This window comes from Lissotriton vulgaris, chromosome 8 (assembly GCF_964263255.1).
Source record: "Lissotriton vulgaris chromosome 8, aLisVul1.2, whole genome shotgun sequence".
NCBI classification, from domain to species: Eukaryota; Metazoa; Chordata; class Amphibia; order Caudata; family Salamandridae; genus Lissotriton; species Lissotriton vulgaris.
Window position 1 is genome coordinate 1,090,297,152 of NC_141696.1, and position 72,089 is coordinate 1,090,369,240.

Below are 72,089 nucleotides of genomic sequence, written 5' to 3' on the forward strand. Positions count from 1 at the left end.
CACGGAAATATGTATTTATTCTCAGAGGTTTATTATATTAAGGATATATATCAGCATGGTGGCTCTTGTCGTTTTGTGGTTCTGTGTATGTTTATAATTCTGGCCCTGTAGTTTTTGTTTATGGACCTTATTACGACACACAGGGGAGCTACGTTGCACAGTTGGAGATCAGAGACTTAGGAAATAAAACTTTATAATTGTAAGGGCTGTAAGCGATAGAAATCGCCCGTTCTCGGTGTACAAAATATCACCGCTATTGGTGGTATTTTCTACGGTGTTAGTACTCGAAGGAGAATAGTAACATATATGTGAAATAAAATTATGTAATAGGCTCAGCATTTCACATTATCGCGTGAAAACAAAAGTTGCTTTTACATAGCAATAAGTCTCTTATAATTAAGGGACGGAGTGTATATAGTGCTATTTAGTACTCTGCTATGTGATTGATGTCGAATATTTCATAAGAGGAGGCTTTAAAAGTTTTTCGATAAACTGGTTTTCTAGGGAAGTGGGTGGAGTGTTCCGTGTAAATTGCAGAATAGAAACTAGTAAGAACCAATTGGAAGTGTTGTTTTAAAGTCACATGACTGCACATGTGTGTCTCGACGCGATAGGTGGGTGCGCGCACCCGGTCGCGCACTATAAGAAAGCGGCGAGAAAATATCAGCTAATATGCTCTTGAAGCTTGTTTTGGTACAAAGAGTTAGTTCTGAAAAGAACTTTTTTTTTTTTTTTTTTTTGGAAACAAGTGTTATGATGGTTTTGATTTCTTAAAGTTGCGACGACATTTTTCAGTATGTTATACTATCCAAATAAAGTGAAGAAATTTAACTTTTCTTGCAGCATTTATGACTCTCAATTTTGTGTTTAATTAGAGTAAAGCTTTGCTCTCCGTATACAAGAAGTTCTCCACAGTTGTTGCATTTTATGTGCACCTTCGCCAGACATGGTTTCAAGTCCATTTCAGCACTCGATGGAGATACAGGTCGTCCACCGGAAGATGTGCTGATTACTTCTGATGGTAATAGTGTGGCCTCCGTTTTTCTTGTCAAAGGTGGTTGCTCATTTTCATCAGATTCGGAAGATGAATGCGGAACGGTAGCCATTGTACCGAAGTCTTCGGGAAGATGTTCGACGTTGTTGTCTCTTGAGAGTAGAAAAGAAAGTGATGGAAGTGGTTGGAGTGCTGCGTGTAAATTCCAGAATAGAAACTACCAAGAACCAATTAGAAGTGTTGTTTAGAAGTCACATGACTTCACATGGAAGTGTCAGGTCCTGTACGCGATAGAAGGGTGCTCGCACTCGGTCTCGCACTAAAATAAAGAGGCGAAAAAACATCTTATAATATGCTCTTGGAGCATGTTTTGGTGGAAAGAGTTAGTTCTGAAAAGAACTTTTTTTTTTTTTTTTTTTGGAAACAAGTGTTTTGATGCTTTTGATTTCTTAAAGTTGCTACGATATTTTTCAGTATGTCATACTATCCAAATAAAGTGAAGAAATTTAACTTTTCTTGGAGCATTTATGACTCTCAATTATTTGTTTAATTAGAGTAAAGCTTTGCTCTCCGTATACAAGAAGTTCTCCACAGTTCGTGCATTTCATGTGTACGTTCGCCAGATATGGTCTCAAGTCCATCTCAGCACTCGATGGAGATACAGGTCGTCCACCGGAAGATGTGCTGATTAGTTCTGATGGTAATAGCGTGGCCTCCGTTTTTCTTGTCAAAGGTGGTCGCTCATTTCCTTCAGATTCGGAAGATGAATGCGGAACGGTAGCCATTGTACCGAAGTCTTCGGGAAGATGTTCGACGTTGTTCTCTCTTGAGAGTAGAAAAGAAAGTGATGGAAGTGGGTGGAGTGCTGCGTGTAAATTCCAGAATAGAAACTACCAAGAACCAATTAGAAGTGTTGTTTAGAAGTCACATGACTTCACATGCAAGTGTCAGGTCCTGTACGCGATAGGAGGGTGCGCGCACCCGGTCTCACACTAAAATAAAGCGGCGAAAAAATATCTCATAATATGCTCTTGGAGCACGTTTTGGTAGAAAGAGTTAGTTCTGAAAAGAACTTTCTTTTTTTTTTTTTTTTTTGGGAAAGAAGTGTTATGATGCTTTCGAGTTCTTAAAGTTGCTACTACATTTTTCAGTATGTAATAGTTTGAAAATGAAGTGAAGAAATTTATCTTTTCTTGGGGCATTTGTGACTTTCAATTTTGAGTTTAATAAGAACGAGGCTCTGCTCTCCATACAAAATAATTTCTCCACACTCGTTGCATTTCATATGCACCTTCGCAAGATATGGTCTCAAGTCCATCTCAGCACTCGATGGAGATACAGGTCGTACACCAGAAGATGTGCTGGCCACCTCTGATGGTAATAGCGTGGCCAGGGCTCTTGTCGATGCTTTTGCATAATGCTCAGGATGCCTTTGTTTAACATGCCGCTGCATGGTGTGTATAGAAAAGGAATATTTTTTATTTGGATTTCCCCTTGAGAGCTCCGAATTGCATATCGTGCAGGTTACTTTTGGCGCATTCACTTTCTTTTGATCTTCAGGATAAGTGAAAAATTGCCAAATGAAAGATTCCTTTTTTCTTCTTAACGGTGGTCGCTCATTTCCTTAAGATTCGGAAGATGAATGCGGTAGGGCAGCCATTTCAGCAAAGTTTTCCGGAAGATGCTCGACGTTGTTGTCTCTTGAGAGTAGAAAAGATTGTGAGGAAAGTGGGTGGAGTGCTTCGTGTAAATTCCAGAACAGAAACTACTAAGAACCAATTGGAAGTCTTGTTTTCAAGTCAAATGACTTTACATGCGCTTCTCAGGACGTGTAGGCGGTGACACTATCTAGTTACGAACGTGATTACATACTTAGGAACTAGCATTCAAAAAAACTATGAAATTCACTGAAAAAAAACATAGGTTTTACACACATTATAGTTAGGAAGTAGCATTTGAAAAATCTATGAAATTCACTGAAAAAACCATAGGTTTAACACCAGTTATAGTTAGCTGGAAATTTTACTGACATAAAACCAATGAAATTCCACATTATAGTTAGTTGAACTCACTATAACTTGCGCGTGTAATGCACTGCTGATGACATTACATATTACATCACTCATGACATGGTCAGTGACATCACTTATGACATCACTGATGACAGACCTCCTTTAAGTGTAATGTAACCCTTAAAACACATATTGGAAAATAGAAATTAACATTTTCCAAAAAATGGAGATACCCATACCAGTTACAACAACCAATTCAGTAATTCCACCATCTATATACACATTCTCTCATTCACCAACAGTTCTATATAGTCACTCATACATATACTCACTCATCATATGTAGTGATACACCTATACATCCTTTTACACACCGACAATCATCCAAAAGTTACTCACACACATACTCATACATGCAAATAAACTATTGAACATCCATTTATTTGCATATAAAACTATACACACTCAACCACCCATACAGTCCTGCACATATGGTGTCTTCTAAACACATACAAAGACAGAGTTAGTCATTCATGCATCTATGTGATTAGTAATACCCCCATAAAACCATAGAAACACTCATACTGATACTAAAAAAACATCTAAGAACCCAAATACCTACACATGTAGGTACTCGTCAACCCATGCAGCCAGTTATTCACAAAGTGAAACACTGATACATATATTTAAATATTTAAACATTACTCGCTAATATATGTATTCACTAAGGTACACTTAATAAGCCAGTTATCCAATCATTTCTTTTTGAAAAAAACATTCATTAAGACAATAATTTAAACATTTATTCTTTCCTCGACCTTAACATATACATATATAAAACATATTTATTTTTTAGAAAGACACACATTCACTGGATGGTGTCATTAGTGATGTCACTGACCATGTCATGAGTGATGTAATATGTAATGTCATCAGCAGTGCATTACACGCGCAAGTTATAGTGAGTCCAACTAACTATAACGTGGAATTTCATTGGTTTTATGTCAGTAAAATTTCCAGCTAACTATAACTGGTGTCAAACCTATGGTTTTTTCAGTGAATATATATATATATATATATATTACCTACTGGCGTGTTTTGAAGTGAAGGCTTTGTAACCAAAAATATATACACATATTTCATGGGATGCTGTCAGCATGAAAGTGAATAAAGTTAGGTAGTGTGTTGGACATCTGAGAAAGAAGTCATATTATTGTCATGTATTGCCGACAAGTAAATGCTTTTGAATCTGTGAAGTAAACCACACCTTCTGTATCTTATTTGAAAGCAGAATGTTCTTTCTAGAATGTGCTGTGAACCTTTGACCCACTGGTTCCACTGGGTTGCTAGCTACACTGAGCTAAGACTGTCTTGCTAAAGTGACCACACTTTTTTGGAGAAGTGATTACACAATGTAAGTAATGGCAAGTTTTAATTTCCAACTCAGGATTATGTAATAAAGCCTAAAGCCAGATATCTGTTTGAACTCCCGTTTTTTTGTTTGCGAATATATTATGCAATGATCTCAAAAACATTGTGAAAATGTGGCAACAGGAACCTCATTTTGAAACAGAGGGAAAGGGTGAACAAATGCTAACCATTCACATGTGGAGATGCAGTAGTCTAAAATGAAAGACATGATTTCATGTACTGCCTTTATCATGATGATAGAGAGGAAAGATGAAGGAGTTGCCATTTTAGACTTGCTTTATATGAGAGTGGCGTACTATTCTTGTGCTTAGTTTTTACAAATCATGACGGTGTCCAAACTATGCAGAAAGAGCTAAAACAACAATATATTTAGACTTTCTTGTTTTCGGTTTCCACTTTTAAGGAATTCTAGTGTTTTTTTTCCAGAGTTTTCAATACCTTAAAAAAAGTGGGTATCAGTGGTTACACATTTTCGCACCATTATAAACAATGGAAACAGTGTTTTTCCGGTGTTTATGAAAAGTTTTGCTTTTGTTATTGCTTGTTTCCTGCACTGATAAAGCATCGTATCTAGACAGTGTACGTACAGAGTACATGAGGTCCAAATACATTTTTACAAATCAAACGTGTGTAGTGCACCATACGGATGTATGACGTTACAACGCATACTTTTACATCGCATACCATTACAAAGCGATTTTTACAACGCATGATCCTTTACAACGCATGCCTTTACAAAGCATGTCATTACATAGCAGATGCTATAACAACGCATGCCATTACAACGTAAGTATAGGTAAGTATATCTTTTTTAAAAAAATTGTAATTAATTTAATTTAATTAATTTAATTAATTTAATTTATTTAAAGTCGTTTTTTAAAAAACTGAACCCTTAAAATACCCCTGTACCCCATAACCCAAACCTAGCCCTGAACCCTAAAAATGCCCCTGTACCTCATAACCCAAACCTAGCCCTGCACCCTAAAAATACCCCTGTACCCCATAACCCAAACCTAGCCCTGAACCCTAAAAATACCCCATAACCCAAACCTAGCCCTGAACCCTAAAAATACCCCTGTACCCCAAAACCCAAACCTAGCCCTGAACCCTAAAAATACCCCTGTACCCCAAAACCCAAACCTAGCCCTGAACCCTAGAAATACCCCTGTACCCCATAACCCAAACCTAGCCCTGAACCCTAAAAATACCCCTGTACCCCATAACCCAAACCTAGCCCTGAACTCTAAAAATACCCCTGTACCCCATAACCCAAAACTAGCCCTGAACCCTAAAAATACCCCTGTATCCCATAACCCAAACCTAGCCCTGAACCCTAAAAATACCCCTGTACCCCATAACCCAAACCTAGCCCTGAACCCTAAAAATACCCCTGTACCCCATAACCCAAACCTAGCCCTGAAACCTAAAAATACCCCTGTATCCCATAACCCAAACCTAGCCATGAACCCTAAAAATACCCCTGTACCCCATAACCCAAACCTAGCCCTGAACCCAAAAAATACCCAAACACCCCAAAACATATACCTCAGTACCCCAAAACATTTACTCCTATACTCATACTTATTTTTTAAAATTACTTAAATTAATATATTTAATTTATTTTATTAAAAAAACATAAATTAATATATTTATTCATTTTTAATATTAATTAAATTAATTAAATAATGTTAAATAAAATATAAAATAAATTTATATACTTACCTATACTTACGTTGTAATGGCATGCGTTGTAATAGCATCTGCTATGTAATGTCATGCGTTGTAAAGGCATGCATTGTAATGGATCCTGCGTTGTAAAAGTTGCGATGTAATGGTAGTGCTTTGTAAAAGTTGCGTTGTAACGGTTGTATACCGCACCATACAATACTTCTGTTAGTCTTTGGTTATGCACACTCTTTCTTTCCTCCCATGCAAACTTTAATCTGTAAAAAGGCCATCTCAGCATTGGCATTTGAGATGGGCAACACCAAGAAAGCCAGCACCCAATTTGTTAACTGGGGCCACTTACATAGATTTCCATGCCATTAATGGTGCACCTGAAGATCGCGGTCCTCTAGGACAGGTTCAGCAACATATATGTTGAACTGGGTGCATATTACCTCAGAGTTATTGAAGTGGTCAAAAACGAAGCAGTACTTTTCAAAGTCCGTAAAAAGACCCCATTACGTAAGAGATCTAGAACTTGTGCAGAGTACCACAGTGAAGCTTCATTGACTTCAAATGCCATGGCTGGTTAGGAAACATTTCTATGCATCACTGCAACCCTTTTCTCATTCATTGCAAAATAAAATTTCCTGAATTGCTCCTCAAAATTTCTTTGCTTACCATGTGGCAAGGATTCTAACATGGAACATGTTGCAGTGCCAAAGTCACTTAAAGTGCCGCCCAGCCTACTCTCAAGGAGAGGTTTCACATCTAAACCAATTAACGTGAAACACTTGGTGGCCAAGGGTGATTTCACACTCTAGTTTTTTTATTATGTCCACTACATCAGTCATGTTTTCCTGTAAAACTATAAGAATGCAGTAGAGTGTACTTTTTATTACATCACTATAATTATGCAACTGTAGATCCGCACATTTCTTGCCTTTGACTTCATTACTAAGCAAATATTCCGTAAACAGTCTTCTCATGGATAATATAGCTTTCACAGCCTCTAGGACTGAGAACCATCAGCTAAATGCACTTAGTTTATTATACAGTTAATTAAAACCATAGCATACAGACATCATGTTGATACTTAATTAAAATCAAGCAATACAAGATAAGTGACAATTCCAAAGCAGCATTTCTAGTTAATGGCCAGTATATCAAGATAGGCTATTTGGCACCTGAATGAAAGTGCGGAGTACAAAAGGCAATAGCAGGAGACCCCAAAGTTGCTTCAAATGTCAATACCCAGCTTTCAGCAAGGTCTGTTTGTGCAGTAACTATATAGGAAAGAACTTGGGATTGCTTTAACAGCTCTCACTAGGCAGTCTCTGAAAGTGCGTTAGTAGTCTCTACAAGGGGATCAAGTTTAACCCCCTCAGCCTGTCTCATGTTCTTTGTTGGTTTCTTGATGCTAAGCTGTGTGAAGTGCAGTTAAAATAATGATAATGAACTTCCAAGCCCTTGCTAGAACTTGAGGCGAATTATTACTGAAGCACAAATCAGATGTTTCTCTGCAGTGCGTAAGAGACTTATCCTGGTAAACTGGGAGCAGAAGGCCGCGACAATGGTTGGCAAGGTGGGGTCAAAAGCACAGCAGATGCAACAAGTACTCATGCAAATAACTACAAAGCCTACACGTTAGCCGTCCGTTCTGTTGAACCCAAAGTGGAGTAAAGTCATAAATTGGAAGGGCTAACTGCCTCATGTAAGTAATTTTGTTGCAAGTCTGTGATTGAAGGTAATAATTGCAGTATGGTTGGGGTTTCCCCTTGATATATGAGGCGTCCAGAGCTGTAAAGAGTATTTTTAGAAGCCTTGCAATGTCCATCTCAAATGACACTTGAATAATTAGGTTTTTTTTATAGGTTTTTTTCTACATTGACAGTGGAATGGTTGGGTTAGACAGGTTTGTGAATTCTATCTTCAGTGTGGCTGTGTGTGCCAGGGGGAAAGTTCATCCGTGAACATAGACTGTTGTTGTTCTTTCAAGGATTGAGCTGAGGCACGCAGGTTGCAGATGTAGAATTTCACTAAACCGCCTAAGCAGTGAAGATCTGCACTTGCCAGGCCCAACTCAAGCCTCAACCTGGCCCTCCTTGCGTGCTGGGGAGTGAAAAATAATTTCTTAAAGGCTGTTATTTGATAATTCACAAGGAATGAATCCATTTTGCCTGAAAAAGGTAGATGGCCATAGGACAGTGCTGGGAGCAGTTTGGCACATAGAGCCCTTAGAATTGGCTAGGCTGTTGGGCTGTGCAAATGCTTATTCAGGCATCTCAAACTGTGTATAATCTCAGCTCCCTTGGGCCCAAGATGTTTGAGATGGGCCACTTGGTCTGCCCTTTCAGTGAACCAGACTCCCAGGTAGATGTAGCTGGTGCAGGTTTCTATATGTGATGTTTTTCAAAAATCATGACTTTATTTTTTGAATGATTCATTAAGAGTTTATTCTTTATGTTGTATGTATTAAGGCCGGTAGAGGCTTTTTGAAGGCCTATTGTTATGTGGCCCATAATGACGATGTCGTCAGCATATTGCATGATCCGAAGTCACACACCAACCAATTTTGGGGCAATCAAGGTTGCGCCTGCCAGTGTTTAAGACAAGTCGGCAGTATAGAGGTTGAAAGAGTAGCAGGGCTAATATGCAGTTTGTTTTAGGCCATTATCCATTGCAATTTTTTCAGATACTGTTGTGACGCTGGTTTTAATTCTCACCCAGGTCTTCTGAAGTGGTGACATCAGGGCCAGGAGAAGTGTGGGAGGTATCCAGCAAGAATTTAGTTTGTTTCATAGGATCCCCCGATTGACTCTGTCACCCTGATTGACTCTCCAAGATAGGTAAGCCAGCACTGTTGTATTATCTGTGTGGAGCCGGCCGATCTAAAGCCTAACTGGGTATTTTCAGTGGCCCATATTTCTAGCTCAGCATGTAATTCACAGGCATAGATGGCCCCCTGTTAGATTCGTTTTTTGTGCCCTTCTGCCCTCTGATAGACCTGTTTTTCCCCTATTTTTCTGCCTTTCTGGCCTTTGTTAGACTGCTTTTTGTGCCTTTCTGCACTCTGCATCACCACATCATCACTCAGTGCTACCCCAGTATCAATCAGCACCACCACATTATCACTCAGCACCACCACAATATCACTTAGCACCACCACAGCACCACTCAGCACCATCACCGCATCACTCAGCGCCACCCCAGCATCAATCTGCGCAACCATTCAACAACAATTGGTTCAAATAAGTTCTCTCAATGTTTCAATCTTTATTACAAATGCCACAAAAAGATGTTATTATTTCACTTCTGTTCTTGGATTTTTGTCACGACAGCATCACTCAGCGCCACCAGAGCATCACTCAGCGCCACCACAGAATCACTCAGCGCCACCACGTTATCAGTCAGCACCACCACAGCACCACTCAGCACCACCTTAGCATCACTCAGCACCACCACAGCACCACTCAGCGCCACCCCAGCATCAATCTGCGCAACCATTCAACAACAACTGGTTCAAATATGTTCTCTCAATGTTTCAAGCTTTATTACAAATGTCACAAAAAGATGTTAATATTTCACTTCTGTTCTTGGATTTTCATCACAATAAAATACACTGAACATAATCTTCAGAAAAGTTATTTACAAAAGTTTAAGTTATTCCCATTATAAATTAAGATCACTTTTATTTAAGTATTAATTATTAAAAAAAATTCAAAGCCATTGTAATTTGTAATATCAATACATCTAAGTCACGTAAATACAAAACATGTTGCATTACAAATGCTATAGGTGTCACATTTGCGAAAGTTATAACTATTGGCATTGTAAATGACAAAGCTATTAATTTAGCTATTTTCAAAACCAACACATAAATAAAAAAAATTGTCATTTACAAGACCAATAGCTCAAACTTTCCTAATGCGGGACCTATTGCATTGCAAATGCTTGCTTTTATATCTGTCAGTGCTTCCTGTTGAGGTTTAATTTTCGTGAAAGGCGCCTCATTGCCTACTTGTAACTATTCTCTGACCCTGCTTCAAGGGTCAGAGCAGGGTCAGAGAATAGTTGCAAGTAGGCAACGAGGTGCCAGGAAGCACTTACAGGCTTACAGCAGCAGGTGCCCAAGTTGAAGTTCATTTCTTTGTAATCCTTTTGTAAAAGGTTACAAAAAATTAGCTTCAACTTTTGCACCTGCTGCTGTAACCCTGTAAGTGCTTGGCTGAAAGTTCGTCCTGCTGATTTGCGGATTTTACAGCGATTTCGCGAGATTCGCGGATCGCGAAATCGCAGTAAATCCGCAAATTCCGTGAGCGGAACGAATTTTCAGCCCATTTTTTTCAGTGGACCCCTCTGAGAGAGTCCACTGCATAAAAGGAACCTCCCGCAACTGAGATAGGGAAGTGATACCACTTCCGCTGGGATCACAGCTTACAGGACTTTGGACGTTGCTTTGACTAGTCAACCGGTTTGTGTCCCCGTCGCCCTTCCCCTCCTCTTTCCATGTGGTGTCCTTCACCCTCTTCCCCTCTTTCCCGCCTTCATTACCTGTCTACTTCCCCAGCTCCTTCCCCCTCTCCTGAATCTTTCCCCTTGCCTGCTTTTCCCCTTACGCATTTGTGCTCATTGTTTATCTTGACCTTACAAGTAACTATGTAGCCATGCTCTAATAACTGTGTAACCTTTGTAAAGATGTAACCTGTAGCTATGACCTGATGCTCATGTAAAGCGCTCTGATACCTCCGGTCTAGCCAGCGCTATATAAAACCTTTAAAAATAAAAAAATAGCGCTATTAATTCATTATTAAACAATCTTTATTCAGCAGTGAACACAGCCATGAAAGGCAGAATAAATAGAAAACAGTAGCAAATCCTTAAATAAAACATATTTCATCATATTAAACATCGCAAATGTCCCTATCTTTCTCAATTGAATCTAGAATTACATTGCACAATATAAATCATCTATAAAAGTCCTGAGGCATAAACACGGCTGTAAAACATAACCAATTCAATAAAGCCTTATATCATCACAGAACAGATCACAAATGTCCCTCAGTATCTCAATCATATCTGGATTTCTTTGATCTTATCATTGCTCTTGAAAGGTGCATAACAACAAGAAAAATGAGTTAATTCTGCAGATGTTGCAAGTGCAAAAGTGCCTTATGAGCCTGCCTGAATCCCATTTATGTTAAATAAGGTTAAAGATACAGTCGCGTGGGGTGTGTAAAATATTTACATAAAAAAACAAAATGTAACATATCCTGGGGAGACCTAATGTCGCAGCCACAGGGCTGTCTACCTTCGCCTCGTGCAACAAAGTCAGGAGGAGAAGCCACTAGGTGATGAAACATATTTAATCTAAAACGAGTAATTCAAAAACTTTCATGTGCATTGGTTAAAATGATAAGATATGACTCTATTCCCGGCAGTGATTTAACTAAAGTGTATGCTCTTACCATGGGCTTATTCAGCTCATTGCCTTCACGCTCAGCACTAGCTAAGAACAAACATTTAATACATTTTTTATCCTCTCTCTTCACTGTGTTATAATTCATAAAAATATCTGATCTTCCAAGGGCACAGAATGTTTCCTTAATATATCTTAACCAAGGAATTTTAAAAACATGTTCCAATGAGAGGCAGTCCAGAATTACTGCTTGGTTAAAGGATGCCTCCTCATTGGATCAAAAATGTACCCAGCAAAGCAGAGACTTAACTGCAACTAAATCAGTGATATACTTAACCCCGAGTTCCTCATGTACAGAGTATGCAGGGATGGAGAAGTGTGGCTCTGGGGTTAGAGGCGGCAGACCCGGAAGCTGAGATCGGCCCTGGACCAGGGTTCAATTCCCCGCCTCGGCAGGTCTTGTGCTCATAAATTCCACGGACTCGATAATTCTCGCTCCGGTGCCTTCTCGACTCACGGGTTCACACTCTGCGACTCTGGGCAATATCTTGCTTAATATCCACAACGGCCCCTCGCGGCGGGATGCCTGGCTTTCACCTTGTGGATACCCTGCCGGGGTTATCTCACGGGGGAATACCAGGACGGGTTCCCTAAGCAAGCGCTTAGATACCGACCTCGGTCAGTGATTTGTGCTATATAAATACATGTACATTTACATTTTACCTGTGGAACTTTTAAAATCCTTCTCAAAAATGTGTTTTGCGTAGTCTGTTATTTATCAGCTGCCTTGTAAGCCAAATCTCATTCCCGTACAAGGCCTTACAAATACAGAATGACTGGTATCGTTTTGAAATCACCCCCAGTGACCATGTCACTAATCTGTGCATAATTTGAAATAGCTCCTAGGGCTTTCTTCATGTCCTTTCTCTTCTCTACCTTCAGGATATTCCAATTTGATTTGTTATCGAATAGAACACCAAGATATGTGAAAGTTGGGACTTTGGTTAATCTAAAAGTGCCTGCTTTGTAGGTTTTTGTACTAGTCCCTCGACAACCTAATTCTTTCACAAAAGACTTGGTAAAGATGGGGGACAAGTCCAGCCCCTTCATGAAGGAGAAAAACCGGTCAATTAGGACTTGCAATGCTCTGGAAGTACGTGCTCTAATCACAGTGTCATCAGCATACAACAGAACTTTTACTCGTCTACTGCCTATTCTCGGAGTATCGGCATGCAGTGATATCAGGGCAGATTCTAACCCAATGATATACAATGTAAATAAAAAAGGGGTAAGAATGCACCCTTCACACACAGCTGTTGTGCTTTTAAAATTATCAGTGAGCCCTCCCCTTTTGTGTAAATTGGACTGCAGCTGAAGTATGGGCATATAAAACCATTAGAACATTTAATATTGCGCGCTCGACACCTAACTCATCTTGTAGCAACCACAATTTACTGCGGTTCACTCTGTTGAAAGCTGCAGAGAGATGCTTTAAACCTAGATAGATAGAACCTGCTTTGGCATTTGTAAATCTGGATATCAACAGATGAAGGTTCAGGCATTGGCCTACTGTTGATTAACCTATTCGGAAGCCATATTGAATCTCCTAAATAATTTTTATTTGCCCACTCGGATACCCTATTTAGTAAGACCCGACCTATAACCTTAACAGTGGAGTCTATCAGGGATAAGTGGTGGTAGCAATGAGGGTTATCAAGCAACTGGCTCTCATCTGGTCCAAACTTCCATTGGAATTCTGGAGGACACTTTCAAAGAACACCACTCCAATCCCTCATTGTAACCCCATTATTGCTAACTATAATTATGATAAATGGCTCGAATGTTAACTCAACACGGTCCTCCCAACAAAAGTTACCCAGAAAAAAGTTTTAGCAAAAAGAAAAAGCCTTGTATACTACCAAACTTCGGGTATTAAAAACAACATGTAAAAGACAGTAAAGACATTGGAGGAAGGATTTCTCTGCTATCAGTTAAATCAATTACAAAGTGGCTCTAAAACTTTACAAATACTGAAATAAAAGCTGCCCATGCATTTTATTACCAAGAAAAAATTACTTCGGTGGCAAACTCCCCCGCAACATTTTTTTAATTGCCAAATCTCTCCTCGCAGCCCCCAGTCCCCCCACCGTCTCTGATAACCATCAACATTGGTGCAATGAGATAGCAGAATTCTTTTCTGCCAACATTTTAAACATCTATAAATCTTTTCAGTGGGCTTGTTGCCTGATGGTTTTGCTATAAAAATTGGATGGAGCTTAGCTGGGCCAGCGCCTGACTCAGTTGTATATGTATGAGTAAGGAGGGTCGCCACTCGATTTTTTGGTTATGCCCTTTTTGGTATTTCTACAGTTTTTTCTTTGATTTCCTGGGGAGTGAAACCCTCATTCTGCTTGGTCTCTGGAGTGCTGTCAAGTTCTACTTCTATTTGGCAGCAAATTAGAGTGCTAGGCTTAGCAGCTTTCGACCCCATCGCGGGTGCTGAACATGAGGCAGTGGGAGAGGTTTCAGATAATTTGGCTTGATTATTGATAGGTTCAATGCTTGGTTCAAAATTGGTTGGAGTCAGTAGTGGGGGTGGCTGGGGAGCCCCTAAAATCCTGGATTGAATCTGCTAAGCTGATCAGGACCGCAGGCAGGTTTTCCCACTCTTCCACAATGGCCGCACTTGTACAGGAGCAGTTCATTTGCGAAATGTTGATCATGTTCGTTATGTGTTCCATTTTTCATTTCCGATCCACCCAGCACAAGGCTATTGACTGCAAAAGGTCTATTTTCAGTTCCATCTTGGAGGATTGCCAGAGTAAGACTTTGGCCATTATAAATTGTGCATTAGTAAGCTTAGGGGACTCGAAGGCAGCTGTGGAGCTTAAGTTTTCTATGTTTTGAGAAGTGCTGTAGTAGTGGTTTACTCCACTAGGCCTGTACAGCTGTGGAGTGGACTCCGAGGTTTGTTCAATTTTAGTTTCAAGTTGCTGCAAAAATAGTGATGAAAGTTCTCCCAGCTCTTGTTTTTTCATAGCAGCAGGAGAATCTATGACAGTGGTCAGAGTAGGGTACTGCCGGATAGGTGATTGAGGTTCATGAGGTAGATGTATTTGTGCCTCAATTATTATAGATATTCCTGGTGCACGTGTGGCTAGTTTGGGGCTGTCAATGAAAGATGAACGAAGGACTTTTAGAGTGAAGCTCATGTTGGCATTAGGAATGAAGTCTGGCTGTGAGAGCAAATGAATAAGGCTGTTAACACCCTCCATGTCTGGGCAAGAAAGAGAACCGTGTTTTGTCTCCATAGGGCGTGGGCCCTGAGAGCTTATTGTAGAGGAGGAGAGGTCTTTCTTGGTGCCTCAATTGTTTCTTAGGTGTTCTGCACTGCCATTCATTTAGACTCCATTTGAGGGCTTGGGAAGCAGGTTTTTAGTTATCCTGCCAGTGTTGGCGATGTTTGGGTTATTCCCAATCTTAGGGAGCCCTAGGAGCTAGTCTGAATACTGAGCATTTGTTTTTATTATGCAGGGATTGTTGGTTAGCAGACCTGCTGGACCAGCACCTCCATTGGTGTCAACAGCCGACCTTGACCTGGTAACTGGGATCTTTTTTATCATCAAGGAGTAATACGCTGTAATATGCAGCAAGAGGTGCGAAGCACAATATGTGCTACAAGTTAATAAATGATACGCCTCTCCTTGTAGTACTAAAGCCTTCTGCATTCGGCAAGCATGCTGGTCAGAAAGCACCCACTGCTTTGTTTCTTGGTGAGCAGCTGTGCCTTGGGGAGACTGGGACAGTCTCTGGCAAAGGAAGAAGGTAGAAGGTGGCGCTGATGTAGCAGAACGGCAAGAAGGTGGCTACCTGGGCTGCCAGCTGTATCTCTCTTTTCACACACAGCCCTCCCCAGCCCCTGGGCACACAACGCACCAGCTGGCCGGCTCAGATTCCGGCTAGAATCTGGCTAGTTCTAGCAGTCCAATCCAGTAGTGCAGACCACTTTTCCTGATCTCTAATGGCCAGCAATGCAGATATTCTTCTGCTCCAGAGATAGGTCCAAATTAAATTTGGCCGGATTCCCAAGAATCCCGGCTGAGGCTTATGCCTTTTGCACCGCTCCTTTGGGGGAGAAGCACGCCTGCATTAAAGCCATAGAGTTTACTGCACTAAGATGCTGGAGATCTAGTAGATTGCAGGATAGCAAAGGCCCAATGAATTTTAGGGTCTGGGGTCACAGAATACTCCGGTAGTTCGGGGGCTCTGGGTGCAAGTGGGGCCTTCCAGGCGGCCCTGCAAGCTGCATCCAGGAATATCTTGACCTCCTCTTCAAGCTGCCTATGGCACACTCTTAGCAGCCGCAAACTATTGGTCGCCATACTCACCAGGACAGCAGCATCAATGACATGCAGCCAGAGAGGAGAGGAGAGAAGCTGGGGTGCAGGCCAGGCATGAGACGGGAGTGCCCCAAGATGACCCAGGTGGTGTAACCCAGCCGGGGCCAGAATACTATCGGCTCGCTGATGGCTCGCTGGCATCTCGCATTTCATGGCTCCTCTCACTCGTCTTGCTTCCTGCCTGCTTGCTCCCCCTCCAAGTCATTTTCAGCTAAATGGCACAGTTGGGATGACCAGAATGGACTACAACGTCATAAGCATTCTTCAATTACTCTGAAGATTGTAAAGATGCTTTCAGTAGTCAATTGAGCAAGGGGCAAGGATGCACTAAACTCAGATATCGATTTTTGACAGTTCATCACAGAACGTTTTCATATACGTAACTGAATCACTGCTAATACAAACAATATCACTCCAATCTTTGTTGAACATGGTATGAATGTTTTGAACAAGCATTCAAGTGATATAATGTTACATGTTTTCCAAACGTCTGGTGTCATGTTTTCACCACTATCCCATATGCTTGTGCATTCACAGCACTATTTTCACATATACCTATCACTACATCTTGCATTGCGTGTTTAAAGCCTGGGGGGTTTGGTAATTCATCTATTATCAATACTGACTCGCTAGAAAAGGGAGTTGGTGTATCAAAGGGTTTGACCCAGTGGGTTAATATGAGGGTATATATTGGAAAAGATTCTCATGAAACAATCATTTTAACTATCCGTGAAAGAATCAAACTTAACCAAAATATCAAATATGATTTTGATATTTCGGGATTCTCTACAGCTTATAAATCAATTAAATAAGATTTAAATCATGCTTCTAAACCCTGCATCTTTAGAGCCAAGACCACAAAAATAAAAAAAAAAGCAAATGGAAGAAAAAAATATTCTTTTAGCGACATCCCTAAACAACAAAATTCAAGGAGAATAATGTTAGCCCAATCTTTCTTGATGCTACCTCATATAACAAAGTTACATTGTATTGGCCCCTTCAAGAAGAAATAAAAATGACTTTCACTGTCCTTTTCCTTTCTTTGAATGGCATTTAGGGCACATGCATCAAGGTGCTTTGCAATCACAAACAGTGCAAATCGCAAAAAATGGCCGTTTGCGATTCAATAAATACCTCCCATTGGATAACATGGCATGTTATCTACCTCCCATTGGATAACATGGCTAAGAACTGGTCTGGGCAAGTGTTGGTATTTGGAGATATTCGCGCTTAGTGCAAATATTTCCAACGCTACGCCCAACTTGCTAATAGGCGGTAGCGATGTTAGCGACTGCTTTCAGTCGCTAACTGGTTGGTTACGCCCACTTTGCATGCCATTAGCGATAAACATCGCTGACATGCAAAGCGGGCCTGAAATCGCTCGCTATCGCCTAAAAGCTGTCGCTATCATCAGTTAGCGACAGCTTGCTAATAGGGTGATAGAATTATCGCCGCTTAGCGGTCGAAAATGGCCGCTAAATCGGCGATAATTGCCTATCGCCTCCCTTGGTAATATGCCCCAGAGCGAGAAGTATGAGGACAAACATCAGACTATAAAAAAAGCACTTTTAAAGAAAGAACAAGGAGTATGAAACAAGGAAAATATAATAAAAAATGAGAGTATAAATAGACACTGGAATAAAACAGAATGAAGAAACAGCCGCAGCCCGTGGAGGGAGTTGCGATGGGGCAGGCAGGTGGGGCGGGGGAGGGGCAGGGTGAGAGTGGTAAACAACGGAATCTGGATCATTGCAGGTAAGTAAACAGTTACATTAATAAAACGAATTTCGGGCCATTTTATCAACAAAAGGCGATATCAACAAAAGGCGATACATTATCCCCGCTTTTATCAGCAGGAAACCGGCGATAAAGCGGCGATAATCTATCTCGTTTTGTTGATAATATGGCCCGAAATGCATGCTAATGGCTTCGTGGTGACGATCACGTGTGGTTATGGGAGCGTTGTAATGGCTGATTCCCCCAGGACACTGCAGCAACCTGGTCTGGGCGTCGTGGACTCCATGGCAGTAGGCGGAGGGCCACGCAGCTCCTAATACAATATACAAATCTTTGTGGGGTGATTGTTTCCGTGGTTTGAGGGGTGTGAATTAAGAAGAAGCATTAATGAAAAACACAAGATATTGAAGGATTGAGAGAATAGATAACAAGCAACTGCATAAAGAAAAGTTAGAAGAAGAACACGAGGAAATCAATAATATAAAAGTTAGACAATAAACTGAGAGGCCTAGGTTAATGAATGTTACGTAATAATAGGTTATAAGCAGTGAGAACAGTAAGCTACAAGGTTGCAGATAAATGCTAGAGGAGAGGCTAGTTCGAAATTGGAAGGGGTAGGTAATTAGTAGGGTTAGACTAAATTATAGATGAGGAATAGAGATAGAGTAAACACATGAAGTATTCAAAAAGTAGTGTGATAATGATGTCTAAATGTACACAGATACACAGTATTATTCTAGACAATGAATACTATCTTTTCAATTATAGTAAAACACATACTATTTTGGAAAGGGTAAGGTGAATAGACATATTCTACATTTTTTAGCAGTGTATTTTACTATAACAGCCTGAGTCTTTTCCTATAGTCATAAGGAGTGACTGCTTTCAAAATTTAAGAGAAAATAAGAACAGAATACCCTTATAAGTAATTATAGTTGTATTATTTTGCAAAGGACTAAAACTCTACTAATGGAATGTTATTAGATAATAGTATTTATACAGTATTTTTTGTAGGCCAAAATAGCTGAAAACATTAGTTTTGTAATATATATTACGAAAAGTGATAAAATTAACTGTTTATATTTTTATACAAGGAGCAAGAACATAAAGGAAACAATATGGAAAGAGAACAGCCTCATACTCAGGAGATTTTGGATATTACTTTGAGTATAATTGAAGAACTAATCGTATCTGTTACAGGCAATGAGAGTGAAGAAGGGGAAATTAGTGCTGCAGACATGAACTGTGATTTTGAAGACAAAAGCTTTGATGGAGATTTTCTGGAAGTTTTAAATTATGTTGAACTTTTAGTACAAATTAAATCAGAAACTGCTGACGAGGAAATTGATCTGAATGACATATCTGATGAAGTTGCATTGGAATGTCTGTTAAATTATGAGATGTTACAAGAATAAATTTATTGTTGAAAAATAATAAAGGTTTGAGCACTATCTACTAATGTATTTATTGTACTGAAAGTGAAGCAGTATAGATTCAGTTATATATTCTTTAAATGTTTGTATTGATTTAAAATATGCAAAGTGGGTTTGAGGGTATTGATTGCTTAAAATCCGTATGGAGTATATATGCAGTCTTGTATGCAGCTGCAAACTTGTGTTTTATGCCTTCAATTGCCCAGTCTGTATCCATAGCCTTCCTGCAAACACCGTGACACTGCTATTTAAGTATTGTAGTGAGCCAGTCAACAGTATGTTCTTTTTCATTGTACCGTGGTAAAACTGAAGCTGTAATAAATTTAGTGAGGAACTTTCTTTGCAGAAGTGTAATGATCCAGTCAGTATTTAGATACTCATGGATTAAAAGAGGCCTTAGTGCATAGGCTGTTTCAAACCTCTATAGACTGTGCATGCACTGTTCTATGCACCAGCAAACTTATGTTTTATACGTTCAATTCCTCAATGTGTATCCTAATACTTCCAGCAAACATTCTCACACTACTGTTTCAATCAGGTTCTTTCCTTGCAGTCTTGTAATCATCAACTCACTATCTAAGTACTCATGCATTAAAATAGGCCTGAGGGCATAGACTGCTTCAAAACCCTTATAGACGATGTATGCAGTCTTCTATGTACTTGCAAATTTGTGTTTTATACGTTCAATTTACTAGTTTGTATTGTTACACTTAAAGCAAGCACTCTGTCACTGTTGTTTTAGTTTTGTAGTGACTCATTCATCTGTATGTAGTAAACCTATCACTACATTAAAACACTAATGGGCACATATACAATAACTGGCATATCCCCATGAATATGTCAGGTATTGTGTGCCGTGACACCACCACCATGGATGTGCCGTATTTACAATACGGTGTACCATGGGACAAAAATGGCACATATATGTGATGTATCTGTGCTGTAAAGGTGGGGCATTGTTTGAGTTATGTTGGAAGTGAAACGTATCTCCAGCAATGGTCTGGGGGCTCTATGCTCAGACTGCAGTGTCAATCCTTACACCTGCTTCAAGGTAGTGCAGGGTTTTGACACAGCATGAGCGCAAAAGTGACAAAGTAAAATCTTGTAGATTTTAGTCAGCCACTTTTAGGAGGTGTTCCTGCGCAGGAATGCCTCCCCATGTAGGAATGTGTCCTTCTGGTACAGGGATTTACAATGTGACGTACCTCCCAGATACGTCACATTCTAAACACTGCTTCATCAGAAAAGTGATGCAACGGTGGTGTAAAAGAGGCACAAGGGTGTTGTAAATCTTCCTCTAACAAATACTTACAAATTCACCGAGGCAGTTTCACTAGCAGTGCATTCTTTTTGAATTTACTTTTGTTATTATTTTACATATGAAATGTAACTTTAAAAATAAAATAAATATAAGTATTTATAATAAAAATGTAGGAAATTACTATAAAAAGAAAGAAATGTAATAATTAGTACATTTTAAAATTATCATTTACAAAACCTTAGAAATTCACTCAAAAAACCATAGGTTTCAGGCACGTTATAGTTAGGAATTAGCATTTGAAAAACCTTAGAAATTCACTGAAAAAACCATAGGTTTCAGGCACCTTATAGTTAGGAATTAGCATTTAAAAAAACCTTAGAAATTCACTGAAAAAACCATAGGTTTCAGGCACGTTATAGTTAGGAATTAGCATTTAAGAAACCTTAGAAAGTCACTGAAAAAAACATAGGTTTCACCCATGTTATAGTTAGCTGGACATTTCTCTCAAACAAAACCATTGAAATTCCTCAGTTATAGTTAGTTCAGCTAACTATAACTTGCGCACCGGCAATGCACTACTGATGACGTCACATATTACATCATTCATGACATGGTCAGTGACATCACTCATGACACCCCTGATGACATCTCAAATGACATCACTGATGACATCACTGATAACATCATCCTTGTAAATAAGAGGCCGACCTCCTCTCAGCGTAATATAACCTTTGATACACACATTCAAAAATAGAAACAAAAAATGTCAAAACCATGGAGATACCAATACTAGTTACAACAACCTATTCAGTAATATATATATATATATATACACAAATGAGTATATTATTATCTTCAACTAGAAGTAAGAAAATTGAGGTGCACAAAGACATATATACTGACAAGGATTCAATCTTATGGGAAATAGGAATGAAATGACTATAGTTTTCAATATTAAAACGCTGTGAGAACATATGACTAAAACATACATATTAAAAAACATTGCAACATGGACATTATGTTGGTGGTGGAAAAAGAAAAAACAATGACATCATACATAAAGATTTCTCCTAGAGCTCAAAAAATCCTTCCAAGACCGCACCAATGCGCTTCCAACATCGACCCTGTGCTTCTTAGTGCTCAATTATGTTTGTTTCTCTTTGCCTAATAATGATGCTGCAGCTATGAAGTGTGCACAAGATGCCAACCAATAATTTGTGAATGAAGTAGGACATGAAAAGGATGTAAGAAGACAACCTGGACAGCGGTTAAGTGATACATTTGGTTACAAAATGCAAATAGCCACAGTAAGATATTGGGAGCATTAGTTGAAAGGGGTGAGAACCCACCTGAAATAAAAATAACAATAATTGTCAGGGTGAACTACAAAAGTCACTAAACAAACCTGTGATTAACCCTTTGGTAACGTGGCACAAAACAGTCAGGCTTAAATTAGAGGCAATGTGTAAAGTATTTATGCAGTACTGGAATTCATATAATTGGAAAACAAAACACAAGAGTAATCCTAAATCCATTTGCAATAATTGAAAATATTATAAGAAAGATAATGACATCAAAACAACAAAAATGCAATCAGTGGAACTGGAGTTATGACTTTTCATAGTTTATGTTCAAAATAGCACCAAAGGGCACAAAGTGTCAACTGCTGGTATCTGATCACTAAGAAAGCAGGACAGGCCTCTGAAAATATGTTGTATCCCCGTAAATAAAATAGAAGGACAGCCAGCTGACCCTTGGAATCACTTCTTTGTTCCTGAGGTCAAGGAAAGCAGGTCTAAGCTTCTTCAAGGGATCAGGCAACAGGGCAGGGCTTCTTCTGATCCACACAGGTCCAGGAGATTTCCAATTTCAGGTTCTAGGTATGCCACTTTTATTCCCAGCACCAGTTGTGGGTGGGAGACTCCCCTTTCTCCAACCCTAAAACGGTTTCTGGCTAGTTCCTTCCTTCCTCTGGGTTTAGACCATGGCAGGCCTGGTGTCAGATTCTAATTCCTTCGAAGTGCAATTTGATCAGGGGGTCAGTCCCTTCCCAGCTATCCTGTCAGCAAGAACCTCACCTTCCCATATCAGGCCCTTTCTCCACTCTCTGAAAAGAGCCCTTCTCCACTGTCTGAAAAGAAAATGCATCACACAATAGGAGACCTATTGACAGTCAGGTGACCCTGGAGAGTAGTGATGAGGCACATTTGGCGTAGGCAGAGAAATGCCAAATTTCTAAAAACACTCTTTTCAAAGTAGTAATTTAAAATCTGATTTGACCATTAAGTTAGATTTTAAATTTGTATTACAATGAGGCCTTGAGTCATGTTTCTAGCTAGTCCCAAACTGAGGTTTGCATTATACAGATTTATAATGTAACTGTGTGCTTTCCATGGGAGAGCCAGCTGTGCCACAATAAAAATAATGTTGGCCTTTTTCACTGCCAGGACATTTAAAACTTAAGTTTACATGTGCTACTTTTTAAATACTAGACACCCTTAATTAAGGTCTAACTGAGGTGTGAAGTATCAGTATTGAAAAGGGCCTGGCAAGTGGTGTATTTTGTTAGTTTGAAATGTCTGTTCAAAGCTGCACACACAAGCTGCAAGGGCTGGCCTGTAGACATGTTACAGTGTTACTTTAGCAGGTGTCACAGTGAGTGCAGCCCACTTGAAGCACTCAGCTTACAGGCCCTATATAAATATAGCACCATGTGCTAGGGACTAATCAGTCAATTAAATGGGCTAAATAAGTAAAGTAAATGTTATCATGTTTAGAAGGAAGAGCACAGGCACATTACCACTGGTTGGCTGGAGTAAAGACTGCAGAGTCCTACGAACAAAACAAAACGGGCTCAGAAAGAGAAGGCAAACATCTGGGGGGATTTGCAACAGCCACTTATAGAATAAAATCCTATTGGAGCTGTTTTAAGCGCATACTGGGAAGTATCACACAGTAATGTGTGGGATGCTATACCTTGTAAAGTGGATTGAGTACTTCCACAAATGAAACATAGGTTGACAAGAGTATAATATGGTAAGTTTGGACCAGCAGACTCAGCTTCCACACCCCCAGCCGCCAGCTCTGCTCCGCCAGCCTCGCCCTCGCCACTGTCCCCCACATCCAACGAACGACCTCCTGTAGCAGATCCTTCTCCTACCTCGCCGCCAAGACCTGGAACACCCACCCTACCCACATACGGCAGACCCAAGACCTACTCGCCTTCAGAAGACTCCTCAAGACCTGGCTCTTTGAGCAGTAGCAGCCCCTCCCCTCCCCTCAGTGCCTTGGCACCCTGCTGGGTAAGTAGCGCACTTTATAAGTACTGTGATTGATTGATTGAACTGCAGTGCCTTCTCAACCAATCTATTGGGATCATCTTTTATAATAGAAAGCAGCCTTGTGATGTACATGTAGATTAGTGATGTTACGGATATGTATATTTTTTTTCTTTTTTCTTTTTTTTAAGACAAACTTTATTGGGTTTTTATATATGAAAAGTACTTTACAGCATGTATTGAAATGAACATAGACTGTATCTTCCTGAAAGTGTTGCCTACAAAACATTAGTACCATCAATGTAAACAGTTGGATAGAATATATTGAATCATGGCATATGTCATTATATCATTGTATAAACCACTGGTATTAACAATAATATTTGAGTAGAACCCAGTAACACTCCCTTCCCCCCCTTACTACATCCCTCCCTCCCCCTGGCTCTGGCTGTACAATTCAATATCTTGAGTACTTGTCCCTCTCTTAGCGTAATTCCTTCCATTACATTGAAGTGCTCCTTTGTCCTGTCCATGTCTAATGGTGAAGGACAGCATAAAACGCAACACTACCTATGCTACTGAGTATGTTGAACGTCCGTAATGTCGTCCGGGCTGATACTTTTTTGGGCTTCGAACATTGCATCCCATTCCATAGAGATTGGGTTTTTCCGGAGACCACGGGCCTCCTCCCTACACAGAGCAGCGCTTTCGGCCCCCGCCCATCTAGTCAGTTCATTATGCCATGTGCACAATGCAGGAGCTTTAGCTGACTTCCAGCGCATGGTAATAGATCTCCTAGCCACTTTAAGTGCCAAGGCCACAAATAGTAAATGAGTCTTATATTTATTTTGTCACTGATGGATGCCTAATATGCACTCTAATGCTGCGTCCCCCAAGGAAAGGTGTGTAGTTTACTCTGCCAGGTGCTTGACCCCTTCCCAGAACTCACCAAGGCATGGTCACCCCAAATCATATGAAGTAGATCTGCACCCGGCAGTATGCACCATGGGTATTTGTTGGGCTGTGGCCGGATGCATCTTCTGTTTCCTATGTGGGGTTAGGTAGGCTCTATGTAGAATCATACATTAAAAAAACTTGATTTTTGTGTTATGGGGCATCCTCCGCGGATAAACCAAAACATTCGCCCACGCCCCATCTGTAAAGGCCCGTCCCATGTCCATTTCCCATTGCGCCCATAGAGTACCCAGGGGAAGCTTTGCATTTGCCCGGGTACTAATGTATAGCCACTTAATGAGATGACTGCCATGTCCCATGTAATACAGAGACTTGACTAATTCAATCGTTTAGGGTTCTTCCCGGTTTGGAGACCACTGTTTTTTAATGTAGTGCAGTGAAGCTGCATGCGTCATATATAACACTTTAGGCACCCCTGTTTCTTGCAGGAAGTTAGCATGATCCATAAGGGTCCCTCCACCAAAGAATGCTCCAACTGTTTCCACCCCCCCGTCCAACCAGAGTCCGAGTCTCGTCAGCCTGTCACCCGCCAATGGTATCCCCAATAGCGGAATATTACCTGTGTAAGAACCACTGCCAGATATGTATTTTAGGGCTTTCCTTCAGCACTGTAAAGCTATGTGCAACAGAGGTGATAACACCGGGGGAGGCTTACTATTTGGTAGGAGTAGAGTATGGGGTAATTCCTGATCAATGTGTCAAGTGTTGTAGCCAATCTCCTGTAAGTTGCGTCCTGCCATCCAATAGGACAGACATTGCAACTGGCATGCATAATAATAATTTCTAAAATCTGGAGTTCCCAGGCCACCTTCCCTTGTACCAAGTTGGAGTTTCTTAAGGCTTATTCTACGATGGCCCATACCCCAGATGAGATCTAGCAGAATAGTATCCAACGAATGAAAAATATTCGGAAGGACCAGCAATGGCAAGTTTGAAAAATGATATAATAGGCGAGGGAGCACGACCATTTTAGATAAGGCCACTTGGCCGATAGCCGACAGAGGAAGCATGGTTCAGAATGCCACCTGAGAAAGTATACCTCGAATAGCCTTATTGAGATTGCCCTCGAGCATGTCTGCCTGCGAGCGGTAGATATTAATGCCCAAATATTTAAAGGTGTGTGAGCCTCCCAAAGTTAATACTGTCTGGGTGCGGTTTATCTTGGAAAAAGAAAGCATTTGATTTGTATTTGTTAATGGCTAAGCCTGTTATAGTTTCAAATTTGGCAAAAATACATGGGATTGGACCAACCCTTCAAAAGTTCGTACACATATATAATTAGGTTATCTGCGTATGCCGACACCAAATGGGCCAATGTGCCTATAAATATACCGCAATGACCAGCCTCTAATCGCAGGCGGAGTACCACTGGCTCCAGCACCAGGACAAACAGTATTGGGGACAGGTGACAGTTTTGGCGTGTGCCCCTATGAATACAATATTCCCTAGATATAAGTTTTCCAGATCCTACTAGTGCAGTTGGGGCCATGTACAATAACCGCACCTATTTAATATAGTCTGGGGGCGGGCCAAAGCATGTAATGGCTTTAAACATGTAGTCCCAAGTCAATGTGTCAAATGCCTATCTCATCTTGAATGAAATGCACCCAGCCAGTTGGTGGTTTGTAAGATCCGTCTACATAATCTGATGTAGCCTGCGTATGTTGAGCGATGTGCTCCTGGCAGGTATGAAACTGCATTGATCAATGTGGATCGATTTATTAAGGTAGGGTTGAACTCTATTTGCCATAATTTTACGTAAAATGTTGTATTCAGTTGATAACAGTGGCAAGGACGATAGCCCGTCATGTCCGATAGATCCCTTCCTGGCTTGGGCAATGATACTACCAGTGCGTGAGCAGTGATGTAGGGGAGAAAGCCCATCTCGAGCGATTTGTTATATATCTCTTACAACTGCTAAATGTCTATGCCCGGTACTTTACTGCGGGAAAGCCCACCGATGGCTGCCTTAATATCTGCCCTATTGGTGGGTCCTGCCAGGGAATCCTGCATTGCCTCTGGGGCTTGTGTGTATGGTAAATTGGCAGGGAATGCGTCGATGTGGGACCATATAATGACAGCGGTTTAATATAAAACCCTTCATAATGGGTGGGTCATTCCTTATTATTTTTGCCAAAAGAGTGCCCAACTTGTCCGCCTCAGAGTGTCTCTGCTCGGTATAGGAGCTGTAGTTTATTAATCTTAGCGTTTCAAGCAACTCGCCATGCTGGATGTGTGCTTCTTGTATTAGTGGTTGCTTCTTGGGATCATGCACTGCCTCCTGCTCAAGCTATGACATAGTGTCTTCGAGGGATTTCAACATTTTGTCTGTCTCCTGCCTTGCACCCACCATAGCGCTAATCGCTGTTCCCCTTATAACGGACTTTAATGCATTTTTGTTTTCTAGAAAATAGTTCTGAAGTGTTGTGGAGTGTGTGTTATGAAAAACTGAGTCTTCCAGCAGCTGGGGCCACAGCTTCCACGTGGGGACCGGGGTGGGCACTCTGCCCCAAGTAAATACAAACCCTAAGGGATTATGATCAGATAACATATTTGCCAGATAAGTAGTGCTTGTTACTTGGCCTGCTATGGAATTGGAACATAAAAGTGAATCTATTCTGGTATTTAATTGATGCACTGGGTAGAAGAAGGAATATTCTTTGTGCAGCTAGTTCTTAGGCATCCATGTGTTGCAAAGGGAACAGCCCTCCATTCAGTTACACAATGCTTCTGCCTGCTTGCTGGCCACTGTGCCTCTCAAGGGGGGATGCAACCTATCAAGAGTGATATCCATAACTGTATTGCAGACGCCCACTACTATCCATGGGTAAGCCTCCTATCCCGCGAGAATCGAGTTAAGAGCGATAAAATATTTATGATGATCGAAATTTTGGGAGTAGACGGTCCCCAGTACGACTGGCACACCATCCAACATGCCACGTAGGAAGATGCTCCTGCCCTAGGCGTCCACTCTTTTATCCAGTATAACAAACGGAACCCCCACCTTGTATCCAGATCATCATCCCCCTAGCGAAAGCAGAGTAATCGGTAGAAATCACCTGCCCTCTCCATTTCTTCCGCATATTTGCGGCTTCAACCTCAATCAGGTGTGATTGCTGGAGAAAGAACTTGTGCGCCCCACGGTGCAACAAATGAGCATGTACCCTATGTCTCTTGTACACTATGCCCAACCCACGGACATTCCATGTAATGAAATTATACATAGCCAGTTTGTGCAGTATCAGTAAATAGTAGTAGAGTTATTCTAGACAAATAATCACGCATCTTTATGGGACACAGCAAGTGCGTTGTGCCAGAGCCCTTGAATCCCCAAAGTAAACTTAATACCAGGTCTCGCATACAAACTAAACAAGGCCAAACCAAACAAAGTATACATTGAACTGTTACATAGGAAACTGTGCCATTCCCAAAGTGGAGACCGGTAGCCTGAGCCGTCATTTGAAAGAACATACAATCAGGAGCTCCTCCGAGCCCGAGCAAATAAAATACAACATGACTAATGCCATATAAGTCTGTAGAAAACCAGAGCAAAATGATATGTGTTTCCTGGGGTAAACGTGCCTTCCCCGCCCACCTACAAGGCAATTTCTAGTATTGAAGAGAGGAGGACATGTCTACATCCGCAATAGTTCATCCGACGTTTGAGGCGTCACAGCAGGAAAGAGTGTTAAAATGTTCTCTGAGTCAGAGCGTACTGTGCTATGTTCTGAGGAATCTGAATCTCGGCTGGAGGATGTGTCTCTGATAGTGGTTGCAGCCACAAGGGGCAACTCCCTGTCCCTCTGGACTTGTTCCTGTGTGGGGCCAGGGAATGCTGCCGCATCTGTTATTCTGGCTATACGTTGCGAGCACCGATCACACGTACTTCCAGGGTTGTGTGGTAGCTTCTGGAGGGACTGACCATAGAGCTGCATGGGATCTATGACTTAGATCCACTCCTCCACATCTTCCGGGCTTTCCAAAAAATAGTTTTTTTGATCATAAATGATCTTCAAGCGTGCAGGGAATAAAAGTGCATATTTGAGGTTCATGTTGTGCGACTTCCTCTTTACTACCTGATAAGAAGATCGGCAACACTGTACCATTAGGGTGTAATCAGGGTACAATGATACCTGACAGTTCTCAAACTGAATCTGTGACTTATTTCTAGCTTTCTTGAGAAGGAAGTCACGGTCCCTAGAATTGAGGACTCTGACTATCAAGGGTCGTGCTCAGATTTCCTGTAGGAATGCAGGGGCATATTATCAAGGACCGATGTTTAAATTATCGCCGTTTTATCAGTAGAAAACGGCGATAATGGGCTTGATAATACACCCTTGTATATCCCATAGAAGCCCATGTTAACATCAGAACATGGGCTTCTATGGGAATTAACAAGGGCGTATTATCAAGCCCATTATCGCCATTTTATCGGCAGTTTCCTGACGATAAAATGGCGATGAATTTAACACCATTCCTTGATAATATGCCCGCGGTGTGTCCTTTCAATACAAAAGAAGCCCAAAAGGCCCTCAGGGTCCACATACGTGCAGAACCACTGCTCCATGTAAGTACTCGCCTCTGTCCCCTCACTACATTCTGGAAGGCCATTAATGCAGAGATTATTGCCTCGCGCTCTGCATTCTCTGCCCTGTCCATTAGACCTGTGACTGGCTTTTGTAGAGCCTATATTTGTTTTGTGTGTTCTTTAAGTTGGGGTACTAGGTCAGCCAGAGTGGAGCTATGATCCTTCACCATAGTGGCTAATTTGACATGATCCGCCTTAAGCAAGGTGAAACCAGTGGTGAGGCTGCCTATCTGCTGCTCTATGGCTTTCCTAGAGTCCCAGACCTCCTTAAGTATCAAGGCCAATTTTTCTGGGACTCCCGTGTCATTCCAGGGTGGGAAGTACTGACTCATGTTGGAGTCCCTATCATCTATGTCCTGGGGGTTAGTGGCAGCCGCCTCCTGCAACTTTCCGTTCTCCTCCAGAACTGTGCATAGAGACCTGGAACTCAGTGAATTAGGATGGCCCAAAACTCACCTCAGTACCCCAAATCCCCTTACCGAGCTAGCTACAGTGTCTCATTGGTCATAACAAACTCCCAATGCTTAGACAGACCAGAAAATGAACTTAGATTACCTCAGGTATCGTGGAACACATGAACACTCTTTCATTATATAATCATTGCAAACCAGAACGTGGAGTAAATGAGGACACGTGCATATTTGAAATATTTATTTACTAATGCAGAGTTCTCAAACGCAGTATCTTGTACAATACTAGCAAACATATTATAAGCAACAAAGTTATCAGCATAGTAATTAGTCCATAAAAGGTGAATGGTGACAGCATACTAAGATGCTGAAATGAATAGGAATTAACTAGTACACTTAACACATAAACGAATAGTGATATCAAAACCCACTATATATAAATGATCATGAACCACTGTTGTACTTTTATTCAAAATTTATTATATTTGTTTGATTTTATAAAGAATATATACTTTTTTTAAAAATTGAGTTTTTTAGAGGATGACTAATAAATAGTTTTGAAAAAACCTTTTATACATTGCTAGATCAAAAAATGGTTTGTTCATTGATGGTGCAAAAAAAAAAAACACATACATATGACGAGACATAAAATCAGACAACAGGAAGATGAATGAACATGATGTAGGCAAAGCGGTAGATACACACGTGTGTATCTACCGCTTTGCCTACAAGCATGTGTATATATAGTGGGTTTTGATATCACTATTCGTTTATGTGTTAAGTGTACTAGTTATAGACCTTTTCCAAATTAGACATTCTTTCCCTATGTATAACTAGTGGTTTTCATATATAGGGGTCCCCTACTTCCCAAAACTATGAATAGGAATTAACAACACCTAATTATCACCCTCCCTATTTAGCATAGTAATCCCACCCAGAACCCCATCCGTCCTGCCAACGAGTAAGACGGCATTGAAAATCCTTCCGCCGGAGCAACTTGCTGCCGTGCTAGCGATTCTGGAATTCACACTACAAACCATCCACTTTAGTAACGCGCCGCGCCGCCCATCATCCGGAATGGCCGGTTAAAACTGCTTCAGTGTACAAACGAGCAGAATTAAAAACTGTTACCTTTCACCACAATCTGGAAATACACGTGGTCCCCACGCAGGCTGAGTTACGTTGAAAATGTTCTCAAGCCAAACATGATATTTTTGTCCTGATGATGATGCTTGCATTTGTAATGGCATCGAAACGTCGTCGACCAAAGAGCACCATATGTTTTCTATAAAGTCATAAAACGTCATTTACAATGGTGTGTTAAAACGAATCCAAGTCTGTAAAACTGAATACCAGTACAGACCGCCCTGTGCGCTCTTACATAACTTGTTTCCACTTGTTTTGTCTTGTTTTTTGTGGGTCACGGGTTGTGCCCACTTGTGTATAAATGTTTACTATTTGAACCAGTATAAAATACTGAAACTAATAAATCCCTGTCCGGCTGGACAAAGGACATTCGTACTATTTAGTGTATGTCTATCATTTGCTTGATCCTAGTAAACTAGCTTATATTGATCCAGTCACACCAGATTGCCTCAGCACTGCAGCCGGAGCAGCCGGTATCATGCCATTAACAAGGGAGGGGGGAAGAAAAAAATACAAACTATGCGCCTCCCAATGGTGGATTACTACGACTCTCACAGCTAATGCTGCTCACAGGGCAACAGGTTATCATCGCAGAATGGCAGGGCCGATGGAAACAGTCCCTATGTGCAGTGACCTTTGCCAATACACCTCTCGCCAGCCCCCAAGGGAAAAAAACAAGCAGCTCTACACTCCAGCTGATGGGATGGGGCCCGGGGAAGAGTGCCCAACAATCCGGATTCGTCCGTGCACCGCCAATGCAGCCGGCTCACGCAGATCCCTCAGGGCAGCTAAGGGTTGCAGCAGCCGCAGCATGGCCACTGCCTCAGGCCACATTCATCCGGAACACCCAGAGGTGAAGGGCCCTCCTCCCATGGCAGACCTCCAAGTCTCACAGATAAAAGGAGGAAGGGGACCCCGGCACTCACCAGTCGACGCCACCCACCCTGACAACTCACCCAGCACAGGCTCACCTCCAGGCACCGTAACTCTCCAGCTACGTGGCCCCAGCCACACCAGGATACTCTGGGAGGCTGCCTCGGGCCCACAGCAGACCCTGGACCTCAATCTTGGACCTAGCACCACGTCACTCACAGCCCCTAGCAGCAGGTCTCATCCAGTCACAAAACCGGCGATCTGCGGCGCCCAGGCTGCAGGTAGGAGGCAACACTCCTCCAATGCTGCTTCCATGGTCTACGATCATCCTCTGCCTCACGGACAGCCACCTAGCAGGTCGCAACCTCAGCGCTTCACCGTGCTGCAGCAGGGAGCAGTTTTGGCACCTGGATACTTCCCGATCTGTGTCCTTCCTGCTCTGTGTCCACCACTAGCCGTTGTCCTGACACCACACAATAATTACAAAAGGCAGCAGTTTAGCAGGAAAAATGAGCTCGAGCTCCGGAGCTCATTCACCTCGCGACCACCATGATCGGCGGCTAGCCACGCCTCCCATGGATATGCAGATAGCCCTGACGCCCTGTAGATGAAGATAGAGTTGATATTTGTACATAGTGCAAAAAGAAAACCTGTGAATGATGCTCAGGGCATTGTGATAATGTTGTGCAAAGCTAGATGTGTAAACAAGTTTAATTTTGGGGAAACTAATCCGACATTATTGTGCACACAAATATGTGCAAAAGTTGACAGCTGATATGTTATTGTGTGGACAATGTAAGAAATAAGCTGCTTGGCTACAGGGGTCTAACATGGGAATATAACATCAAGTCCTCATACTAAGGGTCAATACATAAAAGCTATCTGGAAGGCCAGTAGAAAGTTTAAAAATGTTGAAAACTTCTCTTGAAAACATCTAACAGCTATCTAGAATAATTCTTAAAAAACCTGCAATCCATGATAATATATAAGCTAAAAAGCCTTTAAACTAATGTCAAATCATGCAAAAATATGCCATAAAAGTGTAAAGCATTAATATACTGTTTAAAATCCGAAGCACTCAGAATGTCATGTTGCCTAAAAGAGAGGAATAAAAACAAAAGCTATTTTGGTTTCTTTTGTTTAAAATCAGGGCAAATTGTTCCCACATGGAAAAACCATTTTTTTTTAATGTTTTCTGAGTGGTGGACGTCACATTGCTGTGAAGATGGCCGCAGGCTAAGACGCTCGGTCGGGAGCTCCAGGCTCGCCAATGACGGGAAAACAACACAAAACTACTTTTCCCAACTACTAATCTCCAAACGATCCGCAATCAGGCTGTAAGGCTGGATAAATCTATGAATCTACCTGATAAATCCGAAAGAGCGTAATGCAAGCTCTTGTTCAGCCGTATGCTTCCAGAGTAAACGGGACGCCGTATACGGGAACTTGGGCAACGGCAGTCAGCGCGTCCAAGAACTGCCGGGTCGCGCTGGGGAGAATTCCTTTCCTTTTCCGGGGGAGGTATGGCAGTGTCAGCAGTGACGGCGAGGTTGCTTTTGAAGTCGGGGAGAAAGCGATCTTTTGTCAAACACAACTGTGGCTCCCTCATACAGCAAAAGGAGAAACGGAACAACGGTGCAGGCTTTCCACACTGGGCGGAGGTGATCCCGGGAGCTCGGGGGTCAGAGAGCTGATAGCGAAGAGGGCAGAGAGTCGACTACACCGGCTCGCAGCCTCTGAGCTGCCGTTTCGACTGAAAAAAGAGCTCCACCATGAGGGAACAGACAACAAACACATGAATACGGTACAGGAGGAGAAATAAATTGTGGGGGGTGCAGCACCAGATTTAATTGTCGGGTGTAACCTTGCTGATGAGGATCAGGTGGTAGGGGCAGGAAATATTACTGCAACCACAGCTACCACACTAGTAACTAAAAACTGCGAGGAAAGGAATCTCCCACAATCCTCAACACCACCTGGGACTTTGAGTAGCGACAGTGAGATGGTACTAGAGGCTGGAAATAGAGTGAGATCTTCTTATTGTCTTAGGAACAAAAAGTTTTCCAAACAAAGCTTTCCTCCACCCACAAAACAAGTCTTAGCCCCCAGTAGTACAAAAAAAAGAAAACAAAGAGGTCCCTCTAACTTTGAAAGCTTTTTTCAAGGTATAAAAACCAGAGCAGCAATAGCGAAAGAACAGGGAAAAATCCTACTGGAACAGAAAATAAAAATAACTCCCTGTCTAAGATCTTTTTTCAAAGTTCAGCAACTGGTGCAAGTTAGAGGCGGTACTCCTGCCCAAAGAGACAAGCTTTCCCTCTCCACCGCAGATAAATCAGCAAAAACTACAAACTCAAGCTCTCAAATGGAAGAGAGACCAATGCCAGCAAAGTCAGGAGATAGTATCCCGGCCACAAGTAAGGAAGCACCCCCGCAAGAAACCTTAAGTCCTCAACCAATCATGAGACCCCTTGAAGCCCCCACATCAGGATCCTCTGATCTGGTCTCTACCGAAACAAGAGTCGACTATCCCCATAACAATCAAATTGAGAGATATATGGAAACACTCATAGATAAAATGATGGGAGAAATGAGAGAGAGATTTACAATCTCTGAAGTGAACCAGAGTAAAATACACGAAGTGTGTGAAAGCTTAGATCAAAAACTAAATGAATTGAGGGAGAGAGTCACCGCTGTTGAAGCTGCTGTGGAAATGTTAAACAAAAAAGTAGCAACACATCAAAAAGATATAAGATCGCTAAAAGAAAGTGACAAATATATGAAAGATAAACTAGAATCATTAGAGAACCAAGCTAGGAAAGACAACCTAAGGGTCCTAAATGTTCCGGAAAACTTGGAAGGTACAGACATTAAGAAATTCATTGTCTCTCTTCTAGAAGAATTCTTTCCCTGGACTGCAGAGAGTAACTTGTTGGAGGATATACAAAGGGTCCACAGAGACCCCTTCAAAAAAAGGAAAAGAAAGAAGAACACCAAGATTTTTTTTTATAAACTTTAAGACTTACACCTTGAAAGAAAAAATCTTAAGTGAAGGCTTAAAAAATGGCACAATGAAAAAAGACAATTGGTCCTTCAGAATTCATTCCGATATGTCCAAAGCCACGCAGGATAGACAATGGGAACTGGGTCAATTCATGGAAGAAATAAAATCCCTTGGAGCCACTGTTCAAATGAAGTTTCCCGCGGCTCTCCGGGTAATGTGGAGGAATAGAATGTACAATATAAGGGATCCCAAGGAGGTAGAAAATTTCATTGAACAGATCAAAGACCAACTTCGAATGGAGAAAGTATGAAAAAGTGGTAAAACATAAGGAAGGAAAAGTAACTATCCATGCCCGGTGAAAATGGAGCTCAAAACGGGCGAATACATCGCCCGAAAAAAAAGGGAGGCTTTCTCAGGGTGGGAAAAAACAAACCTCACAAAAATAAACTATAACTCACAAAGTAAAATCAGATCACGGGTGGGGAGCAAACTAGGGAAAAAAGAAAAAAATGTCCTCTGAAATTGAACCAAAAGGAGTTTTACGGGAGCGACAATATTCACACTAGCTTAAAACAATGCCCAAATGTACAAGAAATTACCAAGCAAATAAATAATTAAGGGCCATATGTATCATAGTTCCGCTTTGCGAATTCCAAATAGCGAATTTTAAGGAATCGCTATTTGGAATTCGCAAAACGGTATGTATGTACAAAATCGCTTTTTTATAGCGATTCCTTACCATTCCTAATTTGCGATTAGCAAATTGCTAATCGCAAATTACCCATTCATTTCTATGAGCCAGGAGGCCCATAGGAATGAAGGGGCAATTTGCGATTAGCAATTAGCTAATCGCAAATTAGGAATTTTTTCAAGGGTGCAGGGGTGTCTCAAGAACACCCTGCTGCACCCCTGAAAAAGACATTTGGGGGCATATGGCGCACATACATGCCATAAGGGCATGTATGGGCGTCATATGGCACCTTTGGTTTGTTTGAAAAAAAGCATTATTAAAAGAATTTGCAACTTACCACCAACTAGAAGTTGGTGGTAATTTGCGATTCCTTAATGGCATTTTTTGCATTTTTTTTCTTTGATACATTGCATTTAAGGAATCGCAAAATTTGCGATTCCTTAAGTGCAATCGCAAAATAAGGAATAGCAATTTTTGCGATTCCTTATTTTGATGCAAAAATGTTTCATACATACCATTTAGGTATTTAGCATTCGCAAAGGCCGAAATTCGTAGAATTTTGCCCTTTGTGAATGCTAAATAGCTTGATACATATGGCCCTAAATGAAGACAAACCAGAAAAAAATCAAGATCCTCTCATGGAATGTCAATGGCCTCAGAACAATCAACAGAAGGAGAAGAATCCTTGAATACTTGAAAGAAATCGAGAGTGAAATAATTATATTACAAGAGACACACCTCCTAAGCTCGGAATGGGATAAAATATTAAAAAATCTAAATTGGGTGGGCGCTGGTGTATGCACTAACCAGGGCTGCAATATTAAAGGAGTAGCAATTATTTTTAAAAAATCCTTAAAAGCTAATATAAGGCAGTGGATAGTAAGGGAAGATGGGTCGTGACTAAAGTAAGAATAAACGATAATACACTTTCTATAGTTGGATACTACGGTCCTAACCTAGATGACCCGACTCCACTTCAAACACTCTACTCTGAGCTGCTATCAATTACCGCTCCTATAATACTAGGGGGCGATTATAATATTATACTTGATCCTAAAATGGACAGATTTCCCCCCAGTAAATATGTTAACCTACCCAAGATGAGGGAATGGTTAGGCAACTACAAAAAAGACTTAGACTTGATTGACATGTGGAAAACAAAAGGAGACAACCCATTTACATTTCCCAATAAAAAATTGGAACATAAATCTAAGAATGGACTTTATCCTATTAAATAGAAGTTTACAGGACAACGTCGCAAGTATGGAACATCTACCTGCGCACTTATCTGACCACTCTGCAGTGCATCTAATCTTTCTAATGACAAATAAGAAAACATTACCTAGCTGGACAGTTGATCGGACTCTACTGACCAACCCGCAAGTTACTGATGAAATAATACCTGCTTCCGCAAACTTTTTTGAGGACAACAAGGTAGGTAGGACAAAACAGACTACCTGGGACGCTTATAAAGAAGTCATCAGGGGATAAACTACTAACTTTGGGGGCCCATAGGTCCAAAATTAAAAAGCAGGAGATTAAAACTATGGAGGGCGACATTAAACTGGTGGAAGAACAAATAGCGTCAGCAAACACACCAGAACTAAAATCTACACTAGAAAATAAAAACCAACTGCTAAAAGAAAACTTGCTCGATTACTTAGAGAATATAGTGAGAAAAAAGTGGGAAGCCAGCAAACTATCAAATCACGAGTATGGAGAAGGATGTGGGAAAATGCTGGCGTGGAGAACCAAAACAGACCAAACAAGAAATCAAATAACTTGCATTCAAAACCCCGATCAACCTACACCAAGCGTTGACGATCTCACAATAAAACGACCTAAATAGCGAAATTCGTACGGAAGAAGTGAGAGCTGCCATAAAAGATCTGAAAAAAGGCAAAGCTGCTGGCCCGACGCTCTTCCAAATGAATTTTATAGAACTGTAAAGGAATCAGTAGTGGATCAGCTTACAGATTTAATGAACGCAATATACATTAATCAAGAAAAAATCCCCGAATCATGAAATGATGCGACAATCAGTATCATCCTAAAACCTGGTAAAAATCCGAAACTCTGTGAATCCTACAGACCCATTTCATTGCTGAATTGCGATTATAAAATCTTTATGCAAGTTATAACAAAGAGGCTAGCTACTGTAATACCAAAATTAATTAATGCTGATCAGAAAGGCTTTATAAAAGGAAGACAAATTCATGAAATTACACATGAATTTTTTGCGACTATCGATATAGCCATCAGCGAAAAAAAAATCTCACCATAATCACCTTCGACGCAGCCAAAGCGTTCGACAGAGTCAATTGGACCTCTCTAAATCAAGTTATCAACAAATACAATCTAGGAGAAAACTTTGGTCATATGGTAGGGGAAATATACAAAACACCAAGAGCAAAAATGTTAGTTAAAGGAAGCCTAACCAATAACATTGAAATACAAAGAGGGACAAGACAAGGGTGCCCGCTGTCTCCACTTCTTTTTAATCTCTATATTGAACCACTCGCATACCTCCTGAGGAGTCACCCTCAAATATCTCCTTTTAAACATCATAACTGGTTAAAAAAAGTCGCACTGTATGCAGATGATCTGATGGTATTCACAGATAACTTCGAAAACTCTAACGAGGAAATAGAAGATACAATACTAAACTTTGGTAACGTGTTAGGTTATCTAACAAACCAAACAAAAACGGAAGCCATGAGTTGGAACTCACATCCTATTACTCCATATAATAGGAACAAAATAAAATACCTAGGAATTAATCTTGTTAAAGAACTGGAGAAAGTCCCTCAAATAAATTTGGACAGAGTCCTTAAAGAATCAAGGAGACTACTCAAAGTATGGAACGGGCTACCATTGACTTTCCTGGGAAAATCCAACATAAGAAAAATGCTAATTTTACCGAAATTCACATACCTATTCAACACCATACCGTTAGAATTAAAAAACGAGCTAAAGAAAATCCAAGGGGAAATATCCAGTTTTATATGGTCATCCAAGAGCATAAGAATCTCCGGGAACACGCTAAGGAGGAAAAAAGACCTATTTGAATACTATAGGGTTTTTCAATTTAAAAACATGAAACCCCTACTAAGAAAATACACTTCCTATCCGGTCTTCCTACAGAGTAGGACAGGTAAACTTGATCACTTCTTGTTTAAATTTGGCCACCCAAAATATTTCAAAAAAATAAAACTAAAGATTATACTCAATGCTGTAAAATGATGGTACCAAATTAGGAACACAGTAAAGATACCATACTACAGCTCCTCGGCTCCGATTTGGAACTCTCCAGGTACACCAGACTGTTTAAACGACTCCCTGGCTGCACCACTAAAAACGGCAAAAATTGAATACTGGGGACAACTGCTGGTAGAGAATTGTATAATTACATGGGACCAAATATCCTTAATCACTAACTCTTCTCTATCAAAATTTAAATACTACCAGCTGACCAGCTAGGCCAAATCCCTAACAGAAACAAAAACAGGCAATGAAGATCTAGAGAGGGAAATGATCAAACCCATACCAATAAAAAAAGAAATGTCCAGGTGGTATTGGGCTTTCATAATGGCCGGCAAAGAAGAATGTACAGTCCCTGAAACAATATGAAAGAAGGAAATGCTGGGAATTGACTTACAACTTATTTGGCAAAAATCTTTAGAAAACTGCTGGTCTACAATAAAACCAGCCAATCTGAAAAGAAATCACCTGTTCACAGTCCACAGGTCATACTGGACTCAAAATTCAAAGGAGCAACTACAAAATTGTGCCCAAAGTGTGGAATGGAGAAGTCAGATGATATCCACATGTTTCAAAAATGTCCCTCACTCCCCTCCTTCTGGCAGGAAGCTGGTAAGACGATTAACATGGTATTGGGAAGCCAAATCGAAGTAAGTACTATTTTAATTATTTTTGGGATTCATCTTACTAATGATATAGGATTGAGAAAACTGTCCAAAAAACAAGAAAACTCTTGTTTATATTAATATTACTAGCTAGGAGAGAGATCTGTATAAATTGGATCAAATCAATTCCTCCCACACATACAAATTGGCTAAATTCTATTATAAAAACTAACAAACTAGACAGGAAAGGGAAAGCAAGCAAGAAATCAGAATTCTGGGCAATATGGGAACACTATATCCAAACAACTAACTAACTCCCCCAGTAGGGCCTCCGAATCCAAATCCAATGATTATAGCGATAACAATAATTCAAGCGGAAATCATTTCCGCCGAGTAGCCGAGTAGGCTAGCTCCTCCATTACCGAAACAGAATTATTGGAGATGATAAAGGATAAGGAGAAACCTGTTCGGAAACAAAACCCAAACAGATACTCCCCGACCAGAAAAGGATTATGGGGCAGTGACGGTACAAAACATTGAAACAAAGGTCTCCCGAAACTCCTTATACATAAGCTTCGCAAAATGAGGATTAAAAAGAAAAAAACATTGCTGTTGCCCACAACCGAAGACAACCATCCCTGAGGCGCACCTCGAAACAGGTTCATGGAGCCAAGGTGATTCCATTCAATTCCCACATCAGCTGCTGAGAGAGGTTGATGTGTTTTACCTAGGACCCCGATCAATATTGTGACCTCATGCCCCTATACGGCTATAATCAATACATATCCCTATAATGGCATGACAATCAGAGCCATATTTCAGTAACTCGCCTCTGCAGTCCATGACAGTCCATGACACAGCAGAAGCCACTTCCTTAGATTCCTAGATAGCACACCGAGTTCTTTCGACATACCAAACCCCCAGCAACCTGGGAAAGCCCCGCTTGCTTTGTTTTGATTAGTAATAGAACTCCTGCAAGCACTGTAAGAACGACCAGTTCTTAGTGACATCTTTATTAACGTCTTATGTCCAAAAACTTACGTCAAACTCTGCACCTTTCAGGTATAAATATACCAACGTTGCCTTAAGCAAGCACACAGTGGTGGTGAATACTGGAGCAGAACAGCTGTCCCCTTGCAGAGAGCCCAGCAGATGCGAGAAGCCCACGGACGCTGCCCCTCCTCCTTGACGCACTGAGAAAGACGCTGTCTTTTCTCCTGCCGAGAAAATCCAGCTCCGGCGTTTCCAGCCTACCCTTGCGGGTGACTGGGATATCGGGTCCTAGGAAGGAGATACCAGACCTCCTACATTCTATTCCAGAGGTATGGTGCTGACTAAACCCTTAGAGAGAATTCTTGAAACAAACTCTTGGCAAAACCAACTTAACTTAAATTGCTACTTACTTACACCCTCCCATGTATTAGGCTTAGGTCAGGTACACCGGGGTAGGCGTAGTTAGAAGCACCAGTTGAGGTTGTTAGCCATTGTATATCTGAATGTATATATTTTATTCATTTTAACTATCTTATGGCTAAGAAACCATATCAATGCTTTTACAGTATTATTTCGTAATACTCCTTTTACTGTACGCACTTTTTATAATAACAAGTCTTGCAATTGTGGCAATTCATTTCTATTGCATGAGAAGGAAGACTGCTCAATAAATAATATCTTTTATTGAAAACGCCAGTCTCTCCATTCTCTGCACTCTGGTGAAAGTAAATCTGCACAACTGACTGAGTGAAATAGCTGTCTATTGTTTCACACGACTCTAGAGATTGACTCTTATTCTAAGGAGCAAAGTTGTCATGTTTATGCGGTTGTCAGAAGCTGAATCCCTTCTTGTCTGAGCCAGGGAAGCTGATCCCTTCCTATTCAGTCAAGAAAGTTTCCAGTGACCTCTGAGCTAGCTGGCGCAAACCTAAATTAAGTCTAACATAGTCAGTAGAGACCTAGAAGACCGAAGTCCTACGTCTACACTGCTGTTTATGTTATTCCAATGCGCAGGGCCTATAGGGAAAATAGGAACTACACTACATGGCGCCCAATGTTTTGGTAAGGCGATAAAACTAACGCAAGACATTAGAGTAACTCAGTCGTGCTTTTTCTCACAGACCCTTTCTCCCGTAAATACTCCAATAGACGTCTGGAGTGGGTGAAAGGTTAAAATCCGCCAGAACTTAGTAGGAAGAGATTCCTATGTAGAGTTTCTGGTTTAGTCAACGTTGAAGGATACAGAGTTCCAAAATATTGTGCACCTAATCTTTGTTTCCTTGGAAACCTGCTCTGCAAACCTTAATTAATACAATGTCAGAAAATGGCCATAACAACGGAACCAATGAAGTTCCAGTAGACGCGAATCAACAGGGTCCCGATGTTACAGGGATTAATGAACCGGGTGCTATTATCATCCCAGCAAACATAAGAAAATCTATAACTTCAAAACTTATAGAAAACGGACTGACATCGCGAGGTGGTACAGTCATTTTTGTGATAGAGGCACACGAATATCGGCAGACAGAGGTATTCTATTCTTGAATAAACTTTCCAGCTGCAAACGCTACAACACTGGAGTTTCACTATTACAAAATAGAGGAACCACCGGATGAATACGCTCCTTTCGAGGAGATTGAAATCCCATTAAAATACCAAGAGCACCTGCTCGGGTTTAAAGGCGCCCTAAAACATAATGATCACATCACCAGGCTCGGTCCACCAGGTAGACCAGGAGCAACGTGGCCGGTTCTAGCCAGCTACACACCACATCCAGACATTGACAAAATGTCAAGAGAAGAACTTTTAGCACAGCTAAAATTACTAATTAAAATACACAGACAGTTAGGCCAATATGTAATGCGGACTGCAACATTCCAAACAGCTGTTAATATTCCACAGCTGACCCCTCATCAGGGGAACACAAATAAAATTACACCACAGAACATACAATCATGTCTTAGAAAAACTCCCGCAAAACGGGAACAAATTCCTTTCTGGTTAGCACAGAAAATTACTCAAATAGAGGCAGTATTCCCGAATACCACCCCTATTGAGAAACACAGAATTCTGACTATCTGCCTTCCAATGGGGGTCGCACCACATGTGGAGGACTGTGACACTTGGGGTACAGTCTTTGCTTCCATTTACACAAAAACACATGGTGTTCCATCCATGGCGGTAATACCAGATGTGCTAAAACAAATTCAGAATGAATACGGTCCAGAACCTACTTTAACTCTTGGTATGAAATTACTGAAAGACTTCAAGCAGGTCTCGGCTATATTACTAGCCAACATAAAAGGAGAAGCAGCATCTGTGGCGATCCGCCAGAAATTGAAAGAAACAGATGTAACAGATCAACCAGTTGAGCTTGCCAGAATCATAGAAAAATGCTATGAAGAATTAGGTAGAGATAGTTTGGGTGGGAAACCAGTAAAACCCCAACCACTTGAAAATCCTGAAAAATTATTTATTAAAAATAATCTAAACACTCCTAAAAAGAGCTGGGATGGAAATAAACAATCCACTCCCAAAGAAAAAGTTTTCCAGTCCAGAGGAAGGTCTCCTCGGCGGAGGGAAAGAACTCCGAATCGAGAACACCAGTCTCCCCAGAGGGAGCACTCTGAGAAAAGATATAACCTTAGAAATAGGAATAACTTGAAAAAGCCTGATAGATATCAAAGTATTGATACACATCCCTCTCGATCTTTTTCGCAGAAATCGGAAAGAAGAGGACGGTCAGACCCAAGGGAAGAGCACACCAAGTCCAAAGACAAGGAACCTGCTCAAAGTAAAAAATTACAATTTCCAAGGAAGAAGGTAGCCAGTATTAGAGTAATCGAACATGCCGAGAATACTGAGGACACAGCTGAAAAACGGAGAGTGGTCACAGACAATGCTAGACAGTGCAGCAGAAATCAGCATAGCTCGCAAGATCCTGATGAGTCATCTGGAGACAGTGGACACAAATGAATACATTCAAGTAAAAACTGCAGACACCAGAGATAGCGAACCTCATAAGATATACGAAATAACACTGCGTATAGAGGGAGATAAGACTAGAAAAATAAGTGGTCTATTTTGGGATAACCTCTCAAAATGCTATGACATCCTGTTAGCCGAGAAAGATTGGCCCCAGAGTTTGTCAGGGAGTGCCCTCATGGCGAAGAAATGATTATGCCTGCCTTCTCAAATCACATTCCAATTCACACTAAATATATATATGCAAGGAAATGGGCAGTAGCCCAGGCACCAGCATTATATAAAAATCATGAAGGATGGGATGAGGACTCTCCTCCTCACAAAATCCAGTTAAAATGTCAACCAACTGCACAAAGGAAGTACCCAATTAAGCAAGAAGCTAAAAAACAGGTCAGGGAGATTTTAGATCAACTTGAATACCAAGGGGTAATTGAAACATGTACCTCTCAAATGAACAATCCTTTGTTTCCTGTCTCCAAACCGGACGAATCGTATCGTCTAGTCTTGGACTACAGACACCTTAACTCATGTTGCAAAACATTTGCAGTACAAAATTCGCATAGTGCTGCACTAATGAATAACATAGTTCGCAAAAAATACAAAACAACATTAGACATATCTAATGTTTTTTTTGGTCAAAATATTGCACCAGAAAGCAGGTACTTGACCGCTTTCTCAATAATGGGGTCACAGAAAAATTTCTGTAGGCTCCCACAGGGATTCAAGAACAGCCCAGGACTATTCTCAGCCAGAGTAACAAAGTTACTACAAATGTATGATAATGAGGCATTATCTTATGTCGATGACATCTATCTCACAGACAACGACTTGGATACTCACTTGAAAAGAGTGAACACCATAATACTTGGGTTCGCAGCAGAGGGTTACAAATTCAACTTTAAAAAATCAAGAATTGCCCATCTAACAGTCTTATTTTTAGGATACGAATTATCAAGTGAAGGAAAATGCCTAGCAGACAACTTCTTAGAGAAGTGCGCTGTACTCCAAGCACCAAAAACACTGAAGAACTAACAATCGATTCTAGGCTTCCTGAATTTCGGAAGAACTTACATTCTAAACTACGCAGAGAGGATTAAACCTCTCTACGAATTAATAAAACCAGATTTTAAACCAATCAATTGGACTCAAAAACACACAGAAATTTTGATATCACTGCAAAGAGACATGTTAGCTAAAAAAAAATTTGAAACACGTGACAATACACGCAACCTTGTAATCCGGGTCATCCCAGGAAGATGCGAATTCACGTACCTGACCTCTAATAAGGGAGAAACGGTACCAATAGCTTATAAATCACATTTGTACACACAAGCAGAAAAAAGATTCAGTCTCACAGAAAACACTGTAAAGGCAGTTCAAACTGCTGTAGCAAGAGAACGAGCCCTAGTCCAAGGCAAAAGAATAACTGTTCTCACAGCAGAATCAGCCTTCAAGGCGCTATTCAGCCCAGTAAATCTAAAAACAATGGCACTACATCCGAAATGGATACAGTGGGAAAATTCTCTTGCTGCAGAAGACGTGAAATACTATTTCGCCCCGCACATGAAAAAACGGAATGATTTAAAATATGAAAAAGAATATCCTCTGCCAATCGAAATTCTCCCTCTAGAACAGTACTCCTGTATAATCTATACAGACAGATTTAAACAGCATTACAATGTAGAAGATAAACCCTACGATGCAGCCTGCTCGATTATTAAAGGTCGCTGGTTCTGCGGTAAATTCAGACCGAAAATAACAAAAACTGAATCACTGAGAAAATGTTCGGCTCAGCGAGCTGAAATCAGATCATCTAAAGATGGCGCTTGAAAATGCGGAACGTGAATTCCTGACACTAGTCGTGTGTGATTCGCATTTTTGCGTCAATTCTTACAATAATGATTTGCAGAACTGGGTTCAAAATGATTACAAAGATGACACAGTTGCCACAATGAAGCATAAAATGCTTTGGAAACAAGTAGTTCTTTTACAGAAAGAACTACAAAAGACTCACGTGATACACACTCTGAGTCATCAACGTGATGGAATTCATTGGCTAATTCAGCCACAGCGGAAGCAACTAAACCGGCTTCCGTAGCCACAAAAAAGCGTTCAGAAAAATACATAGACGGGGAAACCATGCTGGCGATAAAAACGTCTTCAATAGGCAACTGTGCAGCACTACCTATCCACTCAATTATACATACGCAATTGATGCAAACTCCGTTCCGTTTGCTCGAATCCCTGGAGTGGGGGATAGGGTAATTCCAAACACGAATCGGAGAATCTTATTAATAGCAGTCGCACACATGGGTGAAGGTCCAAGGCACAAACAGATGAAGGAATCTCTGACTGAATAGCAATCAGAATATTGGTGGCCGGGGATGAACCTGCACCATTATAAATTTGTAAAGAGCTGTCCAGACTGCGACAGAGATCGCAGTAACGAGTCAAGCGGAGTAATGCCATGGACATTTCTGAAGGTAGCATAGGGCTATCTACACATGCAATCCAGCGTCCTATTAATTGTTTAAGACTATATTCACTTAAAAAAATGTGGCCCCAGCGCTCGGCTGACGCCAGAACTGTTATAAAAGATTTGCGAGTCTTTATCGGCACATACACAATTGCCATGCTTCATTCTGACCAGGGTCCTGCTTTTAGCTCTCGAGCTTATAAGGAGGCCATGACCAGCATGGGCATTGGATTGCGATTCTCTTGTCCCTTCCATCCTGAGGGAAATGGGGTAGTGGAAAGAAAGAAACAAGACATAAAGCAATCTATAACAGCAAAGGCATTAGGTTCGGGTGATGGGTGGGTCCAGCATTTAACAAGTGTCCAACGTAGTCTTAACAACTTGCTAAGAAATTCTCTAAAAGGTTTTAGCCCGTACGAACTATTGTTCGGAACTAGAATGTATGTTCAGGACTTAGATAGTCTTGCTTCAGTGGTAGAAGATAAGAAAAAAGACTTTGACATCAAATATCCTTTGGCTGTTTTACAGGACTTACAAGAAAAGCCCTGAGCAACATAAAGTTAAAACAACAGCCAACCACCACTGAAGAAACACCACCTGTCCCAGCAAGACCTGTCTGGATTCCAAATATTGGGGATCTGGTCAGAGAGAAAATAGCGGTGAAGAAGGAATTTGGGCCTTCTTACAGAAAAGCAGCACCTGTCTTAGCAATCAACGGAACAAGATCAGTAGTACTACCGCCCCTTGCTGGTAAAAAGGAGAACAGAGTTGTATCAATCGACCTGGTAAAACAACAATCATGTGGCCTATAATCAATAGCAGGCCCAGTGGACTCCCAAGAAGTAACAGAATACCAAATGTGCTAGTATCCAAGAGGTTCAAACTGAAAGACTAATCACATTTGATAAACCTGCAGTGAATAAAAAAGGACTATGCAGAAATGCCATGGAACTTGTGCCTCTTGAAACCCAAATTAAAACAGTTCGTCATGAAATACCAGTCTACAATGATGTAGCATCAGAATGTGCTAATGAAAGGCAAATTGAGAAAACAATTCCAACAATCGACAGAACTGCATCTGGCTACTTCATCAATTTCGACAACTTTTCTGAAGATCAAAGCGACCCTGAAGTGACGCCAGAAACAAAGACTTTTAAAGAAAAAGCAACAGAACTCTTTCATCAAGTCAAAGAAGTATATCTAAATGCACCATTGATTGAGCATTGGATTGTATCAGGGGTACTTATACTCCTACTATGCCTAATTTTGGTTTTAATTTTAGGTAAATTTATTACAGTTCAATGGACACAGCAAGTCAGAACATCAACTTAGTTCTGAAACCTCACAAATCATCTCACATCGAGAAAAGAGAACTATCATCAGTAAATGTCACAGCCATTCCAATACCCGGCGGGGTAGTTTGGGACAAGACAGACTATGAAATATATGGCCCGATCGAGCTCTTGAAATATCCTCACCAATTTAAGGTTTCATTAAGTGACTTTGTAAAACCAAGTACATTCTCTGATGATTGGGACTTTAATAGTATAAATGATATGATGTCAGATTTAGTTTTATCAGCAAAATTTACAGAACATGATTATTTGCAAGGTTCATCTAATTATGAACAGATGTACTGTTTTACACATTATGCAGACCACTATTTACATAAATCTGCTCAACCTAGAAATGTTTTTAAATATAACCAATGGGAACATTGTTCTACTCCACCTAAAAGCAGTTCAAAAACATTCTATGAGAAATTCCAATACTTCTCAGGGTTTAACACAAGTAATTCAGAAACATTTTATTACAAACTGTTGGATAAAACAGGGACAAAAACCATGCTGACAAATACTAAATTGATATATTCAGAAGCATTTTATGAAAAAATGATTACATTTGGTTTTGATTTCTGGAAAAATAACATTGAAACAAAAACCATCTGGGGTACAAAAGATTGGCAGGTACAAGGCCTAGAAGCATTATTTCGAGCCTGCATGATCAAAGAAAAAATAATGTTCTTGAATGACACAATTCAACAAACAACCTGTCTTGGCCTAGCCAAGATTAAAGACCTTAACAAACCGTCTATTCCAAAGCCAATACCTGATAAAGCAACCACAGATATTGAAGTAGACTTATCCCAAATTTTAAATGAAAACAGAACACATCCTGATTGGAAAAAGTGGTTAATCTGGCCTACCGACACGAATAACTGTCAAGATAGATTCCTGAACAAATTACAGGGGTTAAAAATGACCAGACCAGACCCTAGATACTCCCAGAGACAACATCCAGGGATAGTAACAACATACAGTGTAGGGAAACTATGCCTTGAATGGCTACAAACATCCACACTGGCACAAATTAAGCAACACTTGTCTTTACTTTAAGATGGTGCTGATTTGCGCGATTTCATAATGGGACGACGCAAAGAGCGTCAAATATGTTTCATAGCGGCCAGCATATATGCTGCATACGATGAGGCATGGAAAGAAACTCAAATTGAAACAGCCGAGAAAATACGAGAAATTGATTGTATTAATTTGGAAAAATCACTTTCTGTTGTGGACAATGGGTTAATGACTCTGTCCTCCAGAATATATTCACTGGACAGTATTGTATCATCTGCAATTGATATTATAGACCAGGACTTGCTAATGTTACAACATGGCCAGCCCCAATTACTTTCTATAGTACAGCTAGGCTGGACATTGCAAAATCTCCGTTCGGGCTATGTGCCATGGCGTTTAATCACACAACGTCAATATTTTCTATCTTTAACCTTACTGATAAACAAATCAGTTTGGCACAGAAAGGAGCAGACTATACAATCCTGAGCATCGAAAAACTTGAGAGATTACTATTGACAATGTCAGAAAGACCTGTCATTGAATGGATAATACACAGGATTATCACAATTCCGATAACAACTTTCCAGTTTAAAAATTGCCTTGAGTATATACCGGCAGGCCAGTATGAAAAGTTGGGTAAAGGATACATTAAGTCATCATGGAAATTACCTTATACACATACATGTTATAGTGACAACAACAGAAATGTATTTCTTAGTGGTGATAAGTGTAAACAATCACTAAGCAGTATACTTTTGTGCGAAGGTATTAACTTGCATGGGGCCTGTGAGGGAACTTCGAATAACCTTTCATGCCACCAGCATGGCACACCTGCAACACAGATAGAGCCATTCTTTAGGCAACTTTCTAACGGGAGTTACGTTCTAATAACAGATCACAGCTGTTGTGGCTTGGTGCCAGGGAAAGCATATCTCTTAAGCGTTAGCTCCATGGTCACTTGCTGTATGCAAGCATTGTATCCAAATGGCCCTGGAGACTCAGTGGCTCCGATTTGGCCTCCTTTAAATATCTCTTCTATATGAATTGATACTTTAAGCAGAATGAAGTCTGTGCTTTTGCAGACAACAGTGCCCATCAAGTCATCGAAAGAGACGTATGATCTCCAAGTTGCAAGGACAACTGCAGAGATACATACACTTTTATCAACAAATTGCCCGGTGCATTTCACAGAAATGCTCAGCCAAATCCTAAATATGTCGAATGCCAGTGGTATCTCGAATGTATTTAAGACAATTTTTTCGTGACTGTTAACACCATTTGAAGCAGTCCTGGGCATCTTTCCCGATTTTGTCCCATCGATCTTTGGCGGCCTACCACTACTTTTGGGACTCGTAGCAGGTATTTTATTTTTGACCCTCCTGCTCCGATATGGCAAACCAAAATGCAGACCTGACTCCGGCAAGGATGGAAGAAACGATCCTAGCAATACGCTGCCGGGACCGCATAACTAAAGTCCTTGGGATAGCCCGGCTACGAGATCTGAATATGACCTGGTTTCTTTCATTCAGACCTATATGGCAGACCTGCATCTTACCTGTGCTTCTATGAATGCTATGCGGAGAGGAATGCATGTTAGACACCTGTCTTGCACTACAATCAGCAATACCAATGGACGTCGATACTTTGCTAAGTCCGGTAATGGCTCACGCATCGTGTTGTCCCCAGCGGTAACCAATCCTGATGACGGCATTCGTTGAGACTCCTGTGCTACGACTAGGTGGTGGCAGTGAAGCAAGAAATGAAAGCAACATCTCCCAGGTACGACCCTCTGTGAGCATTGCTGATCCTGAAATCGATGATAGCAATCATTCTCACAACTGCCAAGTTACAGCATTATCGAACTTGGTCGAACTGTCACCTGAATATGTAGACCAATTCTTTGCGAGCCTGTCTGAAATGATGTTCTCCCATGAACAGAAACAATAACTTTTGGAAAACAATCCGGCGCACAGCGTTCCCATGAACTCTGAATTTGGCCTTTGGCTTTGATCAACAAAAGCTACTGAAAAGCGTTTGGAACTATTTTTTTCCCCCGCTCATCATGAAATATTTTTTTCCAAAAATTCCAAAATATTTACTTTTCCTGGCACACGTACTTTGCTTAAGGTAGAACTATTCATAAAGAACAGAGCTTCTATTTTTAGTAGATCTAGAGACAAAATATAACTTCAGCCTCTAGCACATTTTCACAGCAATAGTATTTACTATGTGATGAAATAGTCTCGCCCTTCTTTTATGTATTTGGAGACCTTTCATGTGTAATTCTTTGCAAAATCGTTCAACTGAATACATATGCAATATTATTTTTTTGAATGATTACTATGCTTGATAACGTACAGTACCTATTCAGTTTCATGTATTTCATGTACACCATTTCAAATGCAAAATGTATTTTGGGGTGGGTAGGAATACACGTGCTTCTTATTGCTTTATTTTTTAGTAATTTGATGGACATAAATTCGTGGAGTGGGTGATGTGTTTTATCTAGGACCCCGATCAATATTGTGACCTCATGCCCCTATACGGCTATAATCAATACATATCCCTGTAATGGCATGACAATCAGAGCCATATTTCCGTAACTCGCCTCTGCAGTCCATGACAGTCCATGACACAGGAGAAGCCACTTCGTTAGATTCCTAGATAGCACACTGAGTTCTTTCGACATACCAAACCCCCAGCAACCTGGGAAAGCCCTGCTTGCTTTGTTTTGATTAGTAATAGAACTCCTGCGAGCACTGTAAGAATGACCAGTTCTTAGTGACATCTTTATTGACGTCTTATGCCCAAAAACGTATGTCAAACTCAGCACCTTTCAGGTATAAATATACCAACGTTGGCTTAAGCAAGCACACAGTGGTGGTGAATACTGGAGCAGAACAGCTGTCCCCTTGCAGAGAGAGCCCAGCAGATGCGAGAAGCCCACGGACGCTGCCCCTCCTCCTTGACGCGCTGATAAAGACGCTGTCTTTTCTCCTGCCGAGAAAATCCAGCTCCGGCGTTTCCAGCCTACCCTTGCAGGTGACTGGGATATCGGGTCCTAAGAAGGAGATACCAGGCCTCCTACACTCTATTCCAGAGGTACGGTGCTGACTAAACCCTTAGAGAGAATTCTTGAAACAAACTCTTGGCAAAACCAACTTAACTTAAATTGCTACTTACTTACTCTCTCCCATGTATTAGGCTTAGGTCAGGTACACCGAGGTAGGCGTAGTTAGAAGCACCAGCTGAGGTCGTTAGCCAATGTATATATGAATGTATATATTTTATTCATTTTAACTATCTTATGGCTAAGAAACCATATCGATGATGTTACAGTATTATTTTGTAATACTCCTTTTACTGTACGCACTTTTCATAATAACAAGTCTTGCAATTGTGGCAATTCATTTCTCTTGCATGAGAAGGAAGACTGCTCAATAAATAATATCTTTTATCTCTCCATTCTCTGCACTGTGGTGAAAGTAAATCTGCACAACTGACTGAGTGAAATAGCTGTCTATTGTTTCACACGACTCTAGAGATTGACTCTTATTCTGAGGAGCAAAGTTGTCATGTTTATGCGGTTGTCGGAAGTTGAATCCCTTCTTGTCTGAGCCAGGGAAGCTGATCACTTCCTATTCAGTCAAGAAAGTTTCCAGTGACCTCTGAGCTAGCTGGCGCAAACCTAAATTAAGTCTAACATAGTCAGTAGAGACCTAGAAGACCGCAGTCCTACGTCTACACTGCTGTTTATGTTATTCCAATGCGCAGGGCCTATAGGGAAAATAGGAACTACATTACTGAAACAGAATTATTGGAGATGATAAAACATTGCTGTTGCCCACATCTCCGAGTCCCTACATTGGATTGTTTTTGTTTTGAGTCAATTTAAAGATACTAATATTTCCAAATATTATAAATTGGTGTTGGATTTTTATTGTGTGTCCTGTCTTAATTTCTTAACTGAATTTGAGTTTTTAAATCCTTTACATACCTGTCTCTGAAGTTTAGCCTGCCTGCTTGCAGCCAAGCTACCAACAGTTGAGCATGGGAATAATTTTCTGAGACCTATCCTGAGCCATAGACTGTGTTAGTGGCATTATTGCCAGTGGCAGATGCATATGTGCCACTACTAATACCCACTTCTTAGCACTTTTCATGAAGCTGGGAATTTGTCCTTAAGTCTGATTTCGGAGAACAGTGGATCTAATGATTCTGCCCAAAATTCCAGATTTTATTTGAAGAGCGCCATGGGGAATGCCGTTGGGGCCCCTTCTCTCTTTCCTTTAGTGATTTGTAAACTAATTGAGTTAATTCAGGGTGACCTGGAGGCACGCAGTGAGCCATCAACTGGTTGGGGAGAGGGTGATGAAGTGCTGTATCTCCTCGAATGGGTTTCTTTAGGGGTATCCTTTGACATCTTTCAAGCTGCCTGGCCCCTGGCATTTGCCACAGATTGTTGATTGAAATGATTCCTCACAAAGAATGTCCAAGTTTCTTTTGAAATATAGGACGTCACTCCACCATGGTAAGGGTGCATTAGCTTGCTAACGATCCTGACAAAAGCATACAATGTCATTCAGCCTAAAATCAGAGAATAGCTTGGCCCAAACCTCATCTTCTTGTGACCTGTTGGCAGCCCCATTCCGCTTCTTAAGTGTGTTTTTGTGGTAAAAGGAAAACTTGAAAATAATATCCTCAGGTTTCTGTTGAAGGAATCTTAGGTTGCTAAGTATAGCATTTTCGAGTTGCTTCAGTTGTTTCCATTGTGCATTTGCAATGTGCCCCACCTCAGTGAGTGTTTGATGAAGTCTTATTTTAAGCGGTGTAGCAAATGTTTTTTTGTCAATCTAGTGGTGAAGCACTCCCACCTTCCTATAGCACAATTAGTTTTTCCTAGTTTGTGCTTGTAGCAAAGCCATTGCTGACCGTGACAGATTTCTTATGGTTTATTGTGCAACTTAATTCTCTTGTAATTGACCATAGAAGTGGAATCTGGTGCCTTTGCCATATGGCTGAGTGCAGATAGAGACACTAAAAGGAATGTCTCTTGTGGGCGATGATCGCGGTCTCCTCTGTCCCCTAAGTGAAATGAGGAGATGTGATGGAACAGCGAAAGGGTGACACATGTAAAATCTATTGTCAAGCAAGTGGAAGAGGAGTAAAAAGAGACCACTGGTTAAATGTCCTTGGGAAGTCTATCATTGAGTGCTGTGAAATTAAGATGCTCTAAATTGCCTGCCAGTTCTGTTCGTTCTGTTCATTTTGCTGTGGAGGCTTACACCTTGCCCTGGAACATTCCATTGTGAAAACTGATCCATCACAGAGTATTGACGCTTGTTACACATTCAAATTTATTTATTTCATTCATTTCAAATGTCCAGTGAGGAGCCCAGGAGGTGTGGATTCAAGTGCTCTGAGAAGACAAAGTAGGGGGTTTCCTCTTCACTTATGTGCTTCAAAAGCTAGGCCAATAGCTGTTGTGAGTCTTTTGCTTTGCTTTTGAGATGGACGTAGGTTTTCATAAATATTACCTCAGCCTAATTTCTTTAAAAGAGACGGTGATCTTGACTGTAATGATAGGTGGGGAGGTAGAGTGAAATAACCCTGCTGAGGCTGTCCAAGTTGTGAAACATAAGATGCCAAGCCATCAAGTAAGAAAAACTCCTGGATTCAAAATCCAAGTAATGATTTTAAAGTAAGCTAATCTCAGTTGTATAAACAATTATATAAACACACACAGACACCGAATCCTCCTGAGGCACAGCCGGGAGCAGCGATCTCTTGTGACTATTTTTAAATTGTGTATTAGTGTGTTTTTAAAACTACTTACCCATTTATTCCTGGGCATTTAAATCGCTTCAGGCACAGACACCCCTGCACAGGGAATTTATCTCTGCTGCGGGAGAGGTGTGTTGACCTTCTTGCCACCATTACCACCACCAACAAGACATGCCCACTTGCGCTGGCCACGCCCCCTCCACCAGGCTCATATAAAGCGCTGAGTACAAGCGCCGCCCTGTACACCGAATCCTCCTGAGGCATAGCCGGTGAGCAGCGATCTCTTGTGACTATTTTTAAATTGTGTATTAGTGTGTTTTTAAAACTACTTACCCATTTATTCCTGGGCATTTAAATCGCTTCAGGCACAGACACCCCTGCACAGCGGATTTATCGCTGCTGCGGGAGAGGTGTTTTGACCTTCTTGCCGCCATTTCCGCGACCAGCAAGACACGCCCACTTGCGCTGGCCACGCCCCCTCCAACAGGCTCATATAAAGCGCTGAGTACAAGCGCCGCCCTGTACACCGAATCCTCCTGAGGCACAGCCGGGAGCAGCGATCTCTTGTGACTATTTTTAAATTGTGTATTAGTGTGTTTTTAAAACTACTTACCCATTTATTCCTGGGCATTTAAATCGCTTCAGGCACAGACACCCCCGCACAGCGGATTTATCGCTGCTGCGGGAGAGGTGTTTTGACCTTCTTGCCGCCATTTCCGCGACCAGCAAGACACGCTCACTTGGGCTGGCCACGCCCCCTCCACCAGGCTCATATAAAGCGCTGAGTACAAGCGCCGCCCTGTACACCGAATCCTCCTGAGGCACAGCCGGGAGCAGCGATCTCTTGTGACTATTTTTAAATTGTGTATTAGTGTTTTTTTAAAACTACTTACCCATTTATTCCTGGGCATTTAAATCGCTTCAGGCCCAGACACCCCCGCACAGCGGATTTATGGCTGCTGCGGGAGAGGTGTTTTGACGTTCTTGCCGCCATTTCCGTGACCAGCAAGACACGCCCACTTGCGCTGGCCACGCCACCTTCCAACTCTCTTTCCACTTGTATAAAATATGTGCCCCTACCGGAAGCGCAGCGGATAAGCGCAGCGGGCGCGACGTTTGCGTGCCGAAGGTGCGCCTAAGGCAAGCCTTTCTGCGCCCGTCCGCGACCGACCGGGCCAAGGCCACCCCCCCTTGCCCTAACGAGACAATACTCGTCTGCCCAACTTTACGGTCTTCAAGGCCCCTGGCCGATCAATGATTCTGTGACCTCCTACATCGACAGTTTGGGACTCACAGCCTCCATGTCCCCTTCTTCTTTCCCTTCCCCGTCTCACTCCCCCTCTCTCCCCCCTGCCTCCTGCCCAGAGCCCCCCCGCTGCACCCAACCCCGCTTTTCTTTCCATCTACTATCTTAACACGCGCTCTGCTGTCAAGCACTATCATGAACTCTCTGTTCTACTAGACCTACACAAACCTGATCTCTTATTCATGACAGAGACCTGGTTTCGCGATAGCTCCCTCCCTTCCTTATTAGCAGCTCTCCCTGCCACTTATTACGCGCTTCGTGCCGACCGACCAGCTGATAAAGCGGGCGGGGGTGTCGCCTTCATCGTTCGTAAAGAACTTCCTTTTCAGCCTCTTACTTTTCCCCCTATTGGCACCTCTGACTTCCTAGTCGTCCGTTCTCTCTCCCTCAAAGTCTCTCTTACCTGTCTACTCATGTACCGTCCCCCCAACCTTCTCAAGCCTTCCTCCCTGGGTTTCAAGAGTTGGTGGCCACCCTAGCAGTCAACAACTAGGTGATTTTAACTTTTGGCCCTCTGACCCAACAGAATGCTCTACTTCCAAAGAATTTTCAGACACCCTTCGTTCCCTCAACTTCAATTCTTATGTTCACTCCCCCACTCACACTCAGGGTCACACCCTCGACCAGATTGGGTCCCTCAACTGCCCTATAACGTCCCTCTCCACCTCTCCCTGTCCCTGGTCTGACCACTTTTTGATTTCCTTTTCTTCACCTCTTGACTTAACCACTAAGCTCCCACTTTCCAAAAATATATGGGCACATTCTTGGGGCCGGATTGATGCGTCCTTAGTGGCCTCCACACTCTTTCCCTCCTGCCCATATCTACTTGGATTACCGCTTACAGCACAAGCAGACTCTATCAACTCGTGGCTCCAGTCAGGCTGCGACTCGATCGCCCCTCTCAGGCGAGTTTCCTCTAAACGGCCTAAAGCCTCCAACCGCTGGTTCAATGAGGAACTTAAGGCCTTAAAACTCTCAGTTCGCCACGCTGAACGAGCCTGGAGACGTCATTACTGCCCCACCCTTAAAGCCCAGTACACCTCCCTCCTGTCTCAATACAAGAAAACCATCTTAACCACCAAAACGGACTACTTCTCTTTGAAAATCTTAGCCGCCGAGAACCAGCCTAAAGAAATCTTCTCTATAGTCCACAATCTTGCTTATTCTGACAGAACCACCCTCAAACCTCCTCCGTCACAGTCTCTATGTGACTATCTGAACACTTATTTCCTGGACAAGATTGAAAAAATCAAAGCCAACATCTCTCCCCCCTCTTCCTCCTTCTTCAATCCCCCTAGCCCTCCTGCAAAGGCTTGCTTTGACTCATTCCCCCCCTTAACAGAAGAATCCTTCCTTTCCCTTCTATCCTTGGTTAAATCAGGTTCCCCTCTAGACCCGTGCCCCGCTCACATCCTCAGGCTCATTTTCACGACCTGTGTGTTACCCCCACTCTCTTTTCTCAACTGTTCCATTTCTCAGGGCGTTGTTCCTCCAACTCTTAAAACAGCCATAATCCTTCCCATCCTCAAAAAAACTGGTGCTGACCCCTCTGCTCCTGTCAACTACTGACCCATCTCTTTACTACCCTTTTTAGGGAAAGTACTAGAACGACATGTGACCAGAGCCCTTACCACCTTTGTGGAAAAAAAACAGGTATTAGCTCCCCGTCAGGCCGGATTTCGCCCCGCTCACTCCACCGAGTCTGTGGCGCTATCCATCCTTGACAACCTTAGAGAAGGTATGGACACTAACCTTCCCCAGGCCCTGGTCCTCCTCGACCTCTCTGCCGCCTTCGACACGGTGGACCACTCCATCTTACTTTCCCGTGTCGGGGCGGCCGGGGTCGGTAGTGCGGCCCTGGTCTGGCTGTCCGCATTCATAAGGGACCACACCCAAGCGGTGCGGCTGGGCGAATTCTCGGCTGAACCCTGTAAGGTGCCTTGCGGGGTCCCCCAGGGTTCCTCCCTTTCCCCATTACTTTTCAATCTGTACATTGCCCCTCTCATCTTTGCCCTTCAACAAATGGAGGTCTCCGTATTTAATTATGCGGATGACCTCCAGCTCATATTCACCCTAACCTCATCCCCTGATTCCATGTCTAACTTTCAAACCACTATGATCTTCATTCGGGACTGGATGAACCACAACCACCTGAAATTAAACCCAGACAAAACCGAACTGGTTTTGACAGGTGGTTGTGCCAGTCCCTGGTCTCCTCTCTTTTGGCCCCCCTCCCTTGGTTCCCCGCCGTCCCCCTCTCCTTCCGTTAAAATGCTCGGCTTCAAGATCAATGATCAACTCACTTTGCACTCCCAGGTGAGCTCAGTGGTGTCCTCTTCTTTCCTCTCCCTCCGCACAATTCGCAAGGTATCCCGCTTTTTCTCTTTCCCCGCCCTAAAACTCATTGTACTGGCAATGGTCATTTCTCAATTAGACTACGGCAACGCTTTATACTGTGGTATGCCCGCTTACAATGTTCGACGGCTACAGCTGGTGCAGAACCAGGCCGCTCATCTAGTCTATAATTTGGCCAAGTCCCATCATGTCACCCCGCTTCTAAAATCCTTGCACTGGCTCCCTATTCGCGAACGCTCCCTGTTCAAAATGGGTTGCATTACTTTCCAGGCTCAGTCAGGATCCGCCCCTGCCTTTATCTCTTTTGAGATAAAAATCTATGCCCCTGCTAGGGAATTGCGATCCTCCTCCCAACACCTATTGACTGTTCCCCGGTTTCGGCGAAAAAAATGGGGAGGCTCCAAATTCTCCACACTCGCCCCCACCTTTTGGAATTCACTTCCGCTTCACCTCAGGTCCCTCACCCAATATTCTCTGTTCCGAAAAGCATTAAAAACCTTTCTTTTCTCACAGGCTTTTCCTCAATAATTTCTCTTTCTGTCCCCTGGTCCCCTCCGCTAATTGAGGTTCAGTGAACCACAGCGCCATGAAACCGTCGGGTGTACATGCGCTTTAGAAATGATTTAAACTCAAACTCAAACACACAGTTACATTTTATACAGTAACAATAAAATTGGTGACGTAAGGTGAACACAAAGGAATATATTTACATAACACAACACGTTATATACATAACATATAAACATATACTCCAAAAACACATGTAGACATAGTGTGAGGTTTTTAGAAAATGTGTATCAACCCAGTAGGTAATTTATCCAAATATTTTAAATTATTCTGGATGATCATTAACACTCAGTATCAAAGCGTAGATGTTTCAACCCCAAGAATTTGTTGCAATATTGTAATTGTCTGTGGGGGTCTTCTTCAGGACTAATTAGTGAATCTGTGTGTGGCCTGTTTGGTAAAATGAAAATACTTTAATGTGTCATAAGGTTTGGAAATGTTTTTTAAAAGGGGAGAAACCATAAGTCTCAGCTCACCTTCGGAGAGGTTTGACCCTGATATCTATTGCAGCACAGTAAAATATACTCATCCGTGGGCGACCTGTCAAGAATAATTATTGACTGTCACCGTCTATTGTATCATAGAAAGCACATTCATTAGTTGTCTGCCCTTACAGGGACTGTACCTGATTCTGAAGTGTCTCTTCTTGCTCATCAATATTCATAAATCACTGGCACAATGTGCCTGGGTTTCTATTTTAGGATGATTGGTATTATTAGATATGTGGTCTGATCGTTATTGAGTTAACCACAGCAAGTATCATGGCAAGTCCAGTAAAAATATTGACAATAAAAATACAGAACAAACACTAACGTCCGGCGTCTTGCGCTTGGAGTTCCATGAAGAATCACTTTAAATTGTGGGAATGCTTGCCGGGGCCTACCGCCTCCAATTGCAACTCCGTAATGGTATCCAAGTCTATTTAATCACCTTTGAATACTGTAAAACATAAAGGAAAAAAAGGTGCAGATGCCTTCATTAGTTGTCTAGAACCGGAGGTTCCGGTTACATTACTTGGGTAGTGCTATATGAAGCGTCTTACCTGTAGCCTTTTAACTCGCTCCAAACGAAAAACCGGGCAGCTATCATCCGAGCAACTGCTGCCTTTAAATTAGGTATGGGCTGAAAATCCGTTCCGTTCGCGGAATTTGCGGATCTTTGGCAAATTCATGTCCATGAATCGCGCAAATTTGCCCCAAAATCCGCAATTCGCAAACTGTCAGATTTTTTTGCTTGGTCGCGCTTGAAAAATACAATCTTGCGTGTGCGGCGTTGACTTACCGCGATTCTGAGTTTGCGGAGTTGTTTTTACTTCCCGTTTGCGTGTGCTGCGCCATTTTGGATCTTGCCGTGTGATCGCGCAAGATTTTTTTGACCAAAAGTACGTTATCACGGCCCGCCATCTTGCACAGCGAGAGTTTGACAACGCGAGTATGTCATAAGGGCCCGCGATCACGCATCGTGGGAGTAAACAATTGCGAACACGTAGATGCGGCGTGCAGCTGACTTAAGGCAGGATATTTGAACAGCTCGCTTTCCTGAACTTGCAAAAATTACAATTCTGCACAATAAATCCACTGCAGGCAGCATAAACCTTCTGAAAATGATGATTTTGATCAGAATACCTCCTCAGATTGACATTTGGCTGCACGTTTTTGTGCAAGGAGTCCATTTTTGGGGGGGGGTGGGAGGAAGGAAGTGCCCCAAAGTCTCCAACTTCCTGTTACTGCCCAGCAGGCTCCTCCCAGTGCTTTGTCCATGTCCTGGTCACTTTTCGTTTGGATCTGGAGCTGTAAGGATTACTTTTTGTGGATGCTGCTGGATATTTGTATTTGAGGACTTTTTGGACTTTTGATCACTTTTGGATTTTGGATTTTACAAGTAGGTTTGTGTTGTTTGTTTGGGGCATTGCTGTTGCTGCAACTACAATTGTAAAACGTTTTCACAGCTTTAAAAAATATATATTGTGGGCAGCCACAGTATCCAGTAGGCCCAGGGTTAGTCATGATTGCATGATACAACTGTTTCTGTGAGTTTTGTTGAAGTTACATCTCATTTATGTCATGGAATTTTAGCTCACTGTTATATGTGGATTTTTTTATTTATTTTGGGGTGCCTGTAAAGCAACACTAGCCAGTAGACCCAGGGGTAGTGAGTGGTGCATGGACCAAGTCTTTCTGTGGGGTGTCTTGAATGTAAACATCATTTATATCATGGGTGGCATTGGATTGTGGTGACTTTTTGTGTGTTTTTCGCTTTTTGGGGGATGTTCTTAGGGCCTGGCCATGTGTTTGTCTGGGCCATTTTGAGGCCTGGTCCAGGCAGGGCCTGGCCATGTGGGTGGGGGTCAAAGGGCCATTTTGAAGCCAGGCAGTGTGCTTTGTGCAATAGGCCTGCTTTACCCAGTATCCCTTGCTTTCATCCGTTATGCCCAGGTGTAGTGGTGCATGGACCAAGTCTTTCTGTGGGGTGTCTTAAATGTATACATCATTTATGGCATGGATGGCATTGGATTGTGGTGATTTCTGTGTGTTTTGGCTTTATTGGGGTGTTGTTGGGGCCTGCCCATGTGGGTGGGGTCCATTTTAAGGACTGGTCCAGGCAGGGCCTGGCCATGTGGGTGGGGGTCGAGGGGCCATTTTGAAGCCAGGCAGTGTGCTTTGTGCCGTAGGCCTGCTGTACCCAGTATGCCTTGATTTCATTCATTATGCCCAGTTGTAGTCAGTGGTGCATGAACCAAGTCTTTCTGTGGGGTGTCTTGAATTTATACATAATTTAAGCCATAGATGGCATTGGATTGGGCTATATTTTGTGTGTTTTCTGCTTCTCTGTGGTGTTGTTGGGGCCTGGCCAGGTGGGTGGGGGCCATTTTGAGGCCTGGTCCCTCCAGGCAGGGCCTGGCCATGTGGGTGGGGGTCAAGGAAGGGTCCATTTTGAAGCCAGGCAGTGTGCTTTGTGCCATAGGCCTGCACCCTGTATGCCTTGCTGTCATCCATTATGCCCAGGGGTACTCAGTGGTGCATGAAACAACTCTCTCTGTGTGGTCTCTCTTCTATTAATGTAAACATCCATTTTTTATTAGAAATACATTTGCAATTTTTATTTTTGGTCTTTCTGTTTTTGGGTGTGTTGTAATAATAATAAATGCCTAGTTGCAAACTATTAATTGAAGCACAACATATGCAACATTTATTTAACTGATCTTTCTCTGGCTTCATTGGCTTTTAGGTGCACAAAGAGAACCACTAATCAGCCTCATCGTTCATCATCAGTGCCAGGAAGAAGTCCTGTTCCGGTGTGTGCAGCACACGTCACGTGACGTCACGTGTGGCCACAGACAACTCTGCAACTCGTGCAACTGCGGCCTTCTGTTCTGACATCTGAAGAAGATGGGCCCAAAAATAGGTGGCCGTAGCTCCTCTACCAAGAAAGTTGCCAGTGCCACTGCCAGTAAGAAGGAGCAGAAGAAGCAAGTGGCGCCACTTACCTAGGAGACTGGTGTGTCAACCAGCACATTTTTTAGGGAAAAAAAACTACGCCTGCAGCAGCGGGGTCCGCTGGGGACCAAGCTGGGAGCAGCACCTCCTCTTCATTGGACTCAGTGCCACCACGGCCAAGTTAGGTCCAAGGTCATGAGTGCTGCAGAGGCAGCCACTTTAATTGCTCAATCACCATAGACCAGTGATGTTGGCTCATCGCAAGAAAGTAGCATCCAATCAACGCAGGGTGTAACTCATCTGACGAGTGTTCAACAACCACAGCTGCAACAACAACTACAGATGCAACTAGTACAAGCACAAGTACATGCGCAAGGAGAGGCGCAAGTAGAGGCGCAAGTAGAGGTGCAAGTAGAGGCGCAAGGAGAGGCGCAAGCAGAGGCGCAAGGAGAGGCGCAAGGAGAGGCGCAATGAGAGGCGCAAGGAGAGGCGCATGGAGAGGCGCAACTAGAGGTGCATGTAGCGGCACAAATGCTCACAATGCTTGTTCCTCCAGAAGTAGGACCACATCAGGGAATCGAGATTCAAGCGGCGGTATCATCCGTGGAAGCCACTCCTCGTGATGATCCATTGTCTTTCAGATCACCAGCAAGAAGAAGTTCAAGGAGGGCTACTACAAGTTCTTCTTCAAGCCCCCTTCCTTCTGATGATCTTGATGTTGATTGGAACCAACCAATGCAGTCTGAGATTGAGGCACGCCATGAGCCGACAAAGGTAGCTAAGCCTAAAAGGAAGGTTCCTGCAAGGCTTTCACTTATGGGTGATCACGACAAACAAGAAGTGGTGTATTCTGCTGCTGATGAACAGTCTGACGACGCCCCATTCATCACAGTCATCACTCCAGCCCCAGCGGGCATGCAGCAGACAGACATTTTTACCCTATTCCGAATTGTTGCTGAGCGGGATGTGGGTAGCGTGGCACTGGTACCACCACCAAAACAGGTAACTACTACACCAACACGACCTACTACAGCTGCCATATTTTCTCTTCAGAAGGGTCGGCAGGAACCTCCATCCAGCTCGAACTCCATTACCCCAAGTAGTGGTGCTGTAACTGTAAGGGCACACCAGAGTCAAATTCCGCCACGCCCATCCTCCACTTCATCTAGCAATGAAAGTAGCACCTCCACTACCACCACCAGAAATCTCCAGTCCCAGTTTGGGACTTCTTTAGTATTAGCAAAGAGGCGGAAACCTAATTGTTTGTTCAATTTGTAAACAAGTAGTTAGTCGGGATAAGCTTGGTACCAACTATGGTACCGGAGGCCAGGGAGCTCATCTCCAAAAACACCACATCATCCAGTGGGAGGCGCACCTAAGTTACATCAGGAAAGTCAAAAGTGCAAATCCAAATGTATCTATTGATATTGCATCTTCTGATGACAATGAGCAGATCGTGCAGGGGGGAGTTGAAGAATCAGAAGCGAGCAACATTTTTTCTGGTACACAAAGTACCCCTGGCAGCATCACTGCAGTGGTAGCGCCCACAACCTCTACCCCAGCAACATCTATGAGGCACACTAAGAGTTTGGGAGAGACACCAATGTGAAAAAGTAGTACATCAATGAGCCTAAATGGGTTGAAGAAGTCTGGATCATCATCATCACGTAAAATGGTCCATACCACCATTAAAAGCATGTTTTGGTCGGAGGCGCCATTTGAACGCAACAACTCAACGGCATGCCTTTATAATGCAATGCTGTCTAAAATGTTAGCGCTGGACCTTCTCCCTTTTTCTTTCGTGGAAGGGGTGGGTTTTGGAGAATTTGTGGCAACAGTCTGCCCTAAATGGAAGGTTCCTAGCCAGTCCTATTTTGCCAGATTTGCAGTTTCAGTACTACATCAAGATGTGCTGGAGGTGATTGGGGCAGCTTTGCAGAAGAGTGCTGTTCACACTATCCACCTGACAACAGACATGTGGACCAGTTGCCAAGCCCTTGATTACATCACTGCACACTGGGTCTCTTTTGAAAGGGTTAGAGACAAGTTATATGCAGGTGTTAACAGTGACATATTTTTTCAAGCTAGTCGGAAACATGCAACAGTATCCTTGTTTGCCATGGGGAAATTTCATACTGTAGACAACATTTTGAAGGAGTTTCAAAGTAAGGTCTTTCAATGGCTGCATCCAAGAAAGCGCATGATTGGTTATGTTTCCACGGATAATGGCAGTAATATAGTTAAGGCCATGCATTATGGTAACTACTTCAGAGTGCTGTGTTTGGCGCACAGTATTAACATCGTGGTGCAAGATTTCTTGAAAAAAGAAAACACAGTCAGCAAGTTACTGACCACCTGTCGAAGAATCTGCACACATTTCAGCCATTCTTTTAAGGCCCGGAAGCAGCTGAGGATCATTCAATGTGAAGGTAGAGTGCCAGTCAGAGGACTCATCCAGGAGGTGGTAACACGTTGGAACTCAACCTTCTACATGCTTGAGCGTCTGTCTGAGCAGTGCATGGTAATCAATGAGTATTTCTTTCAACGGTGTTCCACTATGAAAGACATGAGGCTAGATTTGGATGAATGGGACCTATTTAAAAGCCTGACAGACATGCTTCGTCCTTTTGAGGTCTTCACACGTGAAGTCAGCAGGGAAGACTGTACTTTGGGCAAAGCTATCCCATGGTTGTGCATGCTAGAGCACCAACTGAAGGTGGTGTCTTCAACATTCAAAGATGATACTGACAAGCAAGACGCATATCCGTTGGCGGAGAGCTTATTAACCCGCCTAGTTGCCAATGAAAGGATTAAAAAATACATACAGAACAACATTACATTTGTGCCACTATTCTGGATCCCGGTACAAAAAGGCACTGGCCAGCAATGCATTCATTCCTTTTACTGAAGCAGCTGTTTCAAAGTACAGACATTGGCTAGCTCTGTCACCCACTCGGTTAGAAAAAGAGCATCAGGAAATTGAAGGAACCGGCACAAGCACTACTGAGACAGCAGGCCATCCGGCGTCAAGGTCCACTTCTGAGGCCGAAGGCAGTCACTTTCCCTCAGAGCCGTTACCGACACCAGCAACCATATCATCATCATCACCTGCACCAGTCCCAGCCATAATATTGTCAGAAGCGGATTTGATAACTCATCAAGGGTTTTCGTCTCATTCCAGTGTTGATGCAAAGCCTAAGGCAAATGCCCTAAATGTCAAGCGAGGGCTGCAGACTTAGAACACATGCGCTTTTCATGTCCAGCACTGAAGGCATTTTGGGGGGAACTAAGCAAAGTTTTGGAAATTAAGGAGATCCATCTATCCCCCATTACTGCAGTATTGGTATTACTCGACATACACCCTGTTTCTCTATCTCGGCCCACACTGGTCATGATCCTTTTATCCTGTGAAAACCTAACAATAGCTAGAGCTTGGATTTCTCCCAATCCACCTAACAGCTCGGAGTGGTGGTCACTAGTAACTGAAATTCATTCTATGGAGCTAACCTTGGCAAAACTTAGAGGGATTTGCTCATTAATAAAATTTGAGAAAATATGGGGTAACTTTATTTAAAAGCTTACCCAACGATCGACTAATATTTGGAAGCCCCTATTTCTTAGATGGTTATTAAGGGGCCGTAATTTCCCTGTTGTTCTTTTTACTGTTTGAATAACATGAATAGAGGTGGTTCTTTAGATATTTTCTCTTTTATTTATGTACCAAGAGGAACTCGAAATATGATATGTTTTAAGAATTAACTATAACTGCTTTGTAAACAGCGATTATCTGTGGTATGTATTTTACTTTATCTTTCTCATCAGTTTGTCGATAAAAATTGCAACAAAAAAAAGAAAAAAAAAGTGAAAAAGAAAAAACGCAAAGCCTAAGGCAACAAATGGTACGCAAAGTGGACAAACCCTGGAGGACCTTGAGCGGATGGTGCAGGCCTATCTGGATGACCCAGCAGAGGTCTTGATTGATCACAACCCATTGCGGTATTGGTATGGGAAAGGCGGTCAATGGCCACTGATCACCAAGCTGGCTCTAAATTATTTGTCTTGCCCACTCGCAAGCCCGTCTTCTGAATATGTTTTCAGTGCTGCTGGTGCCATTGTAACTTCAAAAATGACCCGCCTCTTGCCCAAAAATGTGGAAAGGTTAACAATGATCAAGATGAATCAGCACTTCATACCGCCAGATTACAAAATACGTGAATCCACGCAGGAAGAAGATGACACCGACTTAGGTGACGGAAGTTCTTCTCTGTTAGCTGACCTACTCCCGTCTCAATTCACAGAGTTTAAGGACGAGCTCTACTTCCCTGACACTGAGGCCTGAAAATTACTTCCTTTTTTCTTCGTCCTTATTCACTTTTATTCCTGTGTGTCTTTCTTTGTTTTGCAACTTTTACCACAACAAAACTCTAATCACAACAAATCCATCAGCAGCACTGCCTCCATCTTATTTCCTTATTGATTTGAAGGTGCCGCTGTCTGCATTCATGAGGTTCACAAGTTCACAACTCAGTCTTGCTCCTCTATCCTCCTCTTTCAGACTCCCCCTATCCATTTCCCTCAAGGCAGATGGCTGGATTAAGCAGAATCAAGAAACGTTGGCTTCGTAGACGAGTCCCCTCAAGTGGGACTGGAATTACTGACTACAATCTGATTGCTGACAGTTACTTCTAAAATTGACAAGAGAGGCTGCCCTGTGGGCCTTCATTTTCAGAACAAGATGCGGACAAAAACTGGAACAGGTAATGAATAATGAGAAGATGGCATACAGTGGACAGCAAAGGCTGTCTGGATCTGATGAAAGAAATTGCTGTTTGTTTGTTGTGCATGAAATGAATCATATGTCTTCTGTTATTATTTAATTGTTTACACACTAAATGTAACTCAAGTCTACTCTGTTTTTTTTACCTTGTTTAATTCAAATTGTACTTCAACTGCAGGGGCCACTACGTTGCATTTTCTAATATGCAAAATCTCCTTGGACTCACTGTTTGCCAATATACCATGATGATGATGAGTGTTGATGATCAAAGTTAAATGATATATCTTTTTTCTTTGCAGTCACTCACTGGGATTGATGGATCATCATCATCAGTTTACGGAAGAACTATTGCCAATTCGTGAGTGGCAAACAGGTAAACCAGTCAGAAACAACTACTACAGCAGAACTACATGTCTGTCTATGCGTGGTATGGAGTGGTCAAGCCAGTGTAGTATTGTTATGCCAGAGTGCAGACAGCAGTTCATGTAAAATTGCGGCTATGTGGCTTGCTGCATACAATTAGATATGCTTTGTCTGTCTGTGTCAAAGAGGTATGCTACATCAGGTTGCTTCACGCAGTGGTACCTGCCTTGACCGTCTGCATGGCCCTGGCCTGCTGTGTGCTAATTACTATCCTTGAAAAGGAGACTCAGAGTACGCACTTTAGAAATGATGCTTGTATGTAATACTCTCGCCTCTAAAACTGAAAGGGTTATTTTTGTACTGCACGGCGTACCTACACAGCGTACCTTATATTTTTTCTCTGTGGTGTGTTAATATCACTTCCTGTTTTTCCATCAACAGTTACAGGCCGGCTTTTACCCTGCGCGATGGGAAAAACGATTAACTCAGGCTTACCATTAGCTATCCGCAATTCCGCACCCGCCAGGCAGGCAGTGGACAGTGTGTCTGGTCACCAAGATTGATCGACGGAGCGTCAGATGGAATGAAGGAGTACCGCAAATAAGAGGAATGGCCGGATGCATGCAACTTCCCAAATTACACAGGACAACTACAACATACAGTTACTGTATCCTCTTCACTTCTCCTTATCTTTTAAATAATGTTATTGTTGTGAACGTCTTTGAGTGTCACTCTGTGCATTTGTTTGCTCTCTGTTTCAAATTCATCCCTCCAGCCATTGTATAAGTTTTTCTTTGCTAATTTTAAAACTAATTTAATGTACTAAGTGTTTATTCTCTCTGAGGGCAGATAGGCAAGTGAAATTGTGTAATTACTGCAGCCCTGTACTGTCACATTGTTTCTTCATAGTTAGCAAGTTGTAGAAAGTACTACTTAGTTTTCAGTAACCTAACCATCCATTTAGCAAACAACTTCATGCATGCAGTAGTGCATGCATTTCCTTTATGTCCCTTAAAATATTTATGGATATCTTCATATCCAAAGATTTGTTTATCTTCATTTGTTGTTTGTCCATGCTGGGTTTTTTTCCTCTCTCCATAAAACTTTCCCAAAAACCCCCATTCCCATCCAATTTTCAAACCCTAACCCTTCTCCCCTGGGCTGTGTGGTTTTCATTGAGTTGTGACTAAATGACAACAATAATTCCACACACTTGCTGGGGAGGATAAGGTCAAAGCAACAGAAAAATCATTCAAATCAGAATTTCATGTGCGCCATCGTGGAATGATCATCAACAACATCCTCCTCCTACACGTGATTAATCCAATGCTTAATGCTTACGCTGCTGTGTCCTTCACCTTCAATACTATTTGTTATAGTAGCCATACTCCACGCAACTAGTACTTATATTTTGAATACTTTAGCACTGCTTAGGCTACAATTTATTCTACTGTTCTCTATCGTACTATCTATTGTACTGTTCTAATGCTACGCTCAGGCCACTCAATGTTTCATTTCCTTTTTTTCATATGCTGCTACTGCCAGTGTGTACCGCTACTACTAACAACACAACAATGACATTTCATCCGTCCAGGATTCCATACCCAACCTACCTTAATCGTCATTTGCCATGCAGCCAGCCTGTGCCTAGCCCTATTCTCAAACACGAATCACAGGTAAGATAAGCATTTTGGAGAGGTAGAATAATGGGCTAGGACTCGGAGGAGAGGAGAGACTGACAGTAGTACTAGTAAAGTACTAATAGGGCAATGGAATTCACTAACTGTGTTAGTGGCACTTTTGTACATTTTTGAATGTTTAGATAATTCATGCTGGTAAGTTTGATGAAACCAAACGTACAGTAACCCTCGCCCACCACCACAGAGAATAATATGAACGCCTATACTATGTTTAAGTATGTAAGATAAATAAATATATTTTCCATAACAAAAATAACTATTCAAAAGACCCGACTCACCCCCTTCCCTAACGCCAACCAATGTCCAAATGTCCTTCGAAATATTGAATCCCAAACGCACAATTTCCACTCCCCCAACAGTCTTTATAAAAGGGGCAAAGGACAGTAACTTCTTCCGGCGGTGTCCTGTGGACAGGTGGTCCCGCATCTCTTTGGGGAGGACTAGAGCTGGCGCTGGAGCTTTTCTACACACGCTCCAGAGAGTCCACTCTCCTGCAGAGGTGGCGCTGACGTGCCATCCATGCTCGGGGGGGCAGCTGGTGTTTTACTTGCTGCTGCGCGGTGGCGGCGGGAGGCTGTCGGACCACAGCGCAGTACAACTGGACTCTGCTGGCTGGTGTCCCCGGGGTACTGGAGGAGGATGCAGTTGTTGCTGCCTCCTCCTCTTGCTCTTGAGCCCACAGGCACCGATATTCAGCACAAATGGCCTCCAGCTTCCAGTCCCTGGCCCGGACAGCCATCTCCTTCCTGGTGAGCTTTTGTGGAGCATCTATATGAAGAAAGAAAGAAAAATAATGTAACCAATACTCTTTAACATTAACACAAAATAATTCAACAGAAAGTTGTCTCACAGTAACACTAGCAACTTGCGAGCACAGTATAACATTTTTGCATGTATCTTTCCGCCGTCTTTGTAGGCCTGTAACATTAGTGGGAGTTTCAGGAATTCTACTAGCAGCACTATGGACTCACTACATAGTCAGAGAGTCAGAGACTACACCAGTCTTCTTCTGTTTTTCTCTTGTTTTGCGAAAGAAATTACTTGTACGTCAACTTATGGTAGCCGGCAGAATGCCAGCTCACTCAGCTTGCACCCAAGAAAAACAGGCACAAGCCATGATGACGCCGACTCGTATTACTTTAAGCAGTACATGCAGGTGGTGATAGGGAAGCTCCTACTTTTCTATAGGGGTGGCACTGGCCATACTCGGTTACATCAAGGGCTACTGCTCAATATAATTTATCTTTCACACTGGCCCCCAGGCCTTGACTACTAAAAAAGGAAAAATGAAGATTATTCATTTCTGATCATATATCCTGCCGATCATATGATCTTTGCTTATAAGATGGATGACTTTAAGGTGCTTTGTTTTTATAGATTGAGTGAACAACAGCGATAGTCCACCCATGACACAGCTGAAAGAAAATTATTAACATAGGAAGTGAGGGTGTTACACATAATTGCCGGAGGAAGGGACTTGACTTGATATAATGTCAACTATACAATACATACACAATATATGCTGTGCTTGCAAAGTAAACTACTGTACTGTTAGTCAAGGGAGTATTTCTGAACAATCATAACTTCTAGTATTTGGATTTCCTCTGCTTTGCTACTCTGGCACGGACATGCTGCTCAAAGTAACACTCTTCATCCACTGAGCGTCTGCTCTACATATACCTCTGCTATCTATGTGGAAGAAGATACCATCCAGGCTTCCACCAACGTAAATGTCTATCATTCTTCACCAACTTTACTTTTTCTTAACAACCAACTAACACCCTTTTCATTTTATTTGGTAAACCACCGTCTTGACTTGCATTTGAGTTTCACCCAAATGATATATTGCAATGCACACCACACATGCATTTTCTGATTCACCCACACAGGCAGTCAACTTTTCTTTCTCCTCCAACCATCCTTGCTTCAAGCAGCCATGCATCTGATTCCTTCTTATCAGCCATCTCTGCCTGCATTCAAAAACATGTATCATTCTTTACAGTCATAAATGTTACGATTCGCTCGTCCGTCCTTTCACCCTTCTTTCCCTTTTCGTTCATCACATCCCTCAAGTTCATCTGATATACTTGGCTTCACGATAAAAGTTTCCCAGCTGAGTAGAAGTCAAATAGAGGGGGCCATTGCTTACTCGAGAACTACAGCCGAAAATGCTATTGCTAAATCAAGGGTGACTTTCTTCTCTGTGATTGGCAAAAATGTAGTTCTAAATTAGTAACTGTTCTTAACAGTACAGTGTACTTGTACTAGTGTACTGCCCACTGTACAGTACATCATACACTCCTTTGCAAGCCTACTCTAAAATGCCAATAAGTAAGGAGTATAATAACTTACCACCATCCGCCACTGTTGAGCCATCCCCCACAGCTCCTCCTGGTGGCACTTGTGGCGCTGCCGCATCACCCCCTGGAGTGGACGCCTCCGCGGTGCTGGCCCCGGCACCGGTGGTGGTGGTAGTATGTGCAGCATCCGATGTTGTGACGCCTAGAAAAAACATGTAATATTTTTAGATGCCATACACCACCCCCTATTTGGTCTCGTAATGGAAGGAAATGTTCATATTATTGGGAATGAAAAAAAGTTACGGTTTTCGGGAGGGTGTTAACCTTTTATATGCTTAGCCATTACATGCTACACTTTTTGGCACAACTGATGAATGCTTGCTTTTTAACGTGCACCATTTTTCTAATTACAGACAGAAGATTCCATTGCCCTTCTGCCAACAAGAGCTTTTCAATTCACCACCTACTCCTCATCACCACCAGTACTTGAAGTTCAAACAACGTGAGGGCTCCCGCACAGTTATTCTAATAATTAGATGTGTTAAGTTGAAGTATATTGATTTTAGGGAAGGGTTTTTAAACTTTAACATCATCTATCACCAGTGCTCGCTCGGAATAATGCACTATTAAAAATAAAGAAATTGTTTTTTTATTTCTTATTTGAAAATAAAACTTTAAAACTAAAAAACACTGTGTGGTTTTTGTTCATGAGTGAGTGAGCGGAAGGGTTTGCACTACTGCACTTTGCAGGCATGCTTCCGTGACTCTGATAGGTCAGGACTCGGCGGTAGTCTTCTTCTGTTCTTCTAGGTCGTATAATCATTGGTCAGACACACTAGATAGTCAGTCAGGGGATTGGGGGTTCAACTTCTGTTCGGACTGAGGTATGTGGAAAGTCGAACTGCACCTATAATCAACAATGTCCTATTTCTCTTGTCCATATTTCTGTATGTGCAGAATAGTCCCTAAACACTAGCAGTATGGTATGTACTCCTATCAAATCAAAAAAGCCAACTACTAGCTTATTCTTGGTGGACACATTGACATTTTGTTGTTGGAAATTGTCAAAGCACTTACATTAGGAAGAAGGAAATAGACAGCAAGGGCAACCCAGAGGACTGCACTTAGTGCCTAGAGCTATTGCTGGATCAGAGTTTTGTTTAACACCGTTTGCCGACTGGGCAAGCTTAGCTACCTACACAGACCGAATCATAATAATAGCAAATAGTAATAGCACAGAGAGTGATAGTAGAGGCAGGATAGGAATGTAGAAACAGTCTACAAGAAGATCAAAGACTATTTTGTAAAAAAAGAATTAGGAAACAGTTTGGAAAGATAAGATGCTGTAAAAGTTATTATTAATATTACAACAGAACAACTTACTGGGGCCAGCAGAAGAGAGCTCGGAGGACCGATCCTGCCCACCTTGTTCCGCCGGCGTCGCTGTTGTCCTCTTGCCCATGGGAGTTGCAGATGATCATGAAATGAACAGTAACATGGATGACTG